The 72,089-nt window shown below is 42.8% G+C and overlaps 1 protein-coding gene and 1 long non-coding RNA gene across 2 annotated transcripts; both read right to left on the bottom strand.

Moving 5' to 3' along the window:
• Positions 1-24,236: 24,236 nt before the first annotated feature.
• LOC121827532 (uncharacterized) lies at positions 24,237-38,604 on the bottom strand. Its single transcript, XR_006069833.2, has 3 exons — positions 36,900-38,604; positions 36,100-36,196; positions 24,237-27,225 (listed from the first exon to the last, which is right to left on the bottom strand). It is a non-coding gene; the product is annotated as an uncharacterized LOC121827532 (long non-coding RNA).
• A 7,790-nt stretch (positions 38,605-46,394) lies between these two features.
• LOC121827522 (insulin growth factor-like family member 2) lies at positions 46,395-53,464 on the bottom strand. Its single transcript, XM_042272648.2, has 4 exons — positions 53,353-53,464; positions 49,126-49,459; positions 48,879-48,949; positions 46,395-47,030 (listed from the first exon to the last, which is right to left on the bottom strand). The coding sequence occupies exons 1-3, from the start codon at positions 53,393-53,395 to the stop codon at positions 48,898-48,900; spliced, it is 429 nt and encodes a 142-aa protein (XP_042128582.1). The 5' UTR covers positions 53,396-53,464; the 3' UTR covers positions 46,395-47,030; positions 48,879-48,897.
• Positions 53,465-72,089: the final 18,625 nt, after the last annotated feature.

Below are 72,089 nucleotides of genomic sequence, written 5' to 3'. Positions count from 1 at the left end.
GTGAAGATCTTTTCCCATTCTGTAGGCTGTCATTTTGTCTTACTATGTCCTTTGCTCTACAAAAGCTTCTCAGTTTTAGGAGGTCCTGCTATTAATTGTTGCTCTCAGTGTCTGTGCTACTGGTGTTATATTTAGGAAGTGATCTCCTGTGCCGATGTGTTCAAGGCTGCTTCCTACTTTCTCTTCTATCAAGCTCAGAGTAACTGGATTTATGTTGAGGTCTTTGATCCACTTGGACTTGAGTTTTGTGCATGGCAACAGATATTCATCTATTTGCAATCTTCTGCATGTTGACATCCAGTTATGCCAGCACCATTTGTTGAAGATGCTTTCTTTTTTCCATGGTACTGTTGGCTTCTTTGTCAAAAATCATAAGTTCATAGGTGTGTGAGTTAATGTCAGGATCTTCAATTTGATTCCATTGGTCCACATGTTGGTTTTTATACCGGTACCAAGTTGTTTATTACTATAGCTCTATAGTAGAGCTTGAGGTCAGGGATTGTGATGCCTCCAGAGGTTGCTTTACTGTACAGGATTCTTTTACCTATCCTGGGTTTTTTTCCATATAAATTTAAGTATTGTTTTTTCCAAGTCTGTGAAGAATTGTGTTGGGATTTTGATGGAGATTGCATTGAATCTGTAGATTGCTTCTGGTAAGATTGCCATTTTTACTATGTTAAGTCTACCTATCCATGAGCATAGGAGATCTTTCCATTTTCTGATGTCTTCTTCAATTTTTTTCTTCAGGGACTTAAAGTTCTTATCATACAGGTCTTTCACTTGCTTAGTTAGAGTTACCCTAAGGTACTTTATATTATTTGTGGCTATTGTAAAGGGTGATGTTTCTCTGATTTCTTTCTTAGCTCATTTATCATTTGTATATAGGAAGGTTATTGATTTTTTCAAGTTAATCTTGTATCCTGCCATATTACTGAAGGAGTTTATCAGCTGTAGGGGTTCCCTGGTAGAATTTTTGGGGTCACTCATGTACACTATCATATCGTCTGCAAATAGTGAAAGTTTGACTTCTTCCTTTTCAATTTGTATCCCTTTGATCTCCCTGGTAGGAGATTCTTATGGGATCCTGATTTATATGACCACTGGGGATATTGGGAACTGACATTTCAGAATTCAGGTGAGCTGGGGGTGGGTTTAAGGGGTTGACAGGAGAGAGTAAAGCTTTATGTTCCATGAGACTCTGCTTAGTCCTCTGGGAAAAGGGTCAGAGAATGAGGAGAGGCCAGCAGAAGGTCTGCTACAGAACTGAGGCTGAAACTGGGGGTTTGGAATTGGAGGAATGGAGGCCGAGTAGAAGATCTGCAGTTAGTCTATTTGCTTCCCTGGACAGAGTGGCCTGTGGGTTCCCACAGAGTGCCTGCTGGAGTTGGGGGCTGAGATAAAGCAGTGAGTGAGGGGAAGGAAAGTTGGGGGAAGAAGAGCTGTGTGATCCACTGCAGATGGGTGTGTTGGCGGGTGAGGAAGGCTGCAGCAGGTGTTCTGCCTCAGAGCTCAGCATGAAACTGGGAGATTAGGTTTGTAGGACAGCAGGTGAGGTAAAGATTTGCATTCAGCCTGCCTGATGCCCTGGCCAGAGTGGTCTATAGGTTCCCAGGACGGCTTTGTGGGCGCCATGGGCCCTGGCCCCCGACTGCGAGTGGCTGCGGCCTTGCTTGCTTGACCTTGATCAGAATTCCTCCCTATTCGGATTCCCTGCCGGTATCCACCCTTCTGAATGCTTGAGGGAAGTTCCTTGTTGTGTATCCTGTATTTTGGGCGTTAACTACTTAGATGCTAGATGGTCGAACATTGAGTCTGGAATGTAGACCATTGACAGCGAACTTCTGCCCTCCGGGGGTTCCTCCATTTGTGCTGTAAGCCTGTACGTATTTAAGGTTTCTCCCCTCTTTCAATAAACGGCATTCGACATCCAATCGTACGAATGACCCGCTGTCTCTTGTCTCTATTTTTTAATCCGCAGCCCTTCGCTCAGACGTGGTGAACGGTTAGCGGTGACGCGGGCGTTACCGCAACAAATGGAGGTCCCACCGAGATCTGGGAAAGAAGGACCAGCTGACGGACACTCTTGGAAGGCCGGCCGGCATTTTAAAGGTAAGAGTGGATTGAAATGTTGAAATGGGTGCAGGTAGCTCACAGTCAGTTAATTGGACTGTTGAAGCAGGAAGGCACCAAAGTTAAGTAAGGACAAGACAGCTAAAGATTTTAAATGAAAAAGGAAATCTTCCCAATAGAGAAGAGGGAAGGAAAGGAAATTTCCCGTTAAAAATGGGGGAAAAATTTTAATCAAGAAAAAAGAATTTTCCCGGTAAAAAGGGGAAAAATTTTTGAAACTAGGCCTAAAGATTTGGGCCCTGTAGAGAAAGGATGTAGGAAAGAGAGAAGCCTCTTCCAGTGGTAATGGAGGATGTAAAGACTTTTTCCAGTTGTAGAGTTTTCAGGATAGCTGAAACTCTGAGCTCTTTCTTCCCGCCAGTGCAGAGCGGCAGCATCTGAATTACAAAGAATCGGCAGGTAGGCCTCATTGCTGCTGTCTGAACAGCAGGCGAGCCCAGAGCTTAAAGTTTTGCTGTCTGTTTGCTTAATTTTGGCTCAAATGTTTTTTATTTTTTCCCTCAGAATGGGAATAATTCAATATTTAGGATCCCTTCGTGGGAAATGTTTTTCTGTTTTTCCCTTATGGTGAGAATAACTCATTGTTAGATAGTCCCTTCATGGGAGTAGGAAGTTTAAATGTGAGTTTATGTGTGCGGGGCACGCCCAGCTGCTGTGGCGGACAAAGGCGTGCACGAGATAGCCCGAAGCAGCGGGCAGACAGGTACGCGCCAGTGGGAGGCAGAGCCGTGATGGAGTGCAGCCCAGGCAGGCGCTAGCAACAGAGCCTGAGCACTGGGCAGAGCTAGCGAGCTGGGGCTGGAAAGGGACTAACACTAAAAGTTTAAACCCTGCCTAACTTCTGGTGAAAAATGGTTTCGGTCAGGACATTGAATGCTAAGTCAATGCTCTTTGAATAAAGGATGTTCTGTTCTCTTGATTGTCTTGATACATGTTTGGATGAATGTTTGGATTTTCATGGTTGATAAACTAAAGGAACAAAATTCATAATTTTAAACTATATATTAGGTATGGTCTTGTCTGTTGATCATTACTGAAAATTTGGCTCTGCAATTTAAGTTGCTTTCTAGAAATTCTCGGTTTAATTCTACAAAAAATATAACACCTGAAATGGTTTGGGTTGTTAGCTTATTAAATAATGTTGCTAAGATAAACCCATAAATGATAATCTCTTACTGATAAAGAGGTTACAAAATTAATTTTCCAATAAATAAAATACAGGTAAATTGTTTGGTCCACATTGTTAATAATTGGCTATTTATGCTAATGTGTTACTTGAAATTTATAGGAAAGGATCCTCTTTTTAAGATTTTATAAAATACTACTGAAAAGTATTACCTAAAGTTTTACCTTTTCAAATCCTATAGAGATTGTGTTTAATGCTTTTATAATTGGCATATGTAAAAAGGACCATAGAAACAAAAGCTGGTGATAGAATTGCTCAATTATTATTACTTTCATATTTTAAATTCAAAATGGCGCCGATATATAAAACCGGAGGCTTTGGAAGTACAGGGAAAAAGGTGTTTTGACAAACAGTTATCAATGATAAACAACATAAATTAAAATTAAAATTATATGGGATTAAAATTAGAAGATTATTGGATTCTGGTGCTGGGTATATCTATAATTACACAAAAATCCTGAGATCCCAATTGGCCCCTTAAAAATTCTACCTCTAACCTACAAGGTATTGGCACAGCTCAGACGCCATTACAGAACAGGCTACTTTTAAATTGGAAGGACGAGGAAGGTCATGTAGGAACTTTTCAACCATTTGTGCTACCTAACATTCCAGTGAACTTGTGGGGACGGGATGTGTTAGACGTTATTGGAGCTGTACTTACTACACAGCCTGTACAACAGATGCTAAAGAGTCAGGGCTACTGCCCGGACAAAGGCTTAGGAAAAATGTTACAAGGAGACCCACAACCTGTGGCAGACTAAAACTGTGTCACTAGAGGTCCTGGGGATGCTAAAGGATTAGGGTCTTTTCCATAGAGGTCACTGCACAGCAGCCTTCAATAATACAACCGATAAAAATCACTTGAAAGAGTAATGACCCTGTATGGGTAAAGCAGTGGCCCCTTACTAAGGAAAAATTGGAGGCTGCGTATGCATTGGTTAAGGAGCAGTTAGATGCTGGACATATCATTCCTTCCACTTCACCTTGGAACTCACCTATATTTGTTATTAAAAAGAAATCAGGAAAATGGAGGCTGTTACAGGATCTTAGAGCTGTAAATAAAACCATGCTTCTCATGGGAGCAACACAGCCTGGCTTGCCTGCCCCTGTGGCAATTCCTAAGCATTGACATTTAATTGTGGTTGACTTGAGGGATTGTTTCTTCACCATTCCTTTGCATCCCGAGGACAGTCCTCGCTTTGCTTTCAGTGTTCCTTCAGAAAATCTTAAGGAACCTTATCAGAGATATCAGTGGGTGGTATTGCCTCAAGGAATGGCCAATAGCCCTACTATATGTCAAATTTATGTGTCTTTGGCCCTAGCTCCAGTTCGAAAAGCTTTTCCAGGTGTTTATATAATTCACTATATGGATGATATATTAATGGCTGCTAAAGATAAAAAACTTGTTTTTGATGCCTTTTCTTATTTACAAGAGGTTCTTAGCTTGGCTAATTTACAGATAGCCCCAGAAAAGGTACAGGTATCTTTTCCCTATCATTATTTAGGTCATGAATTGTTACGCACGGGCATACGCCCACAAAAGATTACTCTGCGTATGGATCAGCTACGCACACTTAATGATTTCCAAACCTTTCTGGGAGATATTCAATGGCTTCGGCCCACTTTAAAAATTCCAACAGGTCAGCTTCACCCCTTGTATGATGTCTTAAAGGGCGACCCTGATCCTTCATCTCCCCGTAAATTAACAGCTGAAGGACGTGTAGCCCTACAACGTGTGCAAGAGGCCCTGGAACAGGCTCACGTACAGTATATAGACCTTAATTCTCCCTTATTGTATTTATGTAAAGAATCATTGTCTTTATGCTTTTGCTTACATGGGAGTGCCCAAATGCATAAAGACTAATAATGGCCCCGCCTACAGTAGTATGAGATTTTCAAAATTCTGCCAAGATTTTTCTATTGTTAATAAGACTGGTATTCCTTATAATCCTCAAGGGCAGGCTATAGTAGAACGCTGCCATCGTACCTTAAAAACTTATTGCTAAAGTAAAAAAGGGGGAGTTAGGGGCTCATCTTTCCTCTCCACATTCTATTCTTTCCCTTGTTTTATATATTTTAAATTTTTTTATCGGTGGATTCTGCTGGAGTATCTGCTGCAGATAAGCACTGGAGGGCTCCTGTTGCAAATCATCCTCTGGTGCGATGGAAAGATCTTTCTACTGGCACTTGGAGGGGACCCGATCCGGTGTTGGTGTGGGCCCGGGGATCTGTTTGTGTCTTTCCACAGGACAATGAAATTCCTCTTTGGGTTCCTGAACGCTGTGTGTGCCCTGTGGCTGCTGCTGAATCCCAACATGGCAGAGACCTATTGGGCCTTCGTAAAAAACTCTCCCCTTCTGATGCCGATGGGGTTTGAGAGCCCAATACGGCCAGCCTTGGCAAACATTATTCTAAGCCTAGGAACTGTAGCCATGTGGTTGGATTCCTCAGAAGGTAATGTATGGTAACTTTTTTCAAAAAACATTGAGAATGTACCACACCTTGGAGGTTAAGGATAACTCTGAAGGTCAATGAACTTCATTTGCTAACAGTAGCATGCCAGCTAAGCCTTTTCGCATTTTGCAACCCCCCTCAAGCTGGTGTAGTACCTACTTTTCAGGAATGGCTCTGTGCAACATTTATTTGCCTCCTGAAATTCATCTAGCCTTTTTTGAAGATACCTCAAAATTTGTGAGCCTGAATGTGGCCATTATTGAGGCCATTAGTTCTACTCCTTGTTTGCTGTTTTTGTTTTCTGTTTTCTTTGTTTCTTAGTTGTTCTCTTGCAGACCTGCCAGCCTAAGTAGTGCTGGGATCAAGAAAAATGGGCCTTGGTGGTTCGTGTTCCTGGAGCCGTGTCCATGCCAGTGGACCGTGGCAGCTAGACACAGATGATGCTCACACACTCCAGAAGAGACTCTGACATTGCTGTTGCCATTGCTGCTGTTATAGCAGTGGTGGTCACTGCTGCTATTGTTTCTGGGATTGCTATTTCATAATTGGTTACTACAGCTAGCACAATGGAGACCCTGGCAGCAAAAGTAGCTACCACAGTTAGTTAATCTTTCTTCTTATTGGGCATGACAAATTTAATTCCACTTTTATACATTATAATTGGCTTTGTAAGTTGTAAAAAATTATTAAAACTCAAGTTCCATTTGCTTATGGGATACCACCTTACAAGGACTCCTATTTACAGCAAGGCTCGTTTTAGAAGGGAGTGGTTCAATTGCCTTTAGCCTCCTGGCTATGGGTGGGTTAGGACTTCTGTTGGTCTTTTCTGTGTCGCACAGATTGCAAGCCCAGTGCCACTTTAAGATCTTTGGCAGCAGTCACTCTACAGCTCACATGGTTGAGTCTGTATGATAATGAGTATTCAGAGACGGGTAATGCTTGGGCGGCTGCCACCAACCTAAGACAGAGCACTTGTGTGGCCTGGGCAAGTGTCTCTATGACGGGTAAGGTGGTCTGCTGGTCCCACGCAACCTAAGTCAGAAGCTCATTTAATAAAAAGGGGGGAACTGTGGGCGCCATGGGCCCTGGCCCCCGACTGCGAGTGGCTGCGGCCTTGCTTGCTTGACCTTGATCAGAATTCCTCCCTATTCGGATTCCCTGCCGGTATCCACCCTTCTGAATGCTTGAGGGAAGTTCCTTGTTGTGTATCCTGTATTTTGGGCGTTAACTACTTAGATGCTAGATGGTCGAACATTGAGTCTGGAATGTAGACCATTGACAGCGAACTTCTGCCCTCCGGGGGTTCCTCCATTTGTGCTGTAAGCCTGTACGTATTTAAGGTTTCTCCCCTCTTTCAATAAACGGCATTCGACATCCAATCGTACGAATGACCCGCTGTCTCTTGTCTCTATTTTTTAATCCGCAGCCCTTCGCTCAGACGTGGTGAACGGTTAGCGGTGACACGGGCGTTACCGCAACAGGCTTGTTTGTTTTCTAAAGAGAAAGAGAAAGGAGGGAGTGGAAACCACAATCAGATAAACTCATTCTTATTTTTCTGCACAAAATTTAACTCCAAATGGAACAAAGACCTCAACATGAAACCAGATACACTGAACCTGACAGAAGAGAAAGTGGGTAATATCCTTGAATGCATGGATACAGGACAAGACTTTCTGAACAGAACAGTTATCATGGTTTGAAAAAAAATGGCCCCCAAAAGGAGTGGCACTATTAGGAAGTGTGGCCTTGTGGAATTAGGTGTGGTCTTGTTGGAGGAAGTGTGTCACCATGGAGGTGGGTTTTGAGGTTTCATATATGTTCACGCCATATCCAGTGTTTCAGACCACTTCCTGTTGCCTGGAAGCTGTAGGACTCACAGCTACTTTCCAACTCCGTGTCTGCCTCCATGCCACCATGTCCCACAATGATGATAATGAACTGAACCTATGAAGTGTAAGTGAGCCACCTTAAGTGTTTTCCTTATGAATTGCCATGGTCATGGTGTCTCTTCACAGCAATAGAAACCCTAAGACAACAGTTAACACAAGCACTGAGATAAAAAGTTAATTAATGAGACCTCATAAAACTGAGTAGCTTCTGCATGGAAAAGGACATTGTCATTTGGACCAAGCAACAGCGTAAAGAATGGGAAAAGAGTTGTTATTAACTACACATCTGATTGAGGGGTAATACTAAAAAAATATAAAGAAAGTAGACATCAAGAACACAAATAAATAAGTTAAAAATCAGGTAAAGGTCTAAACAGACTTCTCAATAGAGGAACTTAAAACGGCCAAGAAACATAAAGAAGTGGTCAAAGTTTTTAGCCATTAGGAAATTTCAAATTAAAACTACTTTGAGATTTTTTTCCTTGCACCTGTCAGAATTGCTAAGATCAACAAAAAAAGTAACAGCTCATGCTGACTAGGCTGTGGAGTAAGAGGAACTCTCATCCATTGCTGTTGGGAGTGCAAACCTGTGTAGTCACTAATGAAAGGGTTGCAGTTCCTCAGAAAGATTGACATCAGTATCCAGCTATACCACTCCTAGGCATACACTGAAAGGACGCTTCATCCTACCACAAAGACATTTGCTCAATCATGTTCGTTGCTGCTCTCTCATCATGAAAGATATCCCACAACAGATGAATGGATAAAAAAATGGAACATTACTCAGCCATTTACAAAATGAAATCATGAGATTTACAGGTAAATGGATGTAACTTGAAAAAAAGATCATCCTGGGTGAGGTATCACAGGCCTAGAAAGACAAATATGGTATATATTCATTTATATGTGGATATTAGCTGTGAAGCCAGTGATAAGCAAGCTACAATTTGCAGAGCCACAGTAGGTGGGTATACAGTAAGGGACTAGAGAAAACAGATCTTGTTAGGAAAGGGAAATAGAATAGATAACTTTGGATAGATGGGACCCTGGAATGGGAAGATCAAATGGGAAGGAGGAGAAGTGAAGGGGCTGTGGGAGGGAATGCAGGGAGAGACATCTAAAATTAGGGGACATTTGAGGGGTAGTATGCAAACCTAATAGAGTAGAAAATTTCTAAAACATATACATCAATGAAGATAATCCAATGCAATTGCCAAATAATGGGAGACTGAGCCTCAACTGGCCATCTTTTGTCACCAAACAAAATTTCCAGAACCAGGATTGGGTTACACCTAACTGAGTTGTTGGCCAAAGGGGTCTTATAGGAATCCCCAAATAACTCGGGCTATTGCCAAGACTACAGGTTGCTCTTCACCGACTGACAGCACAGCCCCATTGCTGAAGACAACACCTACACAACTCATTGAACATAGAGAAGTCAAGCTGGTGCCCACACAGAGGCATCGCCCCTATGCTCAGGAAGGTTCTTTTCAGGCTATCAGAAGAGAAAGGTGAACATCAAGCTAGCCACAAAACCTTTATCTACAGTGGTGTCCTGACTGCAAGATATACCAGGGCAATGGTGGCACAAAGCTTGTGGGAATAATCAAAATATAACTGATTGGACTTAAGGCTACTCCAGAAGATGGAACCCATACCCAACACTGCTTAGTGACTGAAAACCTGACACTAAATAACTCAGGGATATAGGGCAAAACCAAAGACAACCAGTCTAAAAAAAGAAAAAATATGTAGGGATATAACTGCTCTTAATGATAATTTACTATACTCAGATCAGTTCCTTCCTCGGCCACTATCAGGGAAGCTCCCCCCTGTAGCAGATAGGATGAAATACAGATATTCACAGTGTGTCAGTATGTAGACAATGAGAGACCTTGGACAGCTGTAAATGGGATGTCTCCATCAAATCCCTCCCGTCAGAGCTAAGTGAACCCTGAGGAAGAAGTGGAAAGAATGTAAGAGCCAGAGAGGATGGAAGACACCAAGAAAACAATGCCCTCTAAATCAACACAAGCAAAGCTCAGATTAACTCAGACTGAAACAGTATGCACGTAGCCTGCACTTGTCTGCAGCAGGTCCTCTGCTCACATATGATAGCTTTCAGTTTAGTGTGTTTATAGGATTCCTGAGTGTGCAAATGTAGTGCATTCCTGCTGAGCTCCTGGCCTGGCTCCAGAGAGCAGCACCTAGCCCTAATCTTTCATTTGTTCAACCACACCTTTTGTTTCTCTTACCTTTTGCTTCTCTTATTGCCCTATGTGAATCTTGTCTGAGAGTCAAGGATCAGAGAGTCCCCCAAGGATCAAAGGCCTATGCAAAACTTTGTCCAGGAAACCCGGAAAACCGTGGTACCTGATAAACCAAGTAATTTGCACTTGGCATTTGGTCTCTGGGAGCTCCTTTTAGGCTGCTTTGCAGGTACAGAAATTAACTAGCTAAACTGTAATAGAGAGTAAGTAAATATGCCCAAGGCAAAGGGATAGTGCTCCAGTCCTTCGAGGCTGGACCCTCCTGCAGCCATGAAAGGCTATATTCATTTTTAAGATGCCTCTGAGTCTTCACTCCATGGACCAGTGTGAACCACACACCCATGTCATGACGCACAGTTGTATGTAGATGAGTGGGTCTCTGACTCTCATGCCTTCTCTAGGGTTGTTCCTTCTGTGGGTTTGTCCTGCCTAACTTTGATGTGATAGTTTTTGTTTTGTCTTGTGTATTTTATTTTTGTTATATTTAAAAAAAATGAGTGGCTAGATGATGGTGGTGCACGCCTTTAATCCCAGCACTTGTGAGGCAGAGGCAGGTGGATTTCTGTGAGTTTGAGGTTACACTGGTCTACAAAGTGAGTTCCAGGACAGCCAGGGCTACACAGAGAAAACTTGTCTTGAAAAAAAAAATAAATTGGTGATTGACTGACTGAATGAATGAAAACCTAGCCACAGTGATAAAGAATAACAACTGAACTGTCCATTGTACCTGCTGGGAGAGGGAAAATCAGTTTCTTCAATAAAGTGACACTGGGTATATCAACCACTCCAGGACAGGCCTCATGTTCAGAAGTAGTTGACCAACGTATAACTGGACTCCACAGTATTTTTTATGGTGTTTACTTTTATTTGCTTACAATTGGTTGTTGTTTTCTTATTTTAGATGTGGTTTTATTTATTTATTTATTTATTTTGGTTTAGGGGAATTTTTTGTTGTATTAGACTTTTGTTTCTTTTCTGAGAAAGAACTTAAAGTTGGGTCTTGTTGTGGTTTGAATAAGAATGGCCCCCATTGACTGAAAATTTGGTGGCTGTGGTAGTAATTTGTTGTATTCTAATAAAATTTGCCTGAAGACCAGAGGACAAAGCCAGTCACAAAGTCAGCCATAGAGGTCAGGCAGTGGTGGCACACATCTTTAATCCCAGTTCTTGAGAATCACAAGCCTTTAATCTCAGCACTTGAGATCTCATGCCTTTGCCACCAGTATTTGGTAAGCACACACACCATTAAGCCCAGCACTAGGAAGGTTGAGATAGGAAGTAATATGGCTGAGTGGAGAAGGGTATATAAGGTGTGAGAAGACAGGAACTAAAAGCCTTTTTGGCTGAGGACTCATGGGCATTCAGTCAGAGGATTTGTGGAGTTGACGAGGTGAGAAGTGACTGTGACTTGTTCTTTTGTCTCTCTGATCTCAGTATTTATCCCAATATCTGGCTCTGGGCTTATTTTATTATTAAGACCAATAAGATTTGTGCAATAGGTGGCATTAGAATTGTGGGCTTCTTGGAGTAGGTGCAGCCTTGTTGGAGGAAGTTTGTCAGTAGGGGTAAGCTTTGAAGTTTTAAGAGCTCAAGCCGTGTCTTAGTGTTTTTGTGCTGTGAAGAGACACCATGACCATGGCAGCTCCTACAAAGGAAAACATTTAACTGGGGCTGGCTGAAAGTTCAGAGGTTTAGTCCATTATCATCATGGTTGGAAACATGGTGGCATGCAGTGAGACATGGTGCTGGAGAAGGAGCTGAGATTTCTACATCTTGATCTGCAGGCAGCAGAAGAGAACTGAGACACACTTCCTCCAACAAGGCCACACCTCCTAATAGTGTCACTCCATATGAGTCTATGTGGGCCGTTTTCTTTCAAACCACCATAGGCCAGAACTAGTGGCTCACTCTCTCTTCCTGCTGCATGCCAATCTGGATGTAGACCTCTTGGCTCCTTCTCTAGCACCATGTCTGCCTATGCAGCTCCATGCTTCCTGCCATGATGACAACAGACAAAACCTCTGATCTGTAAGCCAGTCCCACAGGAATGCTTTCCTTTACAAGAGTTGCTATGACCGTGGCATCTCCTCGTAGCAATAAAACCTTAATTAATACAAGTGGGTAGGGAGGGGGAGAGGATCTGGAGAGGCCTGGGGGAGGAAAACAATATGATCAAAATATATTTGAATTTTCAAATTATTTCAAATAATGAAAAAATGTAGTAATAAAAACTGTTTTCAATAAAAATAGCACTAAAGGAAACTGTGTTAAAATTGAACACTTTTTGGAGCATCTGTTCTGTTTGCACATCACTTGTCTGAGGAAAACATGCAAGTACACAGAAAACATGTGTACCCATGCATCCATGTGTGATGGTTTCATTGAGAAATGTCCCCCATAGGATCTGGTATTGGGATGCTTGGTCCCAAGTTGCTGGCACTGTTCAGGGAGGTTTAGGTAGTATGCCCTTGCTGGAGGAAATATGTCTCTGGGGTGAACTTTGAAAACACAAAGCTTTGGGCCCCTTTCGCTTTGCTCTCTCTGTTTGGTGCTTATGGTTGAATATGCAAGCTCTCAGCTTGCTGCTGCCATTTTTCCCCACTATGATGGACTCATCCCTCTGGAACCATCAGCCAAAATAAGCCCTTCTATAAGTTGCCATGGTTAAGGTGTTTTATCACAGCAACAGAACAGCAACCAATATAACTAGTATGTGAAAAGTTCTCAAAAACCTAATCAGTGAGAACATGAACAACGCAGTGCAGGACAGGGCAGCAATTTCCAAAGAGGGCACGCAGCTGGCACACCCCCTCAAAGACACAGACTGTCACTAGCCACAGGGTAATGAAAATGAGGACCATGGTGATCTGTAACCTCAGAGTTACCAGGATCGGTAAAGTTTAAAACACCGCTGCAAATGTCCCATGGCACAGCATTCTGGAAAATATGTTGACCATTATGTAGAAGGCTAATGACTCATTGTCTGCGTGGCATGAATTCAGTCTTATGGTTATTTCTCCCAGAGGAAAGAAATTACATTCCCATGTAAAAATAGACGGCATTTTCCTACAAATGGTAGATGTTCTGCAGGAAGATAGTCTGTTTGAGGTGCTGAGGGGGTGAGAATGATGGGCTGGGAGGCAATGGTGTTGGGGAAAGGGATGATCCAGGCTCAGCAGGACAGGTCCTGATGGACCCGGGGGACTTGTCTGTAGTCAAAGTTCAGCCTCTTGGCCGGGAGATCAATGATGCTATGCCATGAAATTCAACATACACAAACCAATACATTTTTTTCCATCACTCAAGTAGACTCATAGAAATCATGCGATCATCTCATTAGATGCTTCCTGCTTGAGGTTCAAGATTGAGCTCCCAGCTTCTGAACCCACTGCCATTCTTTCTGCTTGTTGCCATCATGGACTCTTAAGCCCCGTGAAACTGTAAGCCCATTAGGCCCTTCCTTCTATAAGTTGGCTTTGCCACAGTGTTTTATCACAACACTTAAGAGTAAACAACAGGAGAGATGACAACATATTCAACAAATGTTGCTGAGAAAGGTGAAGTTCAGTATGCAGGAAAGGAGAACTGAAGCTGTACCCCTCACTCTGTAGAAAACTCAGCTGAAAATGAATCAAGGACCTCAGTGTAAAGCCCGATATCCTGAAACGACAAAAGGAACACACGGAGGGACTGGAGTGATGGTGCAGTGGTTAAGAGCACTGGCTGCTCTTCCAGAGGAGCTGAGTTCAATTCCCAGCACCTTCATAGTGGGGCTTCAGACTCTTTGTAACTCCAGGTATTCTAAGCAGCACTATTGGACTCAATAGGTTATACGTAACAGAAGAGGATGTGAAGTTGAAATGGGGAAATACAAACGTGTTGGGGCAGGGGCAGGGTAAATAGGGGTACATATGACCAAGATCCATTGTATACATGCATGAAATTTTCAACAAGTAAAAAACCAAAAATCCATAACCAGGTTGTTTTTCCTCCCAATCCAGTTCCCCACTTGTGATCCTGACATGTCATGTCACACACTGAGGAGGGTTGTAATCATCATTGCTTCATGACTCTTTTCCCAGTCACATGTCTGCACAATCTGACTTTTTATACATTTGCTTGTTTTTCCATTAGTCACTGGAGGGTCATTAGTCATTTGTAAAAAAGTAAAATCGTGCCATCTGCCGGAAGGTGGCCAGTACTGAAGAACAATGTCCTCAGCAAAACCATCCAGTCTCGGACTGAGATTCCATGTTTCCTATTACATGGAGGACCTATATTTTGTCCACATGTGGGTACATAAAACATGAGAGTGAAAGGGGGTATTTGAGAGAAAGAAAGGGGCCAGGAGTGAGAAGGGGAGGAGGGGGTTTTGGATAAAAACACAATGAAAATGACACCACTGAATCAACTATTTTGTTATTTTTTATTTTTTAAGATTTTAAATTTATTTTATTTTATGCATATAAGTGTTTTACTTGCATGTATGTAAGTTCACTATGTGCATGCCTGGTGCCCCAGAAATACAAAATAAGGCATCGAATCCTCTGGAGCTGAATTTGCAGATGGTTGTGAACTGCCATGTGAGTGCTGGGGATTGAATCTGGGTCTTCTGTTCCCACATTTTTTTTTTTCGAGACAGGCTTTCTCTGTGTAGCTTTGTGCCTTTCCTAGATCTCTCTCTGTAGACCAGGCTGGCCTCGAATTCACAAAGATCTGCCTGCCTCTGCCTCCCAAGTGCTGGGATTAAAGGCATGAGCCACCACTGCCTGGCTGTCCCCACATTCTTATTCTTCTACTTTCTTTCTCTTTTTCTCTTTCTTTTCTCTCTCTCTCTCTTTCTTTTTCTTTCTTTCTCTCTCTCTCTCTTTTCTTTCTTTCTTTCTTTCTTTCTTTCTTTCTTTCTTTCTTTCTTTCTTTCTTTCTTTCTTTCTTTCTTTCTCCTTCCTTCCTTCCTTCCTTCTTTTTTTTTTTTTTGTAGTGCTGGGAATTGACCCTAGGGCCTCATGCATGCTAGGTAAGTGCTTTCCCACTGAGCCATATTCCCAGTTACATTCTATACTGTCTATCAGTTTGTTTGTCCAGGGAGTAGCTTGAGAGGTTAGAGGTGTGTCTTCCTCTATAGTGAAGAGTAGGATGGTTTGTTTTCTGTACAATAGCAATGTCATCAATCTTTTTCCAGGACTACACCCACTGCTCCTGAGAACAGGAAAGGCTCCAGCTGATGCTGTGTGTGCTGTTTTTTTCTGATGACAAAACATTGATACTTTTGAGAAACTGAGACAGAGTGCCAGATCACAGCGAAGTACCATCTCAGTGCCCTCACACTGCTTAAAAGCTCATTAAAAAAAAGTATTTATAAATAAGGTCTTGTCAAGGAGCCTAGGCTAGCCTTAAACTGGCATCATCCTGCCTCAGACTTCTGAGTGCTTGTATTTAAAGGTATGTATCATCACACTAGAGTTGTTTTCACGCACGCACACACACACACACACACACACACACACACACACACACACACACACACATTTATAGAAATCTTTAACATTATATGCATATATATGCTTAGGATTAAATTTAACAACTTTAATTATGTGTCTATGTGTGGGTATGTGAATGGGAATAAAGATGCCCTCATAGGCCAGAGGCATTGGATCCTTGTGAATCCAGAGTTACAGGTGCTTGTGAGCCCCCCAAATGTATGCTAGGAGCAAAACTTAGGTCCTCTGCAAGAACACTATGGTCTCTTAACTGCTGATCCATCTCTTCAGATTCTTGTTTTAATATATTTAAAAATTATTTAAATTTTAATTAAAATAAATTTCATCATTCCACCTCCAACCTGTTACATAATCTCTCTCTCTTAAATCATGACCTTTTAAAATTTTATTATTATTAAATATATGTGAATAAATACATAAATACAGCCTGCTGATATAAATACAGTTGCTTTTATGTTGTCTTAGTTAGGGTTTCTATTGCTGTGAATAGACACCATGGCTATGCACACTTTTATAAAGTTTAGTTGGAGTGGCTAAGAGTTTCAGAGGTTTAGTCCATTTTCATTTAGGGTGGGACATGACAGCAAGCAGGCAGACATGGTGCTGGAGAAGGAGCCTAGAGTTCTACATCTTGATCTGCAGGCAGCAGCAGGAGACTGTGCTCCACACTGGTCATAGCTTGAGCATAAAAGAGACTTTTCAAAGCCTGCCCCCATAGCAGTACACTTCCTCCAAGGCCACATCTACTCCAACAAGGCCACACTTCCAAATAGTGCCACTCTTTGTGGGCCAAGCATTCACACACTTGAGTCTAATGGGGGCCATTCCTATTTAAACCTATTTTAAAAAATTATGTGTATATGCTTAGGGCTGACTGCTTGGTACTGAATAACTGTTTAGTGGTCTTATCCCCTGGGAAGACTGTGTCTCCCTCTCCCAGTAGCTTTTAATTGTGTGTAACTCTATCAGTGGTGTCTTGTGGGATTTCCCCATCCACACTGGGATGTCAACTAGTGTCATTGTACAGTTCTTATTTAAGCAGCCATGTTGTTGAGCTTTCATGGATGTAGCTTCACTGTCATGTCTAGAAGACAATCTCCTGGAGACTTCCTGGTTCTCTAGCACCTATAATTTTTCCATGCCCTCTTTTGCAATGTTCCCTGAGCCTTAGGTACCAGGGTTGTGTTGTAGAGGTAACAACTGGGGCTCAGGACCCCACAGTCAGCTGTTCTCTGCAGTTTATCCAGTTATGGCTTTCTGTAATTTCCCCCTGTCTGTTGTAAAAAGGAGCTTCTTTGATGATAAGCAAGGGAGACACGTGTCTGTGGGTGTAAGGATAAATATTTAGAATGCAGGTAGAATCACACTGGTTTAGGAAATTGGCAGTAATACATTTTTCTCTAAGATCAAAAACCTCACTAGCCACGTGTAGTTGGATAGGTTTCCAGCACCAGGCATGATTTCCCTTCTTTGGATAGGCCTTATGTCTAATTAGGCAGTTGTTGGTTACTGCCAAGATATAAGTGCCACTATTGTACTGTTTGAGAGACCTTGCCATGCTGGTCATTGCTATGGTTTGTAGGTGGCTGGGTAGAACTGTGGATTTCTTCCTCCTCTTGGTATCTTACACATCTCCTTGCTGTACTGTGAGAGCTGGTTATCAGGAAAGAGATCAGATATAGCCTAGACACTATGAATTCTGTGTCTTATGTGCATGTGTGTTTAGCAATAGGGACTTGCATTCAGCTTCTGAAAGGCAGCCAGGGACAACAGCAATTGCCTATGTCATATTGGACTCTCTTGAATCCTCTGATTAAGAACTCAAAAGATGATTTCTCATGGGGTTTTTGTTAGATAGCCTGTGGCTCTTAGTGAGGCATTGTTACCCCAAGTTGCAGAACTACATTTAAAGTATATGTGGTGATTTGAATGAAAATGCCTCCCATAGGCTTATAGGGACTGGCACTATTACGATGAGAGGCCTTGTTAGAGGAAGTGTGTCACTTTCTCTTCCTGTTGCCTGCTGATCTGGTTGTAGAACTCCCAGCTACCTCTCTAGCACCATGACTGCTGTTTTGCCACCATGCTTCCTATCAGGATGACAATGGACTAAACTTCTGAAGTGTAAGCCAGCCTCTATTTAAACGTTTTCCTCCATAAGAGTTGCCATGGTCATAGTTTCTCTTCACAGCAGTAGAAACCCTATCTAAGACAGAAGTTGGTACCAGGTATTGCTGTGACAGGCTGGATCATATTTTATTTGGCGGAATGTGGACTTTGGGTTTTATTTGGAGGAAAACAGTGAAATGCTCTAAGAATGGCTTAATGGACCACACTAGCAGGAACATGGAAGACAATGGTGCTGAGAGTGATTTGAACTGTGGGGCCGTGGCTCAAGAGGTTTCAGAGAAGAATATTAATATGTGGTCCAGAAACTATTCATGTAGTGTTTTGGTGAAGAATTTGGCTGCTTTCTGCCCTTCTACATAAAATCTGTGTGAGGCTAAGTTGAAGAGTTAATGATTAACAGCCTTGGCAGGGGCTATTTCCAAACAGCTTAGCACTGACTATGTTGCATGACCATGAACGGCCAGGCTTATGCAGATCTAAAATGAGAAGGATAATGCTGAGCAAGGAAAAATACAAAATGTACAGTTGGAGGAGAAAAGAAGCAACAGGAAGAAGTATAAACAGATTAAAGAAATGTCTGATGCTAGATGAAATAAAGGTGGCCTCAGAGCAAGACCCCACCCAGCTAAGCTTCCAACTTGTGAAAAGGTATTAAAAGAAAGTGAAAAGGAATTAAAGAAAAGCTTAGGGTCAGGGGTGGTTGTAGTGGGTAGCTGTTCTAGCTTTGACCTGGAAGTACTACACCCAGTGAGGCTTTGGGTAACTGTCATGACTACCTATGACTTGCCCCTGAGGCAAGATGGGAGTCTTTAAGACCCAAGATCTGGATGTACCAGCTCTCTTGGTTCCTGGTGATCCTGGATGCTTGATGGTAGACCAATCAGAGTTCTCCAGAGAACCCAGTTGGACTGCACCTCACCTCTCCCGGATCCTGTAATCAACCTCTTTATTAGCTGTAAGTTACCGCCCCCCCAAATAAACCTCCTAATAAACTACATGGAGTTAAAATAAATCCCACAATACATGGTGGTACACCCCTCTAATCCCAGTACATGGAAGGCAGAGTCTGGCCATCCTCATCGAGTGAGTTCCAGGACAGCCAAGCTCAAGCAGTTAAGGAAACCATTGAAAACAGAAAACTGTTGAAAAGGTATTTGTTTGAACAGGGGGGCATATTCCAGTTCCAGCAAACAGCAGAACCTGGGAGTTTTGGCCACAGGGTTCTGGCTTTAGAGTCAAGAACAGAAGAAAGGGGATATAAAATATACCTCTGTGACTAAGAAAAGATGCTGAGGCCAGGCAAGTGTCAGGGGTGTCCCTGAATGGAAGCCTAGAGAGGCCATTGCATCAAGCTGTGAAGTTGAAGCCTGGATTGCCTTGGAGACCCCAAAATGTTGGAGATGCCAGAGCCATTAGATACCTGCCAAGGAGAGCTGCTGACAGGGAGTGGAACCACCCAAGAGAGAGAAGTGTGTTGCAGTCAACAAAGCTGAAAAGAGTTGGAGATCTGAAGAGCACTTCGATATGAGACATGGAGCTGCAGAGTTTGGAGTTTGCCCAGCTGGTTTTCAGTATTGCTTTGGACCAGTATTTCCTTGTTATGTTCCCTGTCCTCCATTTTGGAATGGTAATGTATATCCTGTGCCATTATATGTTAGTATGTGATCTTTTTCATTTTTATTTTACAGGGGTTACAGTTAAGAGAGTGCATGAATCTCAGAACAGACTTTGGACTTTTAAACATTGTTGAGACTGTGATAGGCTATGAGGACTTTTGAAGTTTGACTGAATGCAGTTTTGCATTATGATTTGGCTACAAGTCAATGGGGGCCAGGGAGTGGAATATGTGGTTTGAATGAAAATGCCCCCATCGGCTCATAGGGAGTGGCACTATTGGGAGGTGTGGCCTTATGGAGTAGGTGTGTTCTTATTGGAGAAAGTATGTCATTGTGGAGGTAATCTTTGAGGTCTCTTACATGCTCAAGCTATGGCCAGTGTGGAGCACAGTCTCCTTCTGCTGCCTGTAGATCAAGATGTAGACCTCAAGATACTGCCCAGTGTTTTAGACTGTTTCCTGTTGCCTACAGGTCAAGATGTAGGAATCTCAGTTCCACCTCCAGCACTATGTCTGTCTACACTCCACTATGTTGTACCATGATGATACTGGACTAAACTTCTAAGAACATAAGCCACCCCAATTAAATGTTTTTCCTTTATAAGAGTTGCTGTGGCCATGGTGTCTCTTCACAGCAATAAAAATCCTAATTAGAACAGCCTTGTTAGAGGAAGTATGTCACTCTCTCTTCCTGCTGCCTGCTGATCCAGATGTAGAACTCTCAGCTCCCTCTCCAGTACCATGTCTGCCTGTGCACAGCCATACTCCCTGCCATGATGACAATGAACTAAACTTCTGAACTGTAAGCCAGCTCCAATTTATTGTTTTTCTTTATAAGAGTTGCCATGGTCATCGTGGCTCTTCACAGCAAGAGAAACCCTAAGGCACGATTATACTTTAGTTAATATAAACAACATGGCTTTCTATGGCCTTCTCGAACATCCTAGTGTTATTTACCCTTCCCCCTCCATCTTCCCTATTTTCCTCCTTTCCTGTTCCCAGTTACAGCTCCCCTCCCCATTTTCCACATTTCCCCCCTTACGTCACCTGTATGATGTTATCATGCTTTCTAGAGTTTTTTCTCCATGTCCATAATAGGGCATATACTTTTTTTGGATTCTGTGATTACTCTAGATTATATTCTCACATCAGAATATTCAGAGCTAGGATCAACAGATGAGAGAGAACATGTGCTTGTCTTTCTGGGTCTGGGTTACCTCACTCAGGATATTTTTTAACTCCATCTGTTTACCTGCAAAGTTCATGATTTTTGCCTTTTTGAAAAAAATAGAATTTTAAGTAGCTAAATAGTATTCAATTCTGTATTTGTACCACATTTTCTTTGTCTATATATTAGTTGGAGGACAATTAGATTGTTTCCATTTCCTAGTTATTGTGGATAGAGCAGCAATGAACAGGGGTGGGCAAGTGTCTGTGCCCAGTACGTCAAGTCCCTTGGGCATTTGGTAAGGTATGGTGTAGCTGGGTCATATGGAAGACTTATTTTTAGCTTTCTGAGAATTCTCCACACTGATTTCCAGAATAGCTGCACCAGCTTGCAATTGTACCAACATTGATGTATTTTATTTTTTCTTTTGCTTCTTTCAAGAAGTTCTTTGCCTTCCCACTACTTTCTAGTAAAGAAAAGCAGAAACATGTAAAAGTGATTCCTTGTTCTTCATATGACCTACATGGAACTCCGTTTAGCTGCTTCGTGGAGGTCTGGCTCCTTTGTTGTATGCTGACCAGTTTGAAGATGAGATTCTCATCAGTCAGCAATGGTTTATGCAGTCCCCACCAAAATCCCAACACAATTCTTCACAGACGTGGAAAGAACAATACTCAACTTTGTATGGAAAAACAAAACAAAACAAAAAATCCAGGATAACCAAAAGGATCTTGTACAATAAAGTAACCCCTGGAGGCATCACGATCCCTGACCTCAAGCTCTACTATAGAGCTACAGTAATAAAAAAACAGCCTGGTACTGGCATAAAAACCGACATGTGGACCAATGGAATCGAATTGAAGACCCTGACATTAATCCACACACATATGAGCACCTAATTTTTGACAGAAATGGTTTAAAATGACTAATATTGTTTCTGAAGAACACTGTTAGAGACTCCCCCTCATTGAAACCACCCTCCTGATCTGGGTTCAGACTCCTTCATGTCAGCTTCTTGTGACTTTATGGACTTAATCATGCAGAGCTTCTGAGATATCTGGAGGCATCTAGATTATATTCTCATATCAGTACCTGTACTGAGTCCCAGAACTCTCTCCAGGGGGAGGAAACATCATCTGTCTATTTTGACTAATGTGTCAACCACCAACTATCATAGTTGCTGGGCTCTTAAAATGTGAGTAGTGACTGGGACTAGAGAAGGCTCATGGGTTAGGAATATAGGATGCTCTTCCAGAGGACCTGGGTTCCACACCCAGTATTCACATGATGGCTCACAACTGTCTCTAAGACCAGTTCTAGGGGACCTCATGTCTTCTACAGGTCTTTGCGAGAACTGAATGTTTCACAGACATGCAAGCTTCTGCTTCCCAGAAGATTTCATCAGAGATGCTGGTCTCTTCTTAGCTAATTTCTTAGCTCCAGGCTGACCAGCATCAATTGTCCCAGTAATGTAAAGGTTTCACTTCAGTAGTTCTGGTATCTTGTTAATAACAGCTGATTCTTCAGCCCCAGGTAATCAGAACCACAGTATCTTAATTCAAAATAACAAATGGCCTGATAGAGTCTTTAAAATTCCCTCTGAAACTTTGCAAGCTGGACCTCCATCTTCTGCACTTCTCTCATTATTCTTATCTTCCAAGTTGCCACAGAACATCCACTGAGGTCTCTCAACACTCAACGGCTTTTCTAGCTCAAAGTTCCAAAGACCTTCCACAATCCTCCCCCAAACATGGTCAGGTCTGTCACAGCAACACCCCACTACACTGGTATCAATTTGCCTAAGTCAAGGTTTCTATTGCTGTGACAAAACACCATGACCACAGAGCATGTTGGGGAGGAAAGGGTTTATTAGGCTTATACTTCACTGAAGGAAGTCAGGACAAGAACTCCAAAAAGGGCAGGATCCCAGAAGCAGGAGCTGATGCGGAGGCCATGGAGAGGAGCTGCTTACTGGCTTGCGTCCTCTGGCCCAATCAGCTACCTTTTTATAGAACCCAGCACCACCTGCCCAGGGATGGCACCACCTACCATGGGCTTGACCCTCACTCAGTTATCACTAAATGAGAAAATACTTTATAGCTGGATGTCATTGAGGCATTTCTCATCAACTGAGGCTCCTTCCTCTCTAGCTTGTGTCAAGTTGACAAACAAAACCAGCCAGTTCAAATGGTCAGATGTGCCTGGTGGCTTTCAAGTAGACAGCACAGGTTGGGATGTGACAGTGTGGTGCATTTAGGGGAGATTTTTAGGATGGCTAACCTTTCTTCACGGTCCCTCCCACACCTCCTCCTCACAAGGACAGTTCTGAGATGTGATTTGAAGCCAGATGGTCCTTGAAGGTGGTCCTGGGTTTGATAATTTCCCCAGACAATGTTTCCAAACATCTGAGTGACCTGTCATAGCTGATGGAGTGTCACTGGCTCAGACCCACAACCTTAGAAGTTTCCTCAAATGAGGCCATGATCTCCATTCGAGAGATAGTGCAACAGGTGAGACACAGGCCATCCTGCTCGATAGTTTCCTGTTTCTATCCAATTGTTCTCTAATACATAATTCATAGCTTACATTTTTATGTGTGTGTGGTTTTTCAAGGCAGCATTTATCTATGTAGTCCTGGCTGTCCTGGAACTCATACTGTAGACCAGATTGGCCTTGAATTTGGAGATTCACCTGCCTCTGCCTCCCAAGTGCCAGGATTAAAGGTGTACACCACCACCACCCTGGCTTTCAGCACATAACTTAAATCCTTAAACAAGAGCAAAATGTCATTCCAATTTATTATAAAGTGACAATTCAAACCTTCCTTTGCTTTCTACCTCATTCACTGAGGCAGATCTTTTTAGCCAGCTTGATTTTGGGGTCCCCATCTCTGATTTTCAAGACTGGAATTACAGGTGGGGTACCATGCCTACCTGGCATTTACTTAGGGTCTGGGGATCTGGCTCTGGTACTATTGCTTATGCAGCAAGTGCTTTAGCTGTAGAGCCATCTCCAGACCTCAAGTATCTCCCAGGGAGCCACCAGCAATAATGTGGCAGAGATGTAACATGGGTGTCAAGCCTTGTTTAATTTGGTAGTTGTATGTTTGTTTGAGACAGGTCTTACTATGTCCCTCAGTACAAAGAGCCCATAAAAATGATCACATGGCCATTTTATGACACTATGTCTGTGGTGGTTACTAAGGAAACATCTCTCCAGAACAGATATTGTTCTGTGGTAGAGACAAACTACCCCTGACAAAGACATCTGCCTTGGCCTGGGTCTGGGTTGTTAGATGAACCTTTTTGAGTTCTTTGAAGACTAGTGTCTTAGTCTGTTTTCTTGCGGCACACAAATCACCAGAGGCTGGACACTTTAGAAAAAACAGGAGTGTGTTGAGATCCACTCTGATAGCTGAACCTACAAGATGAGTATAACCTTTTTTTTTTTGGCTCTGCTGGGATTCTCTGGTCACATCACAATATGGGAGACATGTGGCAGGGACAGATGGCAAGGTGGAACAGCCTTACTTAAAATAAAAATAAATCTGACTTATTTTAGATTCTTAAAAATGTACATGCCTGATTCTTCTTTCCACTCAAACTTCATGCCCATGGAAATGTCTTCTTACCTGGGGACTAAACCCTTTCCCTTGGGGCTTGGAATGCCTGTAGCAGTCAACAGTGAGGCTTTGACAACAGTTATGGTCAGAAGAAGCAGAAATAAACAAAACATGGTGACAGGACAGCATGGAACGATGTGAACTAAGAGTCCTGAGAGGGAGAGAACAGGCCCTAGACTGACCCGCATCTCTGGTTTCTCAGTGATGGATGTGGACACTTAGTCCCCAGACAGCATTTCTTTAGTTTCCTGTCTCAGAAGTCTGTGCAATGTTTTTTTTGTGTGTGTGAATTTTACTCAGGTTGACTCATACAGGTTCCCAGATGTTAAATCCCTGTCTAACCAACAGTCAGTACTATAGGATGGATGGGACCCCATTCGTTCCTGGTAGAGGGCATGGAAACCTCGTGTGTGATAAAAATCAATATTTGCATTAATTGAATCAGCTCTGACCTCCATACCAGGTGAGAGGTGGGTCCATGGGGAAATCACCATGGGTGTGAAGAGAGTATGTAGAAGAGATTTTTTTGCTTGCATCAAATCTGAGTCTGTCACACCATCCTGATATGCTTTTGGGAAGCTGAAAAGAACAGAAGAAGAAAAAGAAGGGAGGAAGACAGTGGAGACTGTTGTGTGACATTATTTCTGGGAGGCATGAACACATTACTCATTCAATGCAGGGTACCAATGGCAGGCCAAAGTAATGGTACCACTGAATCTAACTTTGCAAACCAATGAATTTATTGGATTCACTGACAAGAGTATGAATGAAGACATCATTTACAGGAACATGGATGACTCAAAGACATCTACATACCAAAAACTCACCCCACCATGGGTGATGACTCAAAATCTAGAACCCTGGAGCTCACTTCAGGACTTAGAGGAAGTTCAGCAGTTGGAATTCTCTTCCTTAGTAGTCCTTGCTGCATATACAGCCTTGTGGTAAGGGACCTTGTTAACCAGTAAGTTTCAGGGACTTCCTGAGACTTGTGAATTATTTTCTATATGAATCTTGCAGAGCCACTCTTTAGAATGGAGTCTGATCAAGCTCTCTTCCAGGATGGCATGTTTGATTCAGAGGACATTGCTACACAAATGGGATGGCCAGGGGATGTTGTCTGCATGAGGAAGTCTTGCTGTATAGTGGTGCTTAGGGGACTCAGTGCTATGGAGCCTGAGCAGCCATGTAGGCATCATTAGCCAGAGTAGCACCACCCTGGGCTCCCTGATATGGGAAATGCCACCTTGATTTGTTACGTGATCATTATCTTGGTTGCCTATGTGACTGTCCATCACCATGTTTGGTTGGCATCTTTGCTTCCCCAAAAATTTACCTAATTTTTTATTTATATGTACGTACTTGCATTTCTGTTTGTGAGTCTGTGTATGTGAGTGCAGGTGCTCATGGAGGCAGAGGGGTCTGCATGATTTATAGACTAGTGTGATGTGCCTACCATAGGTGCTGGGAACCAAACTCAGGCTCTCAGTCACTTGCTCTGCATCCTCCATGCTCCATGTGGCTAGTTGGCTGGTCAGCCACCCCAGCAACTCTCTACTCTCTCCCTTCAGCATTAGGATGACAGCCACAAACATGCATTGGAGGAAAAAGCAGCCTCTTTATCAACTGGTCTTGGGAAAGTAAGATTTCCACATGTAAAAGAATGAAACTAGATTTCATCTGTCTCAATTTATAAAAAAAAACTCAATTCAACATGTATTCAAAGCCTACATATAAGTCTTGACAAGTTGAAAGTATCAGAGAAAAATGTGGGGAAAACACTTGGAGATAAGTAGATAGGCAAAGCTGTTCAGAACGGGAATCCAAAGAACAGATATAATCCCAATTATTGACAAAGGGATTGCATAAAATCAATGATCTTGAGATTAGAGAGATGTCTCAGTGGATAATGACCTAAAACAAGGAAACTCAGATGAGTTGGAAACTCCCAATTCAACCTAATGATAAGAACACTTCCTTGACAAGAAGTTAACGTCATACTGAGAACATACACCAACTCATTTGGCCTTGTGACTGTATGACACACATCTATTGATAAAACTTCCCTCCCCAAAGTTCCCTTTTATCCTATAAAGCCCAACCCCACCGCACCGGGACACAGTCTCCACTACCTCAGAGAGACTGCTGACCTTCACTGTTCTGATTACAGCACAGTTCACTTCTGCAGAGGTTGGTCTCCTCTACCTTTAATTTCACTCTTTGCCACCAATCCCAACCTAACAGTTAAGCACAAAGACTACTTCTTCAGAGTTCCAAGGTTTTATTCCCTACCCAGACATGGTGGCTCCTCTGGTTCCAGGAAATCTAATGTTTTCTCTGACTTCTGTAGGAACTGCATGCACCTGGTACACAGACGTATACACAGACAAAACACCCATATACATAAAACTAAGACTAAATATATCTCATTTATTTTTTAAAATAGAATAATTCTGGAAAGCAAAGAATACAATCAGGAGGGTGAAGGGAGACCACAGAGTGAGAAAAAAATCTTTGCCAACTACACACAGACAAGAGATTTACACATAGGATATATAAAGAACTGTAGAAATTAAACACCCCAGTATACCATCCACTCAATAAGTGGACTGCTGAGCTGGATAGAGAGTTCTTGAAAAAGTGTTTAACATCCTTAGCCACCAGGGAGATGCAAATTAGAACTACTTTGGACTCCATTTCACTCTAGTCAGAACAGCTTGTCAGTAAGGGGACACTGACAACACTCTAGCAAGGATGTTGGGGAAGAGGAACCTCATTCATTCCTGTGGGATTGTAAATTTGTCCAAGTGCTGAGGAAATCAGTATGGAAGTTCCTAAAAACACTGAAATTAGAATTAGCATGTGACCCATCTCTAAAACTCTTAAGTATAAACCCAAAGATTCTAAGTAAACACGTTATAGGGATGCTTAATATGCCAGTTTAAATGAGAAATGTACCCAGAGGCTCATGTATTTGGACACTTGATCCTCTATTGGAGGAGCTGTTTTTAGGGACTATCATGGAACCTTTAGAAAGTGGAGCCTTGCTGGAGGAGGTAGGTCACTGGGGATGGGCTTTGAGACTTTCTAGCCTCGCCCCATTACCTTTATCCTCTATTTCCTGTGTGCAGATGAAATATGATCTGTTTTCAGCTCCTGCTGCCATTTCATGCCTTCCTTGCCATGATGGACTTTATCCCTCTGGAACTATAAGCTCCAAGAAACTTTCTTAAGTTGCTTTTGGTCATGGTATTTTGTCTCTGCAACAGAAAAGTAGCCAATATGATTATATATTTATGTGTATTGTTGTACTATTCACAACAACCACGAAAAGGAAGTAGCCTTGATGTTAATGAACAGGTTCATGGGCAAGACGAATATGGTGCCTAGACACAATAAAAGTATGCAGCCATGAAGAAAAATGAAATCATGACATTTTCAGGAAAAGGAATAAAAACTATTTTAAGTGAAATAAGCCAGACTCAGAAAGACAAATCTTGTATGCTTTCTATTATGTGTGGGGTTTACATTTAAAAGTGTGTGTGTGTGTGTGTGTGTGTGTGTGTGTGTGTGTGTGTGTGTGTGTATGTGTGTGTGTGCAAATTTATAGACAGGTACAGGTCATGAGACTGGAAAGGGGATTATAAGAACAGAGTAGAACCTTTTTTAAGGCAGTGAGGAACACACAGGACAGTGTAACCCACATGAAATGTCAGCAGATTGAAGGGCTAATTTCGGACTAACTTGAGGATAAATAGGAACCAGTTGGAGGTGGTGGCTGACAGCATGGAAGAGGCAAGCAGGGAGAGGAACAAAAAGAAAACAAAATGACACACATAGGTATAGAGATGCCATGATGGATAACTCAGTTCTGGCCCATGTGAGTAAAAAAAAAAAAAAAAAAAAAGACATAGAGATATTTAAAAAGGGATACCAACAGCATAATGACTATTTTTCCAGTTGTTTTCAATATGCTAGAGCAGTCTGAGAGACAACAAATTAGATAAAATAGCTTTAGGCATTTCAAAGTACTCGATTTTGTTGTCCTACTAACAATGGCATAAACTGTCACTTAGCCTAGCATACTTGACCTTTCTTGAGGCAGCCTGCAGGGTCTGCAGAGCAATGGGGGATGTTAGATAATCTAGAGCTGAGCTGTATATTATTGCTGAAAGCCATAGACTTTAGAGGAGGACTCACTGCTGCCATTCTCCTAAATCAATGAAATTCCTCACTATAGTCTAAATTCTTATCCATATACCCACAGATACTGCTCTCATGCCTCACCAAAGCTTCTTTTTTAAACAGATGGGGAATATACAGAGATTCACAGCTGGTCAAAGAGTGCAGAATAAGTGACTGTGGACCACCCAGCCCTAATTGATACAACCACAGTGCAACCCTGTGGTGGTATTGTGTTCCCCAAAATATTGTGCACCCTAATAAACTTATCTGGGGTCAGAGAACAGAACAGCCAGTAGATATAGAGGCCAGAAAATAGTGGCACACAAGCCTTTAATCTTGGCATTCCAGAGGTAGAGATACGCCTGGATCTCTGTGAGTTCAAGGCCACACTGGAAACAGCCAGGTGTAGTAACAAGAGCCTTTAATCCCAGGAAGTAATGGCAGAAAGCAGAAAGGTATAAAAGTCTTACATTTTAAAGTTAAGGCATTTCTAAAGTATATAGGCTGGTTTAATTCAACAGTTCCTTTTATAATGCAATATTGCTCACCAGCTATTGTTTACTCATCAGTAATCAAAAAATTTAAAGTCAGTATAACACCATACAGGATCCAGACTCCCTATGTATTTCCCATCTCTATGGGGCTTATCTTGCCCCCCTTTTATTACTTTACTTCTCTTTTTAAAGGCTTTGCTGTATTATTTTTAAAGTATTTATTTATTTTTATGACTGTCTATATCCTTGTTTTTTTTAAGACTATGAACATTATTAAACACACTAACATGTTCAGAGACTTTTTTCCCATCTGAACTCACTTTATTGAATATCTATAACCTTTTGTGTCTGCATGAGCAAAACCTTAAACCAATCACTTGGCTTAGCTCATGGCACACTGGTGGCTCTAGCATGCCAGCAGCTGCCATAGACACATCTCTGTACCATGGCTGACATGAGAGAAACAAGACTAGTGAGCAAAGTTTGGCTCTGTTTTTGTGTGTTCAGAACCTTTTTGTTAAAGCTTTCTCAGGTCTTTATGTGGCTATATGTGGTCAGATGTTGGATACCATTTGTAGGTAGATTTTTCTGTCCCTCCTGCCACCTTCCAAATCATGTTGCAGATACTTAACATTAATTACAAAAGTTTGGCCCATAGCTTAGGCTTGTTTCTAACTAGTTCTTATAACAAATTAACCCATATATTTTAATCTACATTCTTTTATGTGGCTTGATTACCTTTACTTTGTAAAGCCCATGCTGCTTGCTCTGCATACCTGGCATCTCCTTGCTATTCTGCCCTTCTTCTTTCCATCATTCTCTCTGCCCCCCAAATACTGCCTAGTTATTGGCCATTCAGCTTTTTATTAAACCAGAGTGACATATATTCACAGTGTACAAAAAGATTATTTTGCAATACATGCCACTGTGAGTGGGAAAAGATTCACGAGACTCCACCCATAGATAAAGAGCTATAGGCAATCAATAACTGATGAGAGATGTCAGTTTTCTTTAGGGATCAAGATCCCTGATAGATTATACAATCACATGTAGTTATTCCTAAACATATGTGCATACTAGCAACACTAAACAGACTGAGTGTATATACATGTATGTATACTTACATACAGGTACAGATATATAGATAAAAGATAGGGTTTCTGGTTTGAGAGCTAGTGGGAGCACAGGAGGAGTTGGGAGAGGAAAGGGTACCAATTACAAAAATATTCATGTATGAAATTCTAAAGCAATGACAAACAGTCAAATGAAAACATTCTACCTCTCAGCTGTGTCTTTCCATTTCTTGGGCTTACTCACCACCTGTCACCACACTGAATGTCTGAAACAACGAAGAGTTTGTTCATGGCGACTGTTTGTCAGTCAGCACTTGGGCTTCTTCTTGAGAAGGTCACCACCCAAGGCTCAAGTTGGAACTGAAAGTCATTCAGTATCTCTAGTCTCTCTTGTAGTTATGTGAATGTGGCCTAGTCAGCTGTCCCTGTCACTCACTGTGGATGCTTACATGATATGCATCACTGCTGGTATCTTTTAATTAATTTTTAAGATAAATCAAAATGGAATTGAAATATGTTTTCCTGGACGTGATCCTAGATAAATAACTGATGCCACATCACTGTTTGTGCAATGATACCTGGCAGTAGAATGCTTCCACTGAAGACTTAAAGCCTGTCCAAACATGACTTCTTCTTGAGGCTAAGATTGTCTTACAATAAATATAGGAACTGTATATCAAAGCCCATTCTTCCAAACCACAACTTATCTTTCTTTAGCAATACATATTGTGTGTGTGTGTGTATGTGTGAGTATGTGACAATAATTAGAGAAAAAGAGGCTATGAAGTTGAAGTAGACAAATGGAGGGCATATGGGAGTGTATGGAGGGTGGAAAAATTAGGAGGAAATGACAGAGTTGTGTTATAATTTCAAAAGATATTTGAAAATCATTCAACTCATTTTCCCGTCTTTCTCTTGGCACTAGACTCCCAGTTATACCACAAAGGCCCTGTTTCTGAGTCTTTACCCTTCACCCTCTTCTCTCTCCATTTCTGCCAATCATCCACACTCACCCACATTCTTGTTCTTTCTTTTAGGTTCAGAGTTCCAAAAGCTGATTACTATTTTTCTTTCTGGACAGTTAAGTGTATTTAAATGAAAATCTTAAAATGATTTGACCCCAATGACCAAAATTATATAGGATAGTGAGAACCTTCACCTTCTGTTTCAATTTGTGCAGTAAGAAATATTCATTGGAGGTGTTGGAGATTCAGGACTGGAGAGATGGCTTGGTGGTTATGTGTGGTGATATTGTGTTCCCCAATATATCGTGCACACTAATAAATCTATCTGGGATCAGAGAACATAATAGCCACTAGACAGACATAGAGGCCAGAAAATGGTGGCACCCACACCTTCTGGAGGCAGAGATCCATCTGGATCTCTGTGAGTTCAAGGCCACACTGAAAACAGCCAGGAATGGTAACTCATGCCTTTAATCTCAGGAAGTGATGGCAGAAAGCAGAAAGGTATTTAAGGCCTGAGGACCAGGAACTAGAGCTGGTTAAGCTTTCAGGCTTTTGAGAAACAGTTCACCTAAGATTCATTCTGGATGAGGACTCAGAGGCTTCCAGTCTGGGGAAACAGGATCAGCTGAGAAGTTGGCCAGGTGAGGTTAGCTGTGGCCTGTTCTGTCTCTCTGATCTTCCAGCATTCACTCCAATACCTGGCCCTGGGTTTGTTTTTATTAATAAGAACTTTTAAGATTCATACTACAGTTATGAGCACTTGTTGTTCATGTAGAAGGACCTGGGTTCAATTCCCACCACTTACAGGGTAACTTATAGGCATTAGTAACTCCAGTTTCAGGATGTATGTGATTGCACAGACATATGTGTGCTTAAGATGTACATATAAAATACATAAATCTAAAAATCTTTAAAGAAAACAATGATGTTGAAGATTCAAAATACTAAATAGAAGCTTGTTCATGTGCTGCAGGAAGGGGGTAATTTTCTTGAAAAATAATGAAGGATCTGGTTCTTGTCTGTCTTGAGCATCCTTCTCTTTATTTTTCTCTACCCCGAAACACATTGATGTAAACACCCCTTGCTGTTGTGGAACAATATTTTTGTACACTGTGAAGTTGTGTTGCTCTCATTGGTTTGATAAAAAGCTAAATGTCCATTGGCTAGGCAAGAAGAGGTTAGGCAGGACTTGTGGACAACAAGAGAGCTCTGGGATGAAGAAGGGCAGAGTCACCAGGAGACAGGAGACATGGCAAGAAGCAAGATGATCATGCTGTGATGAGGAAAGATACTGAGCCACATGGTATATAAGAAATACTGTAAGAGCTTGCTAGTAACAAGCCTAAACTATTAGTTGAGCATTTATAATTAATGCTCTCTGTGGTTATTTGGAGCTGGCTGGTGAGACAGAAAATATTGCCTACACTCTTTGGGAGAATCTGACATCAGGAATCTCAGTGGAGTGAAAACATGTCACCCCATATTGAACTGGAGTGGCTGAATCCTGTCCCTCAGATTTTCTTATAGATCGGCTGCCTCAATTGTTTCATTATGGTCACAAAAGCTGACTAATAAAATTGACTTTGAGACTTTTATATTTTTCTGTATGTCATAACTCTGGCAACTTTGGACAGTAGCACCAACTTGTGTATCTGTGAATTGTCCCTCTAGATTTAAGGCAAAGGAGGCTCCAATACTTCCTGAGCACCCAGTTGGAACGTGTTAGTGAGGAACATCTAAGACATTTGAATATTTTCTTTTTCTTTCTTTCCTTCTTTCCTTCCTTCCTTCCTCCCTTCTCTTTCTTTCTTTCTTTCTTTCTTTCTTTCTTTCTTTCTTTCTTTCTTTCTTTCTTTCTTTCTTTCTTTCTTTCTTCTTTCCTTCCTTTCTCTCTCTCTCTCTCTCTCTCTCTCTCTCTCTCTCTCTCTCTCTCTCTTTCTTTCTTTCTTCCCTGAGACAGGGTTTCTCTGTGTTTTGGTGCCTGTCCTGGATCTCACTCTTAGACCAGGCTGGCTTCAAACTGACATTTGGGTATTTTCATTGAATCTCACTTAAATAAGCCCTACTAAATTCCAGATCAGGTTAACAAGATTTCTCCAAGTGAGTAAAGTCATCATAAGAATGACACAGATTGTCACATCTTTTTATGGTCTATGTTTAGTCAAAGACCCTGCCAGAAGCACACATGAGCTTCAGGCTGCTTTAACAATTCCCACTTTCCACATCCTCTTATGGCTTTAGAACTAAGGCCAACAGGAGGAAGCTGGGATTCAAGTCAGGAGAACAGAACCCAAACTCCATCCTGACATATCTCCACTCAACCCACATCACTCTCTGTCCTACTTTTCACTTTCAGTCCTGGCCCCTCCTGTTTTCATTATTGGTGATGCTTCTACACAAGGACCACCCTCTACCCACCTATGAAACACACCCTTCCCTGAATCCTCATCTCATCTTTAATGAACTCTGTTCATATTTCTCCTTTCTGCATTGATGATAGCCACAGATAAGCTGCCATGGATTCTGTTCCCTCCTACTGAGCTAGACTTCAAGAGAATTTACCTCATGGAAAAACAACATGCTGTAGGTGGCACCAAAAGAAGTCTAAGGCATCTCCCAGATAATAAACTGCTCTCTGTGAATGAGATTAATTGTGAGAGACTTCCATTTCCCACATGTTGGTTTCCATCCTCACCCATCTGCAAGCTGTCACAGAGGGAGTTTCATTTGAAGGTGGGACTACGAATAGGAGGACGCAGGAAGACATTCATGGGATTGTGTGCGTTGGTTACTTTTTTGGTCACCTTGTTGACTGCCCCCAGACAAGGGAGGTCATGAAGAATTGTTCTAGGATCTACTCAGAGATCATGACCTGCCAGTTTCAGGAATGGAATCTTTTGTCCCTCCTCCACTCTGCTCCATCTGTCTGTCTGCTGCCCAGGTGATGTCCTCTGTCTCTTTCCATCCTTTGTGAATGGATCTCCACTTTCATCACTCTGTTTTTCAATTATTCTCAGCCTTCAAAAGGGAAGCGAATAGTTGATCTTTGCTGCCTATTCTAAGAGGAACTTGAGGAAGGGAAAGTGAACACTTCTGCCACCTTGAAGATATCTACCACCGTGCCCCACCCTCCATGATGGACTATAGTATATCAAACTGGTTCCCACAATTATGTCGGAGGGTCACAACAAAAGAGAGATATTGGAACATTGGGTAAAAATTCTTTCATGGTGTATAAAGGACATCCCTTGAGACCTTGATGATACAATCGAGTGTCTTGAATCACTAATTTTCACTCCTTGTAAAATCTGAAGCTAAGAAGAGGCAGTATCTCAGATGTGGCCCTGCACAGAGATCAAACATCTTCCTAAAGGAAATGCACAGGATGCAGATTTTGGAGAAGTGAAGAATATTTCAGAAATCATTCTTCAGGTTCAGGCCTCTTTTTTATTTTTATTTAAAAGGTTTATATTTTTTTCATTTTACATACCAACCACAGTTGCCCCTCCCTCCTCTCCTTCTGCTACCCCATCTCCCCTTGCCCTGCCCCCCACCCACTACTCAGAGATGGTAAGGCATCCCATGGGGAGTCAACAAAGTCTGGCATATCAAGTTGATGCAGGACCCTCCCCCCCCACCAGCAAGGTTGAGCAAGGTATTCCTCCATAGGGAATGGGCTCCAAAAAGCCAGTTCATGCACTAGGGATAAATCCTGGTCCCACTACCAGAGGCCCTACAAACCTCCCAGGCCACACAGTTGACACCCACATTCAGAGGGCTTAGTTTGGTCCTATGCAGGTTCCCCAGCTGTCAGTCCAGAGTCTGAGATCTCTCACTAGCTCAGGTCAGCTGTCTCTGTGGGTTTCCCCATCATGATCTTGACACCTCCCTTGCTCATATAATCCCTCCTCTCTCTCTTCATCTGGACTCCAGGAGCTTGGCCCAGTGCTTAGCTATGAATCTCTGCATCTGCTTCCATCAGTTACTGGATGAAGGTTCTATGATGAGGATAAGGATAGTATTCAATCACTCAGGCCTCTTTCAATGATTGTGGAAGCATGTGCGAGAATGCTGTAAACTTTCTCTGACATACCAATGGGGCAGAATACAGAATGTTCTTCCCACAAGGTATTCTTGTGGAAAGAATTGCACAAACTATGAGAGGTGGATGCACTTGAAGCATAGACATGAAGGGAATGTCCTGATATGTCCCCATTATCCCCATGGAAAAGCTGAAGGCCACCCCCATCAGCTCCTCTGTTTCTCTTGAGAGAGAGAGAGAGAGAGAGAGAGAGAGAGAGAGAGAGAGAGAGAGAGAGAGCTGACATCCCAGGGATATCTACAGAACGTGGCCTAACAAGATACCATAAAACTGGGCACAAACCCTCATATCACGGCTGTGTGTGGCAACACGGTGAGAGGAAAAGGGTCCCAAGTGCAGGCAAAAGAGTCAGAGATACCCCCACTCCCACTGTTGGGAGTCCCACAAGAACACCAACCATACATATATGCAGAGGAGCTAGCTCAGAACCACACAGGGTCTGTGTTTGTTGCTTCAGTCTCTGGGAGCCCCTACAAGCCCTGCTTAGTCAATTCTGTGGGCTGTGTTCTCCTGATGTCCTCGACCCATCTGGCTTATACAATCCTCCCTTCCCCTCTTCTGTAGAGCTACTTTGGCTCTGCCCAGTGTTTGGCTGTGGGTCTCTGCATCTGCTCCCATCAGTTGCTGGATGATGCCCCTCTAATGACAATTGGGCTAAGCACCAATCTATGTGTATAGCAGAATATCATTAGGAATCATTGCATTGACTTTTTTTTTTTTTTTTTTTTTTTTGCCAGTGGAGCTTTGGTCTATCTTGAGTCTCTGAGCTGTCCTCCCTCTGGAGGACATCTGGCCATCCAGGCAGTGCCAGGCATGGGCTCCCGCTCATGGTGTGGGCCTTAACTTGGACTAGTCTCTCTCACAAATTCTGTGTCACCATTGCCATAGCAGGTCTTGCAGGCAGACAGATTGTAGGTGGAAGGTTTGTGGCTGGATTGATGTCCCAGTCCCACAGATAGGAGCCTTGCCTGGTTATAGAGGATGGCCAGTTTGGGTTCCATATTCCCCATAACTAGGAGACTTCACAAAAGTCACTCTCATAGCTTCCAGGGAGTTTTCACTGCATTAGGTTTCCACAACACTCTCCAAATGCCTCCCCAGCTCCAGTCCTCTCTCCCAGTATTCTCTCCCTCTGTTTCCTCCCCTTCCCCACCACCCCATCCCTCCTCTTGCCATCCCCACCTACCCCCAGTTCACCCCCCAAAACTATTCTATTTCCCTTTCCCAGAGGGATCCATGCGCTCCGAGAAACATCCTTAGCCACTAGGGAAATGAAAATCAAAACTCCTATGAGACTCCATTTTGCACCTACCAGAGTTGCTGAGATCAAATAAACAAGTGGCAGCTGAGGATGTGGAGCAAGGGGAACACTCCTCCATTGCTGGTGGGAGAGCAGACTTGTACAGCCACTGTGAAAATCAATATGGAAGTTCCTCAGAAAACTGGAAACTGATCTACCACAAGACCCAGCTATACTGCTCTTGTGCATATAACCCAAAGACACCCTGTCCTACCACAAGGACTTGCTCAACTGTGTTCATAGCAGCTTTATTCGTAAGACAGAATCCGGGAACATTCTAGATGTCCCTCAACCAAGGAATGGGTAAAGAAAATGTGGTACATTTACACAGTGGAGTATTATTACTCAGTTGTTAACAACAATGACATCACAACAAATGGATGGAACTAGAAAAGATCATCCTGAGTGAGGTAACACAGGCCCAGGAAGACAAACATGGTATGTGATAATTCATGAGTGGACATTAGCTGTTAAGTAAAGGAAAATCATATTACAATCCACGGACCCAGAGAGGCTAAGTAAGAAGGCTCAAGTTTTATACAGACATGGTGGTGGGTGGGTTAACCGCCCAGGGGATTTGCCCAACGAATAACTAATTTCCTTCCTGGGAAATGAGTTCTGGGTGTCATGTGTCAGCACCATCCAAGCCTGCTGGTGTTCTGGCTCCTTCACAGGGCTTTCCCACGGCCTGGCAGCTGAGCACCATGAGTAAGTTTTCCTAGGAGCTTCACCAGTGCCACACGGTTTCTCATCTGTACTTGGACAACACGCCTAAACGTAAAAAGAATAGTTTCGATTCCACCTTTCCATACCTTTAGCGCTGGGACACAGGAGGGTGACAGGAGGCACAGGCTCTTTCCTCATGGCTGGCGTTACAGATCCTGCAGGACACTATGGAATACTCCTCTGTGACGCGAACCACCCACGCCCCTGTAGCGTCCCAGACATGGAAGCTGAACCTCCCAAGTGGAATCGTGGCCACAAGGTCCGCGTTCACATTTCAGTCCCGTGTCCACTTGGGAAAGTTCGGCCTACAGCTCTGCACCGGGCTGGTGAGGAGCAGAGGAGCGTTTAGTAGCGAGTGCCAGGCAATAGGGAGCATGAGATCTCTGCGTGACTGGGTTCCCGGTGGTCCCCGCCTTCTCGTTCCACAAGAAGGGCTTATGAGCGACAGGAATATGACTCAGCGAGAGCTGGCTGAGATCTCAGGACTCCGCGGTGGAAGGATACCGGCGGCAGGGAAGCCGCAACTCAAACTTTAGAGGCAAGATCCCTACCAGCGGAGGACCCTGCGGGGCCTCCAGTTCAGCTGCCCGGCAACAACAGCTCCTAAATAGTCACCTCAAAACCGAACAGTGACGGTAATGAAGATCAGAAACTTCTTAGTCAGATCCCTGTTGCGGTAGTACGCTTCTGTAGTTGCCTGCGTGATGTCGCTCCATTCGCTGATTGGCGTTCTATTGCCATCTAGTGACAAGTTTCTGGAATGCAGCGCAAAAAACCCTTTGGGCAGAGTGGTTTGTTCTCTTTGGAGTATAATATGTTACGTGTGTGGGAATGTGCCTTGGACCCCCAAGATCACATGATATAAAACATGTGTTTGGAAAGATAATCCACGGAATGGAAAAGGATACTTAAAAATTAAAGCTCATATAGGAGCTGGCGCAGTGGCCACCTTTTAATCTCAGTAGACCAATTTCTTTAAGTTGGAGGCCAGCCTCGTCTACATACCCAGTTAACAGTCCAGCCAGGCCTACATAGTGAGGCCCTATCTCAAAAATAAAACTCACATAAATTCATACCCAGAAAACAGCTAAAAAATAAATAAAAGAAGCAGCCTAATATAAAAGTAGACCAAGATTCAAGTAGGTATTTATACAATGAATATACACGAGTGATCAATAACCCGAGAAAAAACACACACAACCTACTGATCCCAAGGAAAGTAAAACTCTAAGGACTTCACACTCAACTAGAATGGTTATGACGAACAAGAAAAAATCAATTGAAAGGTGTGTCCTTGCTACTGGGATGTAACAATGCTCAGCGGCTGCTGAAGGCGATGTGGCAATTCCTCAGAAAAGTTAAGTGGAATTCTCATGTGACTCAGCAATTGCAACTGTGGACATGTGGCCAACACAACTGAAAATGGCAACTCAATAGATACTCAGGTATTCATGCCCATAATGGCATATAACAGCCCCAAGTGGAAGCAACCCAGTGTCCATCAATAGGATGGAAAAGTGAAATGTGGTCAATCTGTATGTGGAATGTTACTCAGCCATAAGAAGGAAAGACATTCTGGTTTTGCTTTCACATGATAAATGTTGAAGATACTATGCTGGACAAAATAAGCTGGACATGTTTATAATCACATTTATTTTCCATTTTTATTAGTTCTGTGAGAATTCTATACAATGTATTTTGATCATATTCATCCCCTCCTCCAATTCTTCCCAGATCCAAGCCCCATCTGTACCCACCCAACCTGTGTCCTCTTTATAATAAATCAATTCCACTTTGTCTTGCTCCTGTGTTCTTGGATACATGGCATTCAAATAGAACATGGTCCCTGAGTGGGAATGTAAGCCATTTGGATGAAGAGATGCAGGTCCCCAGTGCTCAGAGTGTGTTTGCAAAGACCCCAGATGCTGAGGTGGCCAGTGGATGTCTGAGTCCTTAAAAGTCCCTTCATCTGCAGAACCTATGGCTGACCTAAGATTTTTTTTTTTCCGGTTTTTCGAGACAGAATTTCTCTGTGTAGCTTTGCGCCTTTCCTGGAACTCACTTGGTAGCCCAGGCTGGCCTCGAACTCACAGAGATCCGCCTGGCTCTGCCTCCCGAGTGCTGGAATTAAAGGCATGTGCCACCACTGCCCGGCCGACCTAAGTTGTTTTTAAAACAAGTTTACACTGTGCCTACACCAATGAGCCTGATAGGTAAAATGTGACCTTGGATCTTTCTCCAAAACATCACAGGGAAGTTTGTAAGACTGAGTGTGAAGTTAGGGAGGGTGCTAGAGATCAGTGAGGTGTCCTGGAGGCAGAAATACCTGGTGACTTCCTTTCTAAGGAGACTCAGGATCTCTCTGACCAGAAGGGTAAAAGCAAACAAGATCTACACAAGCTCAAGCCAGATGAAATCTCAGCACGGAGAGGGAATGTGGGCATGACTTCACACCCTGGCTGAGGAGCTATGGGCAATTGATAGCTGATGAGAGAGGGAGAGCCAGTTTCATTTAAAGGTATATCTCCTGGTAAGTCTTTCCCACTCCAGTGGATGGCCTCACATCCAAGAGTATATGAGCAGCACAAAATGCACTTGATGTCTTTTTAAAAACAGGACACAAAGTTGGGTAGGTAGGGATGTGGGATGGATCTGGGAGGACTTTGGGATATGGGGTCAGTATAATCAAAATATATGAACCTCTCAGAAGTTAGTTTTAAAAGAAAATAAAGCAGGGCAAAATTAAGCAAGCAACATACATGGAATGAACAGGATACAGCAAAATGTGATGAACCACTAGAATTGGGTCAAGCAGCCACAGATATGGGTCAAAGTCAGGAAGTTCAGCGCATGTGTCTTTTGAGACCTGCTGCTGCTGCCTAGCTAGGAGCACAGCGTCTCACTTCAGTTCTCAGAAGGGATGACTCACGATGGAGTCTTTGTTCATAATGGGCTGTTTTTTTATTAACATATTTTTTAATTTATTTTTCAAAAAGTTCATGAATGTATACAATGTATTTTGATTATATTCTGTCTGGGATGAAAGCCCATTGCTGGAGAGGCCTTCGGCCCTAGGCAAGAATTTCTTACGTTTTTCTATGGATCACACCAAACAGCATCAAACCACTATTTAAACATTTACCTTTATCCCCATCCATTGCTGCAGCTCTGAGCCCTCATCAAGGGAGCCTCTTTGTGTTGAAGCTCTCACTCACAACTGGTTAAAGCACTGAGAATAAGTGACTGCGGGAGTGTCTGGTCCTAAACAGATCATCTGTATCACACCTCCTTCTCCCAAGGTCTATTTCCCTTCCTTTTGTGTATAAATATGTTGCCTGAAATGTATGTCTATGTACCATGTGCATGCTTAGTGCCTGAGGTGGTAAGAAGAGAATGTTGGATCCACTGGGACTAGATTTACAGGTGGTTGTGAGTGGCTATGTGGGCGCTAGGAATTGAAACTAGGTCTTCTGTAAGAACAGCCAGTGCTCTTAAGCGCTGAGCTGTCTCTCCAGCCCTTGTTTTCTTCATTTCAAAAATTTCAAGCACTTTTCTATTCTAAAGTCATGAGGTAGTCCACATTCCTCCAAAATCCAGCATGGTCAGGTTTATCACATCAATACCCCACTTCTGGACCAACTTCTATCTTAGTCACTTTACTATTGCTGTGAAGATAGACCATGACCAAGGCAACTTATTAAAAAAAAAGGAGTTTATTGGGGGCTCACTTACAGTTTTAGAGAGAGTTCATGACCATCATGGAGGGGAGCAATCTTATTTCCCACTCACTGCTCTTTACTTAGGGAGTTGTGCTTCCAAGGTTCATCTGGGTTTGGGTTCCATTTCGTCTAGGCAGGACAAGGGTGGGGGATTATATGGAGATCTGGAGAAAGAACAGGGTACTTCTGTCTCCCCAGTCCCACTAATGTGGATAGGAAAGTATGCAATTAGTGACTTAGGCCAGTGAATTTGAACATGATCACAACTGTCTAGGGCTTCCTTTCTTAAATCCTTAATTGCAACTCATGATCTTTTCACAAAAACTCTGGATTGCCAGAGCTACAGAAACACAGTGGATTACAAGTCTGGCTATGGTTCCTGGCACACCTTTATGATAAAGAAATGAGGGCTGCCTGGAAGAGTTACAAAGATCTTTATCACTGTTTTTGCTCAGTAGCCAGCTACCTGCTAGTTTCATGAGGATTTAGAATTTAGATTTTTGCCTGCTGGCAGTATACAGTAGTAATGAGGATTGGTTATTCCAGCTGAATTAGGGTGGAGATTCAGTTTGCAACTGAGTGTAGCTTTTTTATTTTGGACAAATTCTAGAATAATCATAAACTCCAGTTTTAGTGGAATAGAATGGGATCCAATTCAGGCAAAGAAGCTACACTTCCCAAAGGTGTTCTGAGTGAGTATATTTACATTTGTATGTGGGACGTGTGATCTGGACACTGAGGAGGGCACATGTGGGGCTGGGGGAGGAGGCAGTGATCACACTGCTCTTTTCCAATTTCTTATTCATAACTGGTTAAATTACTCATACCAGATGCTCCTCTGTTTCCAATATCAGGTGACTTTGGGTTTGATTCAACAAAGTGAGGACATGAATAAAATTTTGGAATGTACGATGAAGGAAAATGTGTATGTCCTTTGCTATAACCCTGCCTTGGTCAGCACATCTAGTAGCAGATGAAACTCCATCTCCTCAGACCCTGGCCACAGCAACCATCCCTTCTGTTCCACCCTCATCAGGGAGTCTTCCCTGAGCTCTGATCACCCCTCCCCTTCCTTCCTCTCCCCTCCCCTTTCCTTCCCTCCTCTTCCCTCCCATCTCCTTTTCTTCCTTCCCTTCCCTTCTTTCTCTGTAAAGGAGTTGCTATGAATTCTCTTTATCACAAATCTGTTTATGTGCAGCCTTTCCATCTACTATGTAAACAATTCCCCATTTGTAAATACTTGGCATGACTTGTGTTTTATTTGAGTAATTCTGGTTAAAACAGGTATTTCAAGAGGAATGTATTTGTAAATCTCTGTTATGACAGAATTTAAAACAACATATATGGTGTGGGGGATGTTGTCTGTCATAGAGCATTTACCTAGCATGAATGAGACCTTAAGTATTATACTCAGCCCCACAGGGTGATAGAAAATAATTGTAAGCCTTTTAGGCAAAATAATCAAAAATATTAACTCTTAAGAGCTTCCTGGTCACTTCAAGGCAGTATAATTGAAAGTAGGTGAGTATATGGCATGGAGAGTAGACTTAAAGGGTTTTAATTTAGATGCTTTTATTGCGCCACATTGAGTCTCGTGTATCTTTTTTTTTTTTTTTTTTTAACTGAAATGCTCATGTTTTGCCAAGATCTTTCTGGATTGGCAGAGCTACAGAAACGTGGTGAATATTCAGTATATCCAGAATTTAAAACTCTCAATACTGTAAGTCTGGTGTGGATATTGAAGCCAGGAAACTCAAAGTCAAGTAAGGGTACCTTAAAGAACTCACATATCTGTTAGAAAACGCCTCAGCAGCAGTCTTGCTGGGCATATAGAAGACACTGGCATATGAAAACAAATAAAATTGGCTGCAGCAGTGAATAGAAATGGTAAAGACAGAGCATTATTGTGGCTCACACATTATGTGTCTAGTGACCATTGGTATGTTGGCTAGCATTGCAAACGTACAAGGAATGCCCGAATACAAAGGAAATCGGTGTGGCATAACAGCATAGAGGTACTGAATCGTTTGCTGGAAAATTCAACAGCCTTTTCCATGAAATATTTTAGTTAGTATAGCTTGATAAGCCATGCTTTGTTGACACCCATGGGAGGCCTGCCCCTTTCTAAACAGAAACAGAGAAGTGGATGGGGGTGGGGCGAAGGGGAGGTGGGGCTAGGGAGGAAAAGGAAGGAGAGAAGGGATGGGAAACTGTGGAAGGGGTATAAAATAAATTTTAAAAATTAATTAATAAAAAGAAAAAAGTAAATAAAGGAAAAGAAGTTTGGGGTCCTGTTTTTCTGGAGGGATACAGTTATAGGAGTGATAACCTTTTTGATTTTGCTGCTTCTTGTTTGTTTGTTTTCAAGTTTGTTTTTTTAAGACACTGGAACTGCGTTGCAAAAGGCTTTTGCGGAATTGGCATAAATACAGCCCAGAGTAAATCGTATTTCCATGTTGGGAACAAAAGTCCTGAAACTTAAAGTTTGCAGTGGCGTGCTTAGACAAAACGTTTTTTTCAGCAGGGAGTTCCCGAGTCCGTCCAGTGTGGAGTATGTGGCAGTCTGATGTATAAAGGTGTGTGATGAACAGCATAACAGGATGTGAAGGAGTTGAAGCACAAAGTTATGTGGTGCCGAGGCAAAAATCAATAGATTAGGGCTCTAGGTATAAGGGACCTAAGGCAAGACTGGAAATTTCCCTGGAGACGTTTTTTTTCGACTGTGCCATGTCCACTCAGCAGTTGACTTGGGCGCCCTCTATGGAGAATATGGTGTTAGGTCAATGAAAGGCAGCAGTGTTTCTGTTTGCTCTTTACTGAGTGCCTCTGTGAAGGACCCAGTTAAGAGCAAGCCTATGATTTCACACACACACATTCAACCTTTAAGCAAGACACTCTTGGAGAGCTATTTTTATCATAAAGGTCTTACAGGTGGTAATTTATAAAGAGTCTTTCTTTATATTACAATAATATGGATGACACTGGAAGTTCTTTCAAGAGTGTATTCCTCTCTTAAATGAAAGAACTTTTAAAAAACAAGTGTTAGACAGACTACAAAAACAAAAAAAAAAAATTTGTGCCCTCCCTTTGGCTATCAGACTATTCAAACAACGGTTCCCACGAAATTAGAATTTCCCAAAGGATTTCATCCTGGGAGAATAAAAAAGATGGGGTCCCAGTACCAGTGAGGAGGGACTTGTTTCCTGGAGAGATTTTATGCAGTTCTGACAACTCGTGAGACCACTTTACAAGAAAGAATGAAGCTATGACAATGGTGATGGATGGGACCACAACCTGACCCAGGATAGCTCAGCTATGGACAGTTGTGGCCCTCTGTTTAAGCCTAAGCTCCATGTTAGGACTCTGAAGATGTGTGTGTGTGTGCGTGTGTGTGTGTGTGTGTGTGTGTGTGTGTGTGTGTGTGTGTGTGTGTGTGTGTGTGTGTGAGAGAGAGAGAGAGAGAGAGAGAGAGAGAGAGAGAGAGAAGGAGGGAGGGAGAACCTCTTTGTTCTTCCCAGCGCAATCACACAGAACAAACCTGCTTTCCATCGCCTTTGTGTCTTCAGTTGGGTTATTGAGGATGGGTGGTGAAGCCTGGCTTGTTAGGGATGCCAAGGCTGTCAGTCCCTGACCCTAAAAGCTCCAGTAACATTTAAGTGCATCAATCTGGCTCTACTCGATTGGTTACTTCTGTTCTATGGCAGTTCATCCCGGTGTGGTTCTGTTACTCTGGAATCCAAGGGGACTAAAGAGGACGAGGTGACAAGGAGGGTAGCATGTCTTGCTGAGACATGACAATGGGGTGATTCTGGGTTGATTGACAGTGTCTATCTGTCACAGACAAACAGAACCTGTTTCTTCAGTGTGCCCATCAGTTTATCCTGTTTTTCCCTCCAGGGAGACAGTGTAAGGTTTCAATGAGGTCCTTTTTGCAAAGTATGTGTCGTTTATATCCTAGCATCAGATGACAGAAGACATATCAATACATGATACTGGAGAGGTGATTTGGTGAAACCTGTGGTCTAGGTACAATAAAGATGATCTTATAGAACAAGGTGCCCATTCAAGAGTCAACTAGTCACTATCATGCCTCTCCATGGCATTTTTTTTGAATCCTCTGAATGGCATTACCCAGGTCAGCTAGTGTGACAGCGTGGAACAGATCAGATCTGAGAGTAGTGACAAGATACAAAAGTCTAGCAAAGACTACGGGAACCCTAAGATGGCACAGCGGACAATCTCGAGGGTGCCTTGATAAAGAGATTATGTGTACCTTGGGTTTCAAGGAAGTCAGTCCTAACAGGACTCTGTGTAGGACATCCCTGTGTCCTGCTGTGAGGAGGGGAGAGGTGGGTGAGACTGTGGCAGCAAGGAGTAGTTGGAGTAGAGCAGTTCCTTAGTGATGGAGCAGGAAGGACCACACTTGTAACCTATCTGAAGAGAGGGTGGCACACCTTCCTTCAGCTCATGGCTCTTTTTTTTTTTTTTTCTGCTCCCTTCCAGGTATCAGCGAAGTGGGGTGCTCCAGCAGGATGTTCCGCAGTGTGAGTCAGGAGAGCTAACCGTGTCACACAAGTAGTGATTTGGGTACCCCAGAATTTGTTTTCGTTTCTTACAAACAGTGTGATCGCCATCAGGCAGAAGTTAATGCGGGATAGATTGGAGAACAGCAGTGTCATCCATTTACAGCAAAAGTAATGGGGGTCAGTCTCCGCTAGGGCTCACCTCCCTTGCCCATTGTGTCTCCCACACAATGGTTCAGTTTTCACAGCTCTGGTTCTACTCATTTCTAAGCACCCAGATGGTCTCCTTTGCCAAAAGCATGATGGAACTGAATGTAGGCAGAGTACCGAGGCCATGATTATTCATGTAGCCCCTTTCACTGTAGAACACACCATCACCATAACGAGTCTGAGCTCTGAGCCATAGTTACTCATGTTTATATCCCAGTAAAGACATTGATTTCTTGAAAGGCAGAATCATTAAAAAATGTTTTTATTTCTTTATTTATATGTCAGGGTAAGTATATGGAGATGAGTGTGTGGGATTCAGCTCTCTCCTTCCATCATGTGGGTCCTAGGAATTGAACTCAGGTCATTCATCTTGGTAGCAAATCGCCTTTACCCACTGAGTCATCTAGACAGTCCACAGTCATCATTTTACATCAACACGTGAGATCAAAGTTTTGCCTTGCACTAGTGAGTCAGAACACAGAAGCACTTTGCCATGTCTGCCTGTGTGTTTGACCTTGGACTTGGGGACACACCTAACATTTAGCAATCTCCTAGAATCAAGCTCCACCTGACTGAAGACATTTGTGTCCCTTGTTATGAGAGTGTGCTGCCATCAATCATTACTACTTACAATCAATTTGAAAGTGAGAAACAGAGCTTGCCTCTTGACATCAGGAGCTGATCTGGCCTCTCAGTAAGGCTTGCTACTCACATACCATCTCCATCAGGCAACTATGTGACTCTGATGGATGCAGACAAGTGTCAGAAAACTTCATAGCCATGTCTGCACATGGACAAAACCATGAGCATTGTCCAAACCCCAATGAGCAAAGGTCCCTCCATCTGGGCTACTGTACGTGACTGCTGGTCCCTACTAACTACTTAAGCCTTCTCTCATTCCACACAGCAGTTATTAAGGAACTGTGTTAGTCAGGTTGAGTTGTAATAACAAAATACACAGTCTCACAAATGTAGGCAACAGACATATTCTAACACTTCTGAGGTACGAGAGATTAAGGAGCTTGCTGTTGTGTGTGACTTTTCCCGGGGAGTTGTGACACAATATCTACTTATCTCATTAAGTAGATGAAAGAGCTGACAGATCACAGTAATAGTTCAACCAGAGTCCAACTTTTCATCCAATGAGTTTATTTGGGTTCCTTACATAAGTGTGGGAGAGGAATTACTAACAGGGTCTGGGAGGACTCAAAGGCAGCTTCCCTACTAAAAAGCTGAGCCCAGTGTGGGTGACTACCCACAGGAGCTCCATCCCGGGAGCTTGCTGCAGGACATGCAGGCAGCTTATCTGGTCTAAGAGTCTCTTCCCTCAGCCATAGCTTGCTGCTTTTATAATCTTGAGAGGGTCCTGGAGATCTTGATGATTTCCCTTTCCAAGACAGACATGTGATCTTTGTTCACTTCTCGAGTCTCTGGTGCCTCCAGGAGGGAGTATTTGGAGGAAATGACTATATGGCACCCACTTCTTGAGTTTCTGTGAGGGTCCCATCCCTGGCTTGCATACAGCTACCTTCTCTGTGATCTCATGGGCTCTGGATTGGATGTATTTATCTTTAATTGCATGGACACATGTTAATTTTAGAAAGTAATGGGGGAACGTTCCAATACATATTCAAGTAAACCATGCTCGAATGAGCATTGTAATGAACCACACTTAATGCCACTTCACTCCAGTGCTTCGGGTGCCCATCCTTCAAACAGGAGCATTCAGGAGTCATGTTGATTGGATGAAACGAGACCTTAAAAGCTGACCAGGGAAGAAGATTGAGAGTTGAGAATCTCAAAACTGTGGCTACAGACACATGAGACCAGAAGACAGATATGAGAGTGTGAGAGACAGGAGGGTAACCTGAGAGCAGAGGGTGGGGGTGAGAACAGGGGCACCTAAATGATGTTGATTGCACCGTGCACTGACTTAAAAAATAATAATGAGAAACATAACAACCTGCCAATCTTATGCCCCAGGGTGTGTGTGGGATCTACCAGTTTTGTTTTGCTCAGTATTCATGTTGTCATATGACCTTGTTTGGTTTTCTTAATTTTTGGGGGGCGTGGGTGGGTTTCAAGACAGGGTTTCTTTGTATAGCTTTTGTGCCTTTCCTGGAACTCACTTGGGAGCCCAGGCTGGCCTCAAACTCACAGAGATCCGCCTGGCTCTGCTTCCCAAGTGCTGGGATTAAAGGCGTGCGCCACCACTGCCCGGCGGTTTTCTTTCTTTCTTTCTTTCTTTTTTTTTTTTGGTTTTTCGAGACAGAGTTTCTCTGTGTAGCTTTGCGCCTTTCCTGGAGCTCACTTGGTAGCGCAGGCTGGCCTCAAACTCACAGAGATCCGCCTGGCTCTGCTTCCCAAGTGCTGGGATTAAAGGCGTGCGCCACCACTGCCCGGCGGTTTTCTTAAGTATTTATTTTTCATTTTTACATGTTGGGTGTTTTGCCTTCATATATGTCAGTGTATTGTTATTTTCAGTACCGGCGGAGGCCAGAAGAGGGCATCCTGGGACTGGAGGTACAGGTAGCTGTCAGCAATCATGTATATTCTGGGGATGGACTTCAGGTTCTCCTAACTACTTCTTAATATTTGTATTTATACCCATGCACATGTACTCTCAACCTTGGTCAGAGAAGTTTCTTTTGCAGTAGGTAATGGTCAATACTGAGAATCATAATGGTCAAAGTGCTGAGAACAAGTGACTGTGAGTCCCCAGCTGCAGATGGGTCACCTGTGTTAACCTCCCCCATCAAAGCTCAAGGAACACACTGGAAGAGTAAGTAGAAAGAATGTAAGAGCCAGAGGTTATGGAGGACATCCATGAAAGGCTGTTTTCTGGATGTGACATGGCTGGTGCCCACATCAACTCACAGCATCTGTGATTGCCTCCACAAGACCTGGGTAAGCTCAAATCAGTCAAAATTCCACTGTGTGGGGGTGTAGGGTTTCCTGAGGCTACACCCAGGCTGAGGAGATATTGGCAGCTGGTGTCTCCTGCGGAGGAACAGTTCCTTTCCTCTGGGGACATGGCCTCAGGTATATTGCTCATGCCCTAGTGAATGGCCCCACACTCATTCATACATGGTCAGCAGTGACAGGACTCAGGGTATATTAATAACAGTAATAGCAATGGAGGACCTCATATTGGCACGAACCAAAAAATTAATAATTTTTTTTTCCAATGATGTACCAGTACTATTGACACAAGAGTGACCTCAGGTTGACAGGAATCAAAGGATTAATAACTGTTTTTATGACCCACTGATTATAACCATGATCCCTTGTATGACCACAGGTTCAGAACCATCTATTGGAGCCTAGTGACTCACCATTTGGCACATGAAAGACCATGACTGTCCCTTCCCTGGATTCTACCAGAAGCTAATTCAGTAGGGAGAGAGGAAGCCCAGTGAGCTCACTAGTACCCATGGTTGGCTGTTGACAGGCTGAGCTGTACCCAGGCAACTGAAGTAAGACTGAGCTTGCCAACAACCCAATATCTCCAGAATGCTTCCTGATCCTCAGAGGGGGTGGTACAAATGTCCTGTTTACAGCCCAGCTCTCAGCCATCATCTCAGTTAGTGACTGCACAGACATTGGAGCCTACCTGGGCACCACTTTGTTGCCTAAGAGAAATTTGGTTTTCTTGAGTATCTTCTCCGTGAAAATGTCTTTCTGCTGCAAAGGAGAAAACAAAAATGAAGAATCAGAGAAGTGAATGAACAAAACAGCCAGAGGGTTTGTTAGTGATAAGAACAGGGGGCAGGGGTTTTCATAAAGGGAGGCGCACCTGCAGAACCCCCTTTCCCATTTTCACATACAACCCTATGTACAGACAGGGAGAGGATGCTTACCTGGCACAGTCCCCAGAGATGGGGGATGAGCTGCAACGGGATCTCTCCCCTTGAAGTTTCAGCTTGATAAGAAATTTCTGCTGGGGGCCAAAGGACTCTGAACAACAGAGTTCAAAACAGGGCCGGTAGATGCAGCCAGGGCCACAAAGGCGGGTCTGATTAAAAGACAGGATGTTGTCATCCTCACAGCACTGCTCCGAGGGGTTGTAGATCCTCTCCCCACACCTGGGTACTGGCTGGCACAGCCATAAGCCATGATCTGAGAGAGTCAGGAATGTGTGAGCTACTGCAGTTTCTGAGTTTGCGAACAGGATTACAGGAATAAGAATGATGCCTGAGAAACGTAAGAGGGAACAAATTAGAATGTTGCCACAGCTGGTGTGGGTCAGAGACAAATAAGTGATCCCTTTCATCTTGTCCCTGATTATGACTCAGAGTGGAGTTTGCAACTGACTCTGGATGTGTTTTCTCTGTCTGGGCTGACACATGAGGAATGCAGGAGGCTAGCAAGGGGGTATTTCTGAAGTTTGCAAATGGAAAGAAAGATTACACTTGGAGATACCAGGTGGGTGGTTATGAGGGAGACCCTGGAGAATGAACACAGAAACAGGGTTAATTTGAAGTTTAGAGGTGCATTAGTGCTGCAATAACATCCAGACCTGACTTTGGCTGGACTCCCCTTCAGGAAGATTCCACACACCATGATTCTGATCAGGCTGCAGAGTAGTAGATGACAGAAGGACAGCAGAAGTGTGTTGGGGATATCTTTCTGTATGCTCTGAATGTGTTGCTCTGATTGATTGATAAATAAAATGCTGATTGGCCATAGTATAGGCAGGATAAGCAGGGAGGAGAATTCTGGGAATAGGAAGGCAGAGTCAGGAGTTGCCAGTCAGAGAAGGAAGAAGCATGATGTGAAAGTACCAGTAAGCCACAAGCTACATGGCAACTTACAGATTGATAGAAATGGGTTAATTTAAGATATAAGAACTGGATAGCAAGGAGCCTGCCATGGCCAAACAGTTTATAAGTAATATAAGTCTCTGTGTGTTTACTCGGGTCTGAGCGGCTGCAGGCCCACACGGGACTGAGAAAACTCCAGCTACAGAAGTGGGTTCATGACTGGAGCTGCTGCCTCTGAAGACTGACAATAGATGACAGCCTCAAGGTAGACTGAGCAGTGTATAGAAAGAACCCATGAAAGTTCCAGAAAGAGATTCTTGGTTGGGTATCAAGAGACAGCTGGTGTTTGGTGGTCCTTTCTGAGTAGGTGAGGGAGAGACTATGGAGTATTTTCCTACTGGAGATTCTGTTAGCAGCTTTCTTGATAAGGTTGCAGCAGAATCATGTTTAAAATGTTTTTTTTTACTTTAGTATTGTTATTATTATTATTACTGCTATTCTTGTGTGTGATACACACACACACACACACACACACACACACACACTGAGAGACAGACAGACAGACAGAGACAGAGACAGAGAGAAGAAGAAGAGGCGTGAGAATGATGTTATTCAAGGAGGTCAGAAGACCTTGTGGAACCAGCTCTTTCCACCTCTACATGGGTTTTAGTAATTGACTTCAGGTCATCAGGCTTTCTGGTAATCACTTTTATGCGTTGAGTCATCTCAGCAGCCCCATGCTAAATAAAGAATAGAAAACAAAACAAACAAAAACAACCTTTCTGGGTGCCCATTCACAGGTGTCATTGTGTGTGTGAGCATGCCGGGGATGGCATGTAGGGTTAGAAGGATGATCTCTTGTGTCAGCCTTGGTTTCTTATCTTGTTTAAGACAGGATCTCTTGTTCCCTGCTGTGCATGCCAGGCTGCTTGCTCTCTAGTTTCTAGGAGAGTCTCTTGGTCTAGGAGAGTTCCTTGGGAACCCCGAGTTTATATGGTTTTTGGGTATTTTAATTCAGGCATTCATACACACAGGAAATATTTTATCCACTGACCTATCTCCAGTCCCAGTGTCACACTTAAAATTCCAGAGTGGAGTTTTGTTGAATCTGTACCTGAATTAGAGGCATGTTGGTAAGCTGACTGATGTTCAGGGTTTTCCAGTCCCACTCTTACAAGGAGCCCTGCAACCTCTGCTACGCTCTGAGGTGGTAGGATCTGTTCTCAGCAATGGCACGAAATGGCTTACATGATGTTAAAGAACATACAAATATCAGTAGTCAAAGTATTTGATTTTCTGTTGGCAGAACAAACTGTCAGAGGCTTGGTACTTTTAACAAGACAGTGAATTGTGGTTCCTGGCTATAAAGGCTGGAAAGTCACAGACTACACAGCAGCCTTTGGACAGGACTGTGTGCCTCCTCATCTCTGTGTGAAGGAAGGCCCAGTAGATATATTGGAAAGATAGAGTATGAGCAGTGTCCTGATACTTTCCAAGATGCTGTCACCTACAAGGTGCAGATGGAAGCTTCCTCACTGTTGTCATGTACTGACATCACTTCATTTAGGACAGCTCTGCCCCCTGCTCTAAAACAGTCTCTAGGTGATGCTCTGACTCCAGTATTGATGAATTAAGATTTTATGACATAAACATTTGGGGACAAATGCAAAACCATTGCAGTAGTAAAAAATCATTGGTGTCTATTAACCCATATCAGATTTAGGTGACCTGTAAGCATCTGTCCCTATGTGGGTAGAGAGAAAAATTAGGAGATTTGAGTACTTGCTTTGCAAGCAGGAACACCTGAATTTAAATTCCCAGAACCTATGCAAAAACCCAGGCATGACTCTGCACATCTGTAACCCCAAGACTGGGAGCTGTGACAGGAAGATCTAAAGAGCTTGCTGGCCACCTAAAATATTCATAACAGTGAGCTTCAGATTCAGTTAAAGACCTTGTCTCAAGGCAGTAAGATGGAAGGCAACATAAGACACCCAGCATCTTGTTGTCACTCTGTGTTAACTCACATGGATATTCACATTCATCCAACTCAAAAGCATGCAACACACACACACACACACACACACACACACACACACACACACACACACCAAACCCTAGCAATAACAATAATCAACAACTGTCAAAAAATCTAGGTGAAGTCAGATCTGGCCATGAGTGTTTCAGGTGATATGGCTGTCGAATGAGAGATCCGATAGAAGAGAGTAAGGGGAGTGAGGGAAAGACAGAGATATGACAGGGGCTATCACATGGTTGCCTAGAGGTGGAATTAAGGGGACAAATACAACCAGACTCTGTGTCTGCTCTCTCTCCCTCAAGCCTGCACTATAGTAGGACACACACACCTCTGGTCTAGTACCATTAACCTCATGACCTTCTGATTGTGAGAGGCCCAGGACTCCAGGACACAGTGCTGGAAGCACAGCTGAGATGTGCAGCTGGGGTCATAGAGATGAGTGCTACTCAATGGTAGAGGTGGCCTCCTCCTCACAGCACTGCTTCTAGGGTGTAGCTCTGCTGCCCCACCCCAGGTACTCTTGCCAATTAACAGGCCGATATCCCGAGGAGTCCCGGCCAGGTACACAAGTCCTCCCAACAGCCACAATGCTCCCCCTTCTCACTCCTCACTGAACCTGTTCTTACAAGTGACTCCTTCCAAGACTGAGCACAAAAGTAAAAAAATGAGAAACAGAAAGGGAGTGAGACTGATGCTGGAGGAGCCACCAGGTGGCCGCAATCAGGGCCAAAAGATCATGCCTCTGGGATCCTTTTGTTGCCTCTCTAGACTAACCCTGAGAGTGTCTGAGGTTGACAGGAAACTTGTGAGGAGGGTCTGGGAAGAAGGTGAGCTCTGAAAACTGCAGGCAGAGTCATTGAACTGTAACTGGAGATGCAAGCAAGGATGATGAGATAGAAATCAAGACTAAAGTAGGGAAGGGAGGATTACATAAATTCAGAATAGCTGGGCATGGTGGCTCATGTCTTTAATCCCAATACTGGGTGTGGGGGCTGAGGTAGGAAGATCTCTGTAGAAAATTCCAGGACAGCCAGGCCTATATGGAGATATTGTCTCAGATATTGACAGATACATAGGTAGATAGGTAGATAGATAGATAGATAGATAGATAGATAGATAGATAGATAGATAGATAGATAGATAGATATAGATAGATGGGTAAGGTAAGTTAGATAGATAGATTAGATAGAAAAAAGAAAGAAAAATAGATAGACAGATTGACAGAAAGACAGATAGAAATGAGGGATGCCAAACACTTACGTCTCCTTGGGCTGCAGGATACTTACTGAAGATGTGATCACGTTTCTTGCAGAGTGGCAGAGTGACCATCTTGGACTTAGAGTGTGGCTGATACACCCACGCTATTTATACTCTACAGACAATGAAACTCCCGGATGGGTGGAGTCCAAACGGCTACAGAACAGAAAAGCATACGCAAGAGTTTAAGCAATCTTCTTCTGTGGCCAGTCAAACATTCAGATAGTCATAACCTGGACAATGTCATTATGTAACTGCTGAATATCTTCTGGAATTCAGGCTAGAGGAGAGATCACATCCGGAGACATTCTTCCTTTTAGTGTACAGATTATCATCAAACACCATCAAACTTTCTACCCTTTTCATACATTCTGCCCTGGAAGCCTCAAGTTCTCACCCTACCCTTAGCTCAGCCCAATTCTGAATTCTGCTGTTTAAAATTAGGAAGTTCTGCTTAGCATTTGCAAGGAACCAAAATTCAAGCCCCAGCAATGAAACATGCTTTTAAAATTAAATTCTAAGAATGAAAAGCAAGTAAAAGAATCAGTGGTTTTTGAAACTCCTGTTGTAGATTTTTATTGAGCTTTATAATTGCCACCAAATAGCTATGAAGACTTTTAATTAAAAATTTTATTTTGCAGTGATGGGGATTGAATACTGGGCCTTGGTCCTCTACCACTGAGCTGCATTCAGGAAATGTCAACAATATGGTCACCTAAAAAGTGATGCCACCAGTTGATATGCCAGTATATATGGGAGAACTCTTATGAGGCTTCAACCTTAGAAGAAAAGTTAGAGACAACGGATCCTGAGAGGGAGAATCAGTCTTCTCCAGGGTCAAATCCTGATAGGTTAATCAATTCCAAGAGGGCATCCCTAAACACATATGAGTGTCATTAAATGAACTAAGCAGGTTATATTTATAAACCTATATACACATATATGTAAGAATTATGATTAGAGAATAAAGGCCATGAGTTTTAGGGAAAAAGAGGGAATATCAAGGAAGAACTGCTTGGCATAGATGGGAGAGGAAATTGATGTAAATACAGTAATCGCGTATGAAGTTTTCAAAAACGAAAAAGAACAAAAATGGAATCAAAGGTTTTGGCAGACAATGCATAAAACTAAAGGATTTCTATAACTCTCTTAAACAAATGTGAAACCCTAATGTAAAAAGAATGTTTCCCACCATCCTCCTATGAAACAATAGATCTCACTGTAAAACCACAGTGTATGTTTACAGAAAGAACTAACCCTTGGAATACAGGAGGCCAAGGACAGATTAGATAAAATAAGGCCTCTAAAAATCCAAAATAAACATGTAAGGAAATAGGCTTCTCCAAAGTCAACATAAATAAACATTAGAGGACACAGTTGTGGTCTCAGAAAGTGTATCCTAAGCACAATGCCAGAAAGCAGTTACTAATAAAGGGCTGCAGCGGTAGCTCAGTGGTAGGGAACTTGTTTTGCAAGCTTGAGGCTGTAGGGTCAATCCCCAGTACTGATAAAAAAAAATAATAGGAATTTTGTCAAAGGTAATCCTCTTTGGAGAAAATATTTGCACAGTCCAAGTTGAAGACAGTACTTGAATTTTGACATTCAAGCACATGAAAAGTGTATTTCACCGAAAGATCAGGAACTGTGGAGTATTTCAGACCCAGATGCCAGAAAGCTGTAATATTAAGAAAAATAAAGATATAGGTCCTTGAAGGTCTGGTCTCCTCATCATCTATAATTTTATTAATTTGGATTGTAACGCTCTATCTTTTTTGGTTAATTTGGTTAAAGGCTTGCCAGTGTTGCTCGTCTTTTCAAAGAACCAGATCTACATTTCACTTTTTCTTTGTTGTTGTTGGTTTTTTTCCCACTTCTATTTCAGCTCTGACTCTTACTATCTCTTCCCATTTACTCTTTCTGGGTGCTGTTTGTTCTTGTTTTTCTAAGGCCTTTAGTGGCATCATTAAGTTATTAATATGTGATGTCTCCAGTTTTTTTTATGTAGGCACTTAATGCTATAAAATATCCTTAAGATTTTTTGTATAGGGTTTCCTTTTAATTGCAACATTCTCTCCAAATTGAAACAGTTGGTCCTGGAAGGTAGGGGAGTCTTCACTCATGCAGGGAAATAACGTCCAAGTTGGCTTCATCTCCTATGAGACTCTTAATGTCTTCTGGCCCTAGGAAGATAGGTGTGAACTACCATGGCTGATATAAGTGTGTTGTTACTGCCTTCTGAGGTCTAGGTCTAGCAGAGACAATAGACATGTCACCGGAAACTGACAAACCAGAGTTGGTTGTTTGGGAAGAGAACACATAGATGGCTATAATTGAACATTTTGTATGAGCTTCTGTGATTAGGGACTGTGGTGGGTTTAGAGGGTGGCACACAGGTACTAATGGATAGAAAATGAGTTATAATTGGGGAAACGGCACACTGGGATGCTCAAAGAGGCCTTGGCCTTTGTCCAAGGTAACTCGAGTAGAAAATGGATTGGTGGGTTTCATCACATTGTTGCCAGGAGTTGGAGACAGGTGAGGACTTCTACCTGTGGGCTAACACTTCAGGGATTGAACTTCCTATTGCTTCTAGAAAGTGAGCATGTGCTGAGCCCAGTTGCACAGTAAAACAAAGCCACTGCTACGCAGCAAAGTGTTGAAGAAAAATATCCAAAATCATATTTTTCTTGCAAGCAGAGAGGTGAGCAATGCCTCTTAAAAACTGGTTTACTTGACTCTATGGGGAAATGTGTTAAAACATGCCTGCCTGGAGCACTGTGACTGAGTAAGTAGCTCTCAACATGCACAGGGCCGCAGATGGTCTTCACTGCCTGTTTAGCTTATGAATGCCCGTGTCGGTAATTAAATCTCTCCATCTTCTTGTACTTGGCCCAACTGAATCACCACAAGAGATCAGACTAAGGGTACAGAGCAGGACCAGGATCTTCCTCCTTAGGGGTGTTCACTGCACCCCACCCCATTCAGCTAATGTGGATATTGCGTCTGTATTTGTTATTCTCCAGGTTCAGAGTCACCAAGATTGTAATGAAGGCGTCAGTTTGGCTGCCCGTTCAGCAACTGGATCTGAGGCTGTGAGAATGGATCTACTGTGTTGAAACTTCAGTGGGGCAGCTCTTCTTGAAGTGCTGGCATTCCATTTCAGTTTAACCAACATTTTTCTCTGACTCACCTGTAATGTTGATATCATTATATTGTGAATAACTCAGAAATGATCCATGGGACATGCTAATTTTAATTTTACATTAACTGATAAGAATATGTGCTGTGCACACTTCCATGTTATAATCTATGATGTTTTAACTATAAAAGTCTAAGCAATAACTAACACAGGGATAGTGCAAGAGAAGCAATGTCATGATATAGTTTGCAGTACTCTGCTCTGCCAACATCTGGAGAAGAGGTCAGGTCAGAGATGGGCATGAGCTAGGGTGGTGTCTCCCCAGAAGAGGCATGAGCCTTTCTTACTTCATCACTGCACAATTGCTCTGATTCCTCACTAGCCTCCTGCCTCATCAGCCTCTTGCCTCACTTCTTCACAGGGAAGGGCACAGATACAAATCTAATTGCTTCTGTCCTCTGTGATGACTGCTTTCCTTGAAACCCTGGCATATCATTCCCACCTCTTGTCTATCTAAGAAGGCACCTGGAAAAATTGTCTTGCACTAGTCCTTGGTATCAGAGCCTTCAAGCTCCACGTCTGTTCTCAGATAGATCATTTATCTTGACCCCAGAGTCTTGCCTGAAACTCACATGTTGGAGATATCAGCAGCAAGATGAACGACAGTAGCCCAGATGCACCTCAGTCTCTCCATGCCACCAGCTCAGGTGCAGTCATGTTTATAGTTTAGAGGCTTTCAGGGTAGACAAGGGTGTAATGGACACATGGAATTGTGATGCCATCGCATTCCTCTAGGGAAGCCTTAGCCTCTGTGTCTGCAGAAGCCAGAGGCAGCCAGGTATTCAGCTTCACATACTCACAGTGTCCATGGTGCCAGTGGTAGAGCAGTAGTGTTAGAGGTAAGGGAAGAGCCTGCTACTCTGTATCACCCCCATGAGTGACCCAGCAACACAGTTCCATGAGCCTAGGCAGTAATGATGGCACTGCACTGATGGGCATCCAGATGTGGGTATGAAAGGGACCCATATCCTGCCTTGGCTTCTGGTTTTTATGAGAGAATATGTAAAATACAACTTTAAACCCAAAGTATTCTTTTCACTTTTATGTGCCTTTGAAAACTTTTAGTTGATAGACTGAGGGTATTTATTAAAGGGAAATTAACAGGAAATGTGAAGTTTACTTTTCGTCCAACCAAGGAAGAACCTAGAGTCATAAGGTATATTAAAAGGTACCAGGTGTGTATAGGTGTGTATGTGCGTGTGTGAATGCGTGCGTGCGTGTGTGTATGTGTGTGTGTGTGAGAGAGAGAGATTTATTAAAAATTTGGGGGATAATTTTGCATTCAAGTACTGTATTAGTGTCATTTCCATACCTCTTTCTCCTCTTCCAACTCCTATTCCCCCCTTACCCCTCAGTTCATAACCTCTTCTTTACATATCTATCTTTTTATATGTATATGTACACATATTCACACACATGTGACTGTTGGGTCCACTTAGTGTTGTTGTGTGTTTAGAGCTGACTCTTCAGATTGGATAACCAACCTATCAGGGGCTCCATCCCTGAGGAAGACTGATTATCCATCTCACAGCAGCCATTAATGACTCGTAGCTCTTCACCTGGGTTCAGGGGCCTTGTGAGAGGTCCCCTATTTACATTGCATGTCAACTGGTGTTGTCACTGTTGAAGGTATTATTTATGTGACCGTATTTTTAAGATTTCATAGGCACAGCTTCCCTGTCATGTATAGAAGGGACAACAGACCTCCTGGTCCTCTGTCCTTTTTTAAAAGGACAATCTTTTTAGTCCTTTACTCCTTTTCTTTCACACTTGGACCATCACCTGGAACAAGTTTTCTAGACACTCTGGGTTTTCTCATTCTTTCCCTGAAGGACCCCTGACCCCTACACCTGTTTGTCATTCAGCTGTTTGTCCTTTATGATCTCCTTGCGTTACTAAAAACACATACCTTTTTTTCTTCTCCATCTTCCTCCTCTAGTAAGATGCTGTGATTTACATTTGCTTGCCCTGGGGTTTTTCCTTTTAAATTCTGATAAAATTGTGGTCAAACTTCAAAAAAAAAATTATAGCTGGGTGTAGTGGTGCATAACTTTAATCCCACATTTGGGAGACAGAGGCAAGAGGCCAGCCTGATTTACACAGAGAGTTCCAGGATAGCCAGGGATATTGAGAAACCCTGCACAAAAAAACAAACCAAACCAAACCAAAAAACAAAACAAAAAATGTGTTCATTAACAGGTTCTCATGATATAACCCAGGCTGATCTTGAAATGCCATCCTCTTACATATGACTCCAGAGATTTAGCTTTGGAAACATATTTCAGCATAAAGGATTTCTTTTTTTTCCTTTTCTTTTTATTAAAAGATTTTCTACTCATTTTACATTTCAACCACAGATTCCCCTGTCCTCCCTCCTCCTACCTGCCAGCCTTCCCTCTCCCCAAACCCACCCCCATTCCCACCTCCTCTAAAGCAAGGTCTCCTCTTGGAAGTCAGCAGAGCCTGGTAGATTCAGTTGAGGAAGGTCTAGTCCCCTCCTCCCTGCACCAAGGCTGAGCAAAGTGTCTCAGCATAGGCCCTAGGTTCCAAAAAGCAGGCTCATGCACTAAGGACAGGTCCCAGTCTCACTGCCTGGGGGTCCCCTCAACAGTTCAAGCTAAACAACTGTCTCATTTATCCAGAGGGCCTGGTCCAGTTCCATGGGGGTTCTTCAGCTATTGGATCACAGTTAATGTGTTTCCATTAGTTGTCTCTGTACTTTTTCCAATCATGGTCTCAATATCTCTTGCTCATATGATCCCTCCTCTTTCTTGTCTATTGGACTCCTGAAACTCCTCCTGGGGCTTGGCCATGGATCTCTGCATCTGCTTCCATCAGTCACTGGATGAGGGTTCTATCATGACGTCCGATCACCAGAGTAGGTCAGCTCAGGCACTCTCTTGACTATTGCCAGTAGTCTATAGTGGAGTCATCTTTGTGGATTCCTGGGGACCTCTCTAGCACTCTGCTTCTTCCTATTCCCATAGTGTCTTCATTTATCATGATATTTCTTTCCTTGTTCTCCCACCTTGTTCCTGATCCAGGTAGGACCTCCCACTCCCCTGAGCTCTTTGCCCTCCATTACTCCCTCACCTCCAGTTTGCTCATGTAGATCTCATCCATTTTTCCATCCCTGGTTGATCCCCATGTCTTTCCTAGGGTCCTCTTTACTAGCTAGCCTCCCTGGAGCTGTGAGTTGCAGTCTGGTTATCCTTTGCTTTACATCTAGTATCCACTTATGAGTGAGTATATACCATGTTTATCTTTCTGAGTCTGGGTTATCTCACTCAGGGTGATATTTTCTAGTTCCATCCATTTGCCTGCAAATTTCATGATGTCATTGTTTTTCTCTGCTGAGTAGTACTCCATTGTGTATATGTACCACATTTTATTTATCTATTCTTCAGCTGAAGGGCCTCTAGGTTGTTTCCAGGTTCTGGAAATAATGCTACTATGAACATAGTTGAGCATGTGTCCTGTGGTATGATTGAGCATTCCTTGGGTATATGCCCAAGAGTGGTATACCTGGGTTTTGAGGGAGATTGACTCCCAATTTTCTGAGAAAGTGCCATACTGATTTTTAAAGTGGCTGTACCAGTTTGCATTCCCACCAACAGTGTAGAAGTGTTCCCCTTGCTCCACATCCCCTCTAACATAAGCTGTCTTCAGTGTTTTTGATCTTAGCCATTCTGACAGGTGTAAGATGGTATTTCAGAGTCATTTTGATTTTCATTTTACTGATGACTAAGGATGTTGAGCAAATCCTTAAATGTCTTTTGGCCATTTGAGCTTCTTCTGTTGAGAATTCTCTGTTTAACTCTATATCTTATTTTTTAATTGGACCGTTAGGTATTTTGATGTCTAGTTTCTTGAGTTCTTTATATATTTTGGATATCAGCCCTCTGTCATAAGTGGGGTTGGTAAAGATCTTTTCCTATTCTGTAGGCTGTCATTTTGTCTTATTGACCATGTCTAAAGGATTTCTTTAAATATAGTTGAATTTGTTTTCTTTTTTTGAACAGATCATTTCATGTATCTTCCTGCTACCATAGGTCTGCAAGGGCCACACCATACATCATGAATCTTTGTTATTAATATGGTCTCTACCAATGACATTTTGACTATTTCATAGAGATATGGTTTATAAGTAATCCTGTTTGTCACTTTAAAATATTTAGTTCAACAGCACTTAGCTGACTATATTTTCTTATGTCTTTCTCCTTTATTCATCTGAGGACTCCCATGGAGTCTGCTCTATGTACATTTTTCTTCATGCTGTTGATTATTACACCGACTCAATCACCCAGAGGCTCTGAGTTCTTTGGAGACATCTGGATCAGTAGGGACCTACAGAACTCTCTGCAAGGAAACATTGTCCATCTGCTGTGTCTGATGTGGCAGCTGGGGCCACTACAGCTGTTGAATGCTTGAAATGTGGATTGTGAATTTGAGGCATTGAATTCACATCATTGCATTTAATGTTGACTGAATTAAATGTCCATATGCACCAAGTGGCCATCATGTTGACAGTAGAGGTCTAGGATATGACATTGAGTATGTTTAAAAGAGATACTCAGGAAGCCTAGATACTTTCCTGGGTCCCCAGAATCTTTTGACCCCAGGAAGTTCTAAGATGTGATTTGACACCGCAAAGCTCTGGGAAAGATCCAAATTCAGCAACTCCCTCTTGCTTGCAGTTTCTCTGGATTCCTAGTTGTTTCTTCCAAATTGTGGTTAGACATGTCACAGCCTCTACAACCAATGAAGACTGCCAGTGCAGACTTCACAACTTCAGAGGGTCACTATGAGCCTTTTTCAAATGAGGTCATTCCCCACCCTAGCATCACTCTGATTGGTAGGACCAAGTTCATCCTTCTACTTTATATTGTCCCAGTTCTTTTCAACTCTTCCCCCAGCATACTATCACAGTTTATTATTGTATTCATCATGTCAATTACTGCAAGATAACATTTAAAAGAAATCATGGTGTTTATAGATGCTTCATCTCTCTTCTTCCTCCTCCTCTTCCTCTACTTCTTTTATGCAGGAGCCTCAGAAAATAGAGAAGACACTCTGGGTACAGATTTCTAAGCAAACTACCTGTGTTCCAATTTGTGTCTTTTTGAGGTAGAACAAACTGCAACATGTCTTTAAGCCTTATTCTCCTCGAATGTAAGATACATAGTAACTTCTGAAAGCTGACACTGCCTTCTTTTATGTGTCTGCTTGGCCATGATCAGCTAAATGAGGATCACTAGGGTTGGGGATGGGTTCTGCCAAATGGTCTGAGCCCCATGCAAAGTGAAGCAAGGAAGGTTGCCTAGGACTTGGGAATAGTATGCTCCTTTGGGAAAAAAAAAAACTGGCATGGCCATGGTAGAGTGTTAATAGTTCTAGCGATATTGTAGAATACGTGGAATGTCCAAGGGTTTCCCATGGGCCCATCCTGCTGATGTGATATTTTTGTTTCCAATGGGCTTTAGCATTCTCAGTTCTCACACTCTGAAAAAATAAATGTGTGGGAAGCCTGGCAGTGGTGGAGCTAATATATTTCACAGGATTGTTTTTTTTCTCATCACCATAAAGATAATACTTGACACTGTAAGTGCGTGAAAGCATACACAAATCAGTCGTGAGAAAGATACTCTGTGAGAAATACAGACAAATCACATGAAAGTTGAAGATTATGATGCCCCACTCTTCACTGAGGAGTTTTTTTCAGACAGTGGCTATTCCAGGAGGGTGAGTCAATTTTCGCCAGGGGTGTAGTTACTGGTCATGGCCAGGGAGATGACAGTAAATAACTTCACATCGAAACTCATGCAAGCTAAACTGATGGAAGTCAGTGGGTCATAAAATAGGACATGAAAGTAGGTGGGGGAGGCTGTTGGGAAGAAAAATGCAGTTTATGTGGAGTGGGAAAAGGATGCTTGAGTACTGGAGGGGATAAATATGATCAAAATATATTACAAGAATAAAATAGTACACATTGCAAAGTGTTTAGAAAGATAAGTTATTGATGGCAGAGACATGAGTGACCTCCAAAGAAAAGTCAGGCTGGGAGAAATGGGGACCTGCTGTCTCAGTGTGTCAGACTATGTTTTATGAAGCAAATCACAACCGTATTTGATCTGCACATTTTTTCCTACATCCAAGGAACAGATTTCTGCCCTTCTCCAACATTTTACCCAAACTCAAATTGGGGCTCTTCCAGCTGTCATGAACTTTCTGTTTTAAGATATTCTAGTGCCTTCCTGCTGCCTAGATGCAGGACAACAATCTTATGCTGTTGGGGAATGATTTTGCTACTTCCCTATATTTCTCTCTTGGGTTGTGCTGTCCCCAGGATGATGTCTCCTGAGATGCTCTCATTTGGGACACCACCACTTCCTTTTATTTTTCCGAGGCACAAGGCATTGCCACATCTCAGTGTTTTGGATGAGTAATACTTTGGAGGAGCTTTGAGTCATTGCATCACAGGTGGCAGACATCAGTGTAGTGAAACTTGAAGGTAGTTTCAGCATCCGTGGTCCCGCATCCTTCCAAATTTCAAGTCTTCCTTGTGGAGGCAGCAACAACGGGGGCAGAGAAACCATTTACATCATGCCTTGTCCAAATTCTTTTCAGATGTTCTTAGTGTTTGTGTGTGAGTGTGTGTGCCTGGGTGTGCATGCTTTCATGTTTGTGCAAGTGTTCTCTTGTTTTAAGTTGTACCTTACTGTGTCCCCTAGTCTGGTCTTGAATGTGTAGTCTTTCTGTCTTAGCTCCTGAGCACTCCATGTTAGTCCAAGTCCTTTCTCAAATTCTTGGCTGTGGCTGCATTCCTGGTGAGCTATACCTGGCCTGGCTCCAGAGCATAGCACCTAGCCCTAATCCATCCTTTGTTTAACCGATACCTTTTGTTTCTCTAGCTGCCCTATGTGATTCTTGTCTGAGAGTCTCCTAAGGATACAAAGCCTATACAAAACTTGGTTCAGGAAACCCAGAAAAACCGTGGTACCTGAGAAATCAAGGAATTTGCACTTGGCATTGTATCTTTGGGAGTTCCTTTCAGGTTGTTTTGAGCATATGGAAATTAACTGGCCAAACTATAATAGAGAGAAATAAAAGTGCCCTAGGTGGAAGGCTTCAGTCCTTTGAGGCTAGACCCCCCTTCAGCCATGAAAGGCTAGATTCATTCTTAAGATGCCTCTGAGTCTTCTTTCCATGGATCCATGTGAATCCACACTCCCATGTCCCAACAAACAGTGACACTTGGCCCTGAAAATGATAAAAAATAGTTGTCGATTGTTTCTAGGGTTGCATAGTTTCACTTCACTAAATATTGGAGCCTCTCTGTCCAAGTGACCATATGTAAAACCTTGTCTGGAGTCTAGGTGATGGAAAGACTTGGGAAAACTCATGCATGTAAGGAGGGTCTTAACGTAAGTCTTGGTGAAAGGCTGAATGGGAGCAATTTGTTTCTGGAATCCGAATCAAACACACTATTCTTAAATCTGTGAGCAAGAAGCTTGCCTGTAACACTTATGACAATGTTGAAAATGACACATGGGCCTGGGATCAGAGAGCACCTGTGGATCACAGAGTCTTAATTTGGTCTTCTACAGCTCTGAGGTGAGGGAAGATTGGAGAGGCAGTTGTGGACAAGATGAGGGCTGGACATTGATATGCCAAAAGGTAGGTGACCTATAGCTGTCCCACAGGGAAGTTCATAAGGAGGTATAACTGTTAGGATTCTGCTGCTCCTCCAGCTGCATGGCTACACATGCACAGTTCAGCAGCTAAGTAAGGGGTCTTACATCTTACATCATCAGTGCACGCTGCGTGATTATGCACCCACAGCACGGTCATGCAATCTGCGCATGCATGGCAAAGCTCCGTAAGCCCACCTGTGCCTTAAAAAGCTGGACACAGGTGACTCCTCCCTCTCTTCTGTTCTGTCCCCCCCCCAATTCTCTTTCTTTCTGCATGTGTGTCTCCCCCAGGCCTGGATCTTCTGTCCCCCCCTCTCCTCTTCTCCTAATAAAGCTCTGATGCTGGGTTTTGCTGTGTCTCAGGACCTTTCTGCCTGGTAACTGTGCTGCTATATTTTTTAAAACAACATTGGTGCTGTGGTGAGACGGGCTGTCAAGGTGCTCTGTGTCTAGGGCTCTGTGTCTGGGACCCTGGACCGAGGTTTATTGGACTTACGACTGCCCACTCCACTCTTTTCCTTTGCCCAGCCACCAGGACGCTCCTCACAACACACCAGCCACCAAGACTGGTGAGTTTTCCCCTTTCCGATCCCTAGCCATTTCCCAAGACTGTGGCTTGAGATATATTTCTCATGCCAGACCCCCAGGGATTCCTCAGCTGTGTACCATGACACATTTTATCTTGATAAAGTATTGAATGCTGTCTGGACTCCCAGGGAGTCTTCCAGTATGTACACCCCCCGCCCCCAGCTCTTGCCACTCTTGTAATGACGGTTGGGGTAACTTGTGTTGATAAATTATGCTGGTCCACAGACTACCAATCCTCAGGGATGCCTGCGATGGGAGCCTGGGATCCCGTTTGTTATTTTAGTTTTAATTTTTTTTTCTCTCAGCTGCAGTCACGGAACATGGAGGCTTTCTCCTCTTGGTTCCATCCACTACTCCTTTGAGAAATGCCTTAAATATCCCCAGACAACAGTAAATTTGGCCACATAATGGCTGCTTGAATCCTGATATGTCACAGGATCTAACTTTTGCCAGCAAACCGGCAAATGAAAAGAGTTACCTTATCCCCACGCTTTTACCTAAGCACTGAACTCTCCCTTTCTGAGTCTTTCTCTCCTGTCCACTTGCATTCCTGAACTTAAGGAGTCTCTGTCTCCAAAGAATGACAGGTCTGGAAGCAGACTAGGATGCATACAAATAAGTTTATGATCAGGACCCACATAGGGATCATAATAATCCAGATGGTTCTTTAGCCAGAGATTGGTTTACAGCCTGCCTCCTGGCAGGTCTTCCTAAAGCTGTCCTCAAACTAGCAAACTATATAAAAAAAAAGTAATTAAATACACGTAATAAAATCCATCTGTTGTCTCCCAGAACTTCCTGACATCAGGGCTAAAACTTAAGCAACTAGAGAGCAAGGCTCCTGACCCCACAGGTGGAAGTCTCAGCTGTGGCATTTAAGGTGTACCATGGGAGAGATAAGAAAGCCCATAAACAGAATTGCTAAATGCTGGCACATGCCTTCTGAGCAGCTGCATGAGGGCTTCCAGGTCCCTGTTTTAGAAGGCCATGTGGGCTAGTGCGTGCTCTGCCAGGCCATCAATTGAGCCTTGTTCAAAGTGCCACCTAGAGAGATAACTGGTCAGCTGACTGCCCTCATGCACCCAGTGGCATGGGGACATCAAACTAAGACCTCCAGCACACCTCCGAGGCTTGACCATGGGCTCACAGGGACCCCGGGATGCAGCATGGGGCAATCCATTTCCTTCCCATTGGACACGGAGCCACTTACTCAGTCCTGAGGGAGTTTTGGTGTCCTACCTCTCCTCATTTCCCTATTGTTTGGGTAGGGAGACAGCCTTACCCACCTCATCAGACTTAATTGTACTTTCAGGGTTATTTAATGGGAAAAGATTTTCCAGCGAAGGTGGGAGATTTCATTTCATTAGCTCCCTCCATGTGCCTCACTCCACACTGGTCAGCAGTGCTTCTCATGCACAGGGACACAGACAGGGCCCTATTCTCTCAATTTCCAGAGGACACCTTGTCCCCAATTCCAGAAGAATGAGGTCTCACCCCACAAGCTTTTCTCTTTCTGGTTCTCTCTCCTAATTAACTACTCAGCTAATTGTTACAGGATCACCATAGGGCTAGGGTCCAAGGACCATCAGATATACCTAGGTGGTAAGGAAGAGTAACAGTTAAAATGTATTTACACACCCAGACCCAAAAGTGTCTGGGCTTTGCAAAAACAGACTTTAATATAACAATCTATTACTGTTAAATGCTCTCAGCAATTTATCACCTGTGTCTCCTGAATGCTAAACTAATAAAGGAAACAAGTGCCTTAAATCTGTCTCTGATAAAACTCATCTCAGGTAAAAATTAAAAACATGTTCCATTCTCTCTCTTTCTCTCTCTCTCACTAACACTAATCATTATAAGCAGAGTACAGTATCATGTCATGGTCACCAGCCCAAGACTTTAATTTTCTCCTGGCTGCTTCTTAATATGTTCATTTTTTTTCCAAGCTCCAGAGAATCCACCTGGACAGGTCACTGAACTCCAGAATCAGCTTGAATCCACCTGGACAGCACCTGTTCAGATGATTTTCAAAGCAGCAGACAACCCCAGGACAGCTGCCTGCCTCAGAAGCCCCCTTCCTTAACCCCCCCAAGAGTCAACTGATGCCCATAAAGTCAGCTGGAAGCAGTTTTTCTGGGAGAAACAATGCCCCTATTTCTGTTCATCTGCTCTTTATAATAAGCAAAAAGTCTGGAATGTTAGAATTCTGCTGCTCCTCCAGCTGTATGGCCACACATGTGCAGTTCAGTAGTTAAGTAAGGAATCTTACGTCTTATGTCATCAGTGCATGCTCTGTGATTACATGCCCACAGCATGGTAACACAATCTGTGTGTGCATGGATTAGCTCTGTAAGCCCACCTGCGCCTTAAAAAGACAGACGACTCCTCCCTTTCCTCTGTTCTGTTTCCCCACATTCTCTCTCTCTCTCTCTCTCTCTCTCTCTCTCTCTCTCTCTCTCTCTCTCTCTCTCTCTCTCTCTTTCTCTCTCTCTCTCTGCATGTGGGTCTCCCCCAGGCCTGGTTCTTCTGTCCCCCCTCCCCCTTCTCCTAATAAAGCTCTGGTTTTGTTGTGTCTCAGGACCTTTCTGCCCAGTAACAGCGCTGCTATATTTTTAAAACAACAATAACCCCACGACCAGTGGCCAAGAGTAGATGTCATCAAATGGGAGTTACTCTGGCATTTAATTGCTCTGATCCATCAGGCATATCAAATTCATTCTTTTAAACCACCTATCTCTAATTAACAGCAGTAGAGCCTGAGAACTCTAAGTTTCCATAGGAGAACCTGTCCAGTAAGGTGCCTAATATTTAGGAGTATTTGAAAATACAAAGGAATTTCTTTGTCCTCTGTTGATACTGATCTCAATGCTGTGGTTGCTTCCAACATTACTGATGATGTACTTGGAAGACAGCTTTCAGCTATGACAGCCACCTCAGGGGGTGATCTAGGGAAACCTGGAGGGTGGGAGAGCCTGCCGTGCCCACAGAATAAAAAACTAAATGTGCAAGGGAAAATGACCAGTGTGGAGATAATCCTATGGAAGAAGACATTTGTTGAATACAGACTCAGCAACAGTACAAACCAAAAGAATGAAGGGTCCACAAGTAAGCCAACTCTCTCCTCTGTGAATGCAACTACCACTCTCCTACAGGCCCTGTGCTTCCTGCTTCCGTCTCTGCGAGTTCATATGACCTTTGCTCAGCCATTTTAGAAGGCCTCATTCTCCTGGTGTCTTTTGTCTCCTCTGTCTCCCCAACTCCTTCTACTTCTTCTTCTTCAGGGTTCCCTGAGCTCTGCAAGGAGGGATTTGACAGAGTCATCTCGTTTAGAGTTGTGTGTTCTAAGGTCCCTGTCTCTGCATAATGTCTGGCAGTGGGTATGAATTTGTTCCCATCTGATGGAGGATGAAGCCTCTCTGATGACAGATGAATAAGGCACCAATATATGTCAATCTCCAATTTTCAAGGACCTAGAAAGGAGCAGCTCCAACGCCCCATCCTTTCTGTTTCTTTGTATGATCAGTTTTCCCTACATATGTAGGAGAAGTTTAGCTGCATTTATTTAATTTTTTGTCTTCTCCTTTCATGTATTTGTGTAAGGAATTTTTTTGAGGCACAGTCTTTTGTTTGTTTCGAAGATGGCTTCAACATCTCTAGGTAACTATGTTGTTGGAACTGTTTTCTCTACTGAAACTGTTCTTTTTACTTTGTTTTGTTCTTAAATATGTTATTCTTTTCTCTTCTCCTCCATAACACTTTTTGTTGTTTGTATGTGTACGATTTCAAGGCTGACTACTCTGTATTGGACAGCCTAAGGGGTCTCATCCTTAGGGGTGACCAATTCTCCTCTTCCCAGCAGTCCATAGCTGCCTGTGATTCTTTGTCAAAGGGTGGGGTCCTAAGAAAATTTCTCTCTCCATGTTAATATCCATTGATATTGCTATTGTTCTAGTCTTGTTTATGAAGTCATTGCTAGGAGAGACAGTCTCACAACAGTCCTCCTTTTATTATGGCACTTGCCATTTTTCTGTTCCCCCTTCTGAGATGATATTCCCTGAGTCATAGATGCAGGATCTGTGATGGAGATATATCCTTTGAGACTGGGCTCCCCATAATATGTTTATCTCTGAATTGTGTCCAGTTGTATTTTCCAGTGATAGTCTTCATTTGTTGTAAAGAGAGGCTTCTTTGAATGGTGGTGGCAGATACACTTACCTGTGAATGTAAGGAGAAAATTTAGAGTGCATTAAGGAACCATGCTGGTGTAGCAAAGTCGTGGTAGTAGATTCTTTTCTAAGGTCCATGACCTACTAGTCTAGGGAATATGACTATATTTCTAATACTGTGTATGATTTCCCTTCTGTTGAGTATTTTTTAAGTCCTCTTAGAGAACTGTTAGTTGCTTCCAACATGTACGTGTCACTTTTTGTACCTTTATGCACATCTTGATTCATATCAGTATATGCTGGTAATTATTGTGGTTCACAGGTGTCGGGGCTCTGTAGGACTGTTTAATTGCTTCCCTTGGCAACTTGCACAATATTTTCTGGAACCATGGAAGCTAGACTACAGTAGAGATTTTCAGGGCAGATCTAGCTTGAGTCATCTGAGTTGTGTGTCCTAAGTATGTGGTGCATTTAGCAATAGGGCTCCACTCTCAACCCTGAGAGGAAACCAAGGACTATTTCTATAATCTATATACTTTTGAGAGTCACATGGGCTATCCTGACAAACCATTTGAAATAAGATATTTTGTGTCTGGTACTGGAATTTTTGTCAGTCTATAGTTCTTGTATGGAGCACTCTCAGCCTGAGTGATATGTGTGTGCGCACACACACACAGACGTGATAGGTGTTGCATATACTTTTAGATAAATATAAAACAATATTATTCCTTCAGGTCCTACCAAGAAATCATGGTGTTATTTGTTCCTCATCTTTCCCACTTCTGTATTGACCTCCCTCCCTCTTCCACAGTTGGAGCCCACTCATAGTTATTACACTTCCCACTCAATATTACCCATATCTTACCATTCCCTCCACTCTGCCCCCATACCCTTGCCTACAGTTCTATTAAAGTTTCCTAAATTTTGTCATTACTCCTGCGTTGTACACTCACATCTGGGGACTTAGAGCTAGGAGCAAAATATGAGAAAACATAGGGCATTTATCTTTCTGGGTATGAGTTACCTTACACAATATAATCTTTTCTAGATTCATCCATTCCTTGAAAATTTCATGTTTCTTTACAGCTGAGGAGTATTCCATTGTGTGTATATACCACATTTTCATTATCCACTTATGGGATGATGAACATGTAGGCTATTTCCTCTATTGTGAAGTGAGCCCAATGATTGTGGGTGAGCCATATACACCAGTGGAGCAGGATATAGTGTCCTGTGGGTGTATGCTCAATGTGCTATAGCTAGAGCATATGGTAAATCTATATTTAGACTTTTGAGGAACCTCCCACTGATTCGGCAGTGGTTGCATTGATATGCACCACCAACAACAGTGAGTAGGTGTTTCCCTTTCCCCATATACTCTCTCCAGTGGTTTTCATCATTTCTTTTCTTAGTTTTAGCCATTCTCACTGGAGCAAGATAGAATCTTGTTTTTAATTTTTAATTAATTTATTTTAAAAAGTTTTTTCTTTTGTTTTACATACCAATCCCTTCCTTCTCCTGCCTCCTCCATCCATCCAATTCCACCTGCATCTACTCCTCAGAGAGGGTAAGGCTTCCCTGGGGAGTCAACAAAATCTGACATACTAAGTTGAGGCAGGGCCAAGCCCCACCCCATGTGTCAAGGCTGAGCAAGGTATCCCACCCTAGAGAAAGTGTTCCAAAAAAGCCATTTCATGCACCTCGGATAAGTCCTGGTCCTACTGCCAGGGACTCCCCAAACAGATCTAGCCACATAACTGGCACCCACATTCAGAGGGTCTAGTTTGGTTCCATACATGTTCCCCATCTGACAGGTCAGCATCCATGATCTCCCACCTGATTGGGTCAGCTGTCTCTGTGGTTTTCCCCATCATGATCTTGAGATCACTTGCTCCTTTGATCCCTCCTCCCTTGTAGGAGCTCAACCCAATGCTTGGTTGTGGATCACTGCATCTGCTTCCATCCGTTACTGGATGTAGGTTCTATGTTGACAATTAGGATAGTCACTAATCTGATTATAAGGGAAGGTAACTTCAGGCACCCTCTCAGTTATTGCTAGGAGTCTTCATTGGTGTCATCCTTGTAGATTCCTGGGTATTTCCTTAGCACCAGTATCCTCATCAAAATCCCAATACAATTCTTCACAGACCTCAAAAGAACAATACTCAACTTCATATAGAAAAATAGAAAACCCAGGATAGCCAAAACCATCCTATACAATAAAGGAACTTCTGGAGGCATCACTATTCCTGACCTCCAGCTCTCTTATAGAGCTATAGTCATAAAAACAGCTTGGTATTGACATAAAACCAGACACATGGATCAATGAAATCAAATCAAAGACCCTAACATTAATCCAAACACCTATGGACACCTGATTTTTGATGAAGAAGTTAAAATTATACAATGGAAAAAAAAGCATTTTTAACAAATGGTGATGGCATAACTGGATGTCGACGTGTAGAAGATCGCAAATAGATTTATATCTATCCCCGTGCACAAAACTCAAGTCCAAATGGATCAAAGACCTCAACATAAATCCAGTTACACTTAACATCATAGAAGAGAAAGTAGGAAGTAGTCTTGAACGCATTGGCACAGGAGACCACTTTCTAAATATAACGCCAGTAGCATGGACACAGAGAGCAACAATTAATAAATGTGACCTCCTGAAACTGAGAAGCTTCTGTAAGGCAAAGGACATGGTCAACAAGACAAAATGGTAGCCTACAGAATGGGAAAAGAACTTCACCAACCTCATATCTGACAGAGGGCTGATCTTCAAACTATATAAAGAATTCAAGAAACTAGATATCTAAGTAACAAATATTCCAACTAAAAATCAGTACAGAGCTAAACAGAATTCTCAACAACAACAACAAAAAAATCTCAAATGGCTGAAACCCATTTAAGGAATTGCTCAACATGCAAGATAGAATCTTAAAGTAGGTTTAACTTGCATTTTCCTGGTGACTAATGATACTAAATACTTAAAAAATATTTCTGCCAGGTGGTAGTGGCCTTTAATTCCAGCACTTAGGAGGTACAGGCAGGCAGATCTCTGTGAGTTGTAGGCCATTCTGTTCTACAGAGTGAGTTCTGGGACAGCCAGAGCT

The sequence above is a fragment of the Peromyscus maniculatus genome, chromosome 1 (assembly GCF_049852395.1).
Source record: "Peromyscus maniculatus bairdii isolate BWxNUB_F1_BW_parent chromosome 1, HU_Pman_BW_mat_3.1, whole genome shotgun sequence".
Taxonomy (NCBI): domain Eukaryota; kingdom Metazoa; phylum Chordata; class Mammalia; order Rodentia; family Cricetidae; genus Peromyscus; species Peromyscus maniculatus.
The sequence above is the reverse complement of the archived record's forward strand: the minus strand, read 5'-3'. Positions and strand labels throughout refer to the sequence as shown.

Bases quoted from the DNA above. Each gene is read 5' to 3' on its own strand.
- LOC121827522 (XM_042272648.2), bottom strand. From the start codon at position 53,395: ATGGTCACTCTGCCACTCTGCAAGAAACGTGATCACATCTTCA. The intron at 49,460-53,352 runs GTAAGTATCCTG...TACGTTTCTCAG, and splicing joins GAAACGTGATCACATCTTCA to GCATCATTCTTATTCCTGTA. The intron at 48,950-49,125 runs GTAAGCATCCTC...TCTCCTTTGCAG, and splicing joins ATCTCTGGGGACTGTGCCAG to CAGAAAGACATTTTCACGGA.